General features: G+C 41.3%; 1 protein-coding gene and 1 pseudogene across 1 annotated transcript; one reads left to right on the top strand and one right to left on the bottom strand.

Moving 5' to 3' along the window:
• The first annotated feature begins 31,505 nt into the window (after positions 1-31,505).
• On the top strand, positions 31,506-53,428 carry SPTSSA (serine palmitoyltransferase small subunit A). Its single transcript, XM_047864231.1, has 2 exons — positions 31,506-31,671; positions 52,270-53,428. Exons 1-2 carry the CDS (start codon positions 31,569-31,571, stop codon positions 52,371-52,373), a joined length of 207 nt encoding a protein of 68 aa, XP_047720187.1. The 5' UTR covers positions 31,506-31,568; the 3' UTR covers positions 52,374-53,428.
• Positions 39,741-41,156, bottom strand: LOC125167462 (60S ribosomal protein L31-like; annotated as a pseudogene).
• Positions 53,429-72,089: the final 18,661 nt, after the last annotated feature.

The following is a 72,089-nucleotide window of genomic DNA, read 5'->3' as shown; positions in this document are numbered from 1 at the left end:
TCTCTGCATGCAAATTTTCCACATATCTTACTTTTTAAATACTTTTTTAAAGTTCTTAAAATATTGTTTTCAGGTTTCAATCATTGTAATTCAAGTACAGGATTACATTTCAACCTACCAAATGACTGTGTTTGAGAAATTAAACCTCAGGTATAAATTTGCTAATTATCCCCCTGCCATAGCTGTATAGTCATACCCCAAAAACTATGCTGTCTAGAGTGTTATGATGGCATTTTGGAGATCAACAAGGTTCTCATAGATTTGGTGCTGTCCTAGCCCACCTACAGACCTATAATCTGACAAAGTCAGGTTTATTAACTCATTGCAATGGGGGAGGTTACACACCAAAGGACCAAACAAAAGATAAGAGTTAATAGAAGATTTGGGGGAAGGGAGGAAATTTAAATAAAGCAGTATTTTGACAGGGTTGGTGCAAAACAGGCTCATGTGAAGAGATCCATGTTAGGTCTAAACTGTTAAGTGGAGTTTTGTTTCCTTGGAAACTATAGAGTTTAGATGTGGAATGCTGTGCCTACAACCTCTTTTCTGAAGCTTTGCACCTAGATTGTAAACCGACCGCTTTTGTGTGTCTAAGAATGGAATGTTTCCTTCTTACTGATATAATTTTAAATAGCAAAATTTCTGATAATCTATGACTCTGATAATCTAACCTCTGAAGAGAACAAAAGCTTTCAGTGAGGTAGAAAGGAGAAGTCAGGCAAAGAAGGGGGTTTTGATACTTTACTGCTATCATGTGTCATTGGGAGAGATCCTTTTCTCTTTATTATGTGGCCGTCTTCATCTGTAACTGTTATCCTAGCTTGGGCAATGGCAAGGCAGATTTTTCATTTTCACAGTCCTGCTGAATTTTGGCCTTTTCAATGCACTCATCACAATAAAGCAGGATCTGTGGACAGGAGATGGGGGGGGGGGGTGGTGGTGTCTAATGAAGGCAGGTATTAGTGAGGCCTGTGGCTGATGGAGCTGCTTCCCTCCGAGGTAGTAAGGAATTGCATCTAATCACTTGTTAAGCGTCTGGGCTGTGAGCTTCCTGAGCCCTGAGCCTTTCAAAGATTCCCTTGGTGCTGCTAGTTCCTGGTGCTCAATGGCTGGCAAGTGAACTCACAGAGTCATCAGGATCGCTCACCTCCAGTTTTTACCAATCTGTTATTCTTTAATATCTCCAAGGTGGAGGTAGCAGGTGCTACCTCTCTCCTGAGCAGTGTGTCCCCAGAATCCCAAGTGCTTTTAACTCCCCATGTTGCTTAATCAGTGAAGGAGGGGGTTGGGGTGTCATTTGCATATGTGTCAAAATCAGGTAATTCAGAGTCTTCGTGCAGAGCCTTAAGTCATGTTTTGAGCTTCTTGCGGAATCTCTGGCCCAGCCTTTAAAAACATTGGTGGAGGTGAGACACCAACCCTCCCTCCTAGCATAAGCTGCCCTGGGAAAGTGTAATGATGCTTTCCTGGAACATCCTTACATAAAATGCAAATGGGTAAGCAATAGTCATGGAGTTTTCAACTCAGAGAGTTTAAAAGAAGCGGTATCATATTTAGATGAATTCTTAGCTTCTTGAGCCACCTTTACTGGGTGTGTAATCTGTGTTATAGGAGTAGTCAACATGAATCACTTTTTTTCTTAAATTTTTTTTTTTTTTTTTGAGAGATAGAATGCATGTACAGGAGGGACAGAGGGAGAGGGAGAGAGAACCTTAAGCAGACTTCTTGCCCAGTGTGGAGCCTGATCTGGGCTCCATCTCACCACCATGAGATCATGACCTGAGCTGAAATCAAGAGTGTGCTGCTTAACCGCCTAACTGATTGACATCCAGGTGCCCCAATCACTTTCTTTTAAGTTTATTTTTTTTCAGTAATCCCTACACCCAACATGGGCCTGAAACTTATGTGCTTTTTTTTTTTTTTAATTTTTTAATGTTTAGTTTGGAGAGAGAGAGACAGAATGTGAGTGGGGGAAGGATGGAGAGAAAGGGAGACACAGAATCCAAAGCAGGCTCTAGGCTCTGAGCTGTCAGCACAGAGCCCCACCGTGGGGCTCAAACTCATGAATGGTGAGATCATGACCTGAGCTGAAGTCAGATGCTTAACCGATTGAGCCACCCAGGCACCCCCACATGCTCTTCTGATTGAGCCAGCCAGGCACCCCTAACATGAGTCACTTAAAAGGCCCTCAACAGGGGCGCCTGGATGGCGCAGTCGGTTAAGCGTCCGACTTCAGCCAGGTCACGATCTTGCGGTCCGTGAGTTCGAGCCCCGCGTCGGGCTCTGGGCTGATGGCTCAGAGCCTGGAGCCTGTTTCCGATTCTGTGTCTCCCTCTCTCTCTGCCCTTCCCCCGTTCATGCTCTGTCTCTCTCTGTCCCCCCCCCCCCAAAAAAAAAAAGTTGAAAAAAAAAAAGGCCCTCAACAGAGTCACTTCTTCTTGGGTTTTTCTTTAAAAAAATTTTTTTTTTAATGCTTGTTTATTTTTGAGAGAGACAGAGAGAGACAGAGAGAGGGAGACAAGTTTCGAAGCAGGCTCTGCACTGACAGCAGAAAGCCAGATATAGGGCTTGAACTCTAGGACCATGAGATCCTGACCTGAGTGGAGTGGAGGTCGGTTGCTTAACTGACTGAGCCAACCAGGTGCCCCTCTTTTTTTTTTTTTCCTATAAATTTTTTTTTATTTTGAGAGAGAGTGAGTGAGACCACATGAGTGGGGGAGGGACAGAGAGAGAGGGAGAGAGAGAATCCCAAGCAGGCTTTGTGCTGTCAGCATAGAGCCTGATGTGGGGCTTGATCCCAGGAACCATGAGAACACGACCTGAGATGAAACCAAGAGTCAGACATTTAACCCACTGAGGCACCCAGGAGCCCTCTTCTTGGATTTTTAAATTGCCAGATAGGGTGTGCTTAACACAGGGTTCTTATGCACATGCAGAAATGCCAGCTTTTGCAGGACTCTAGGTACTAGGACCAGAGTGATCTTCTTTCTCTTTTTAATGTAGTAAGCAGCTTTATAAAGGAACTTCAGCTTTTAAGTGTTAAACTTTTGGTTCAGAAATATTTTATCAAATCAAATGTAGTGGTCTCTGCTTATTAACCATGTGCATCCACAATATAACTATAATACACCCATTGCCAAGGCAGTTTTCTGTTACATAACGACATGATAAATAATTCATAGGGAGGATTAGAGTCTGTCAAAATATACCTTGTGCCTTTATTAGCTTTTGCCTGGAGATCTCAAGAGAGATTTATACAGATGATCTGGACTTCCCCAAAAAGTGTCCTTTGCCAATGTGTCTTGAGTAAAAGAATGATCTTTGTTCTTAGATAATATATAAAATTTTGCCCTTTATCATTGCAAATCTTAGAATTTAAAAAATTTTTTGGAATTTTTAGAATTTAAGTTTTTATCAAGTTAATATATAAACTGGTTTAAGAATAGTATTAACATACACACAAACCAGTGTTTCCCACCTCTAGCTACAATGCTGCTACCCAGAGGCATATCCTTCCAATTTAGTTATTTTTTCTGGTATTTACTTCTCCTATCTAAATAATATGCTTATACCATGGATTCTTGATTCATCAACTTTAGATGATAGTGTTTACTTTCTATTTGGTCAACAAAGACCTAGAGCTCTCTCATACCCTGAGTCTCCTCTCAGTATGAATATAGCACAGGTTTTTTTTTTTTTTAATTTTTAATGTTTATTTATTTTTGAGAGACAGAGACAGAGTGTGAGTGGGAGGAGGGTCAGAGAGAGAGGGAGAGACAGAATCCAAAGCAGTCTCCAGGGTCTGAGCTGTCAGCACAGAGCCTGACACGGGCCTTGAACCCACAAACTGAGATCATGATCTGAGCCGAAGTCGGATGCTCAACTGACTGAGCCACCCAGGCGCCCCTGCACAGGCTTTCTTTTTAAAATCAGTATTAAGTGATAGCACTATTATGGCTGAACTAAGCTGTGTAAGATGGTTACACTTCCTTTTTTCTACATTTTGTTTTTTCCTGGAGTTAAAAATTGCCTTTACTTTCTTTATTTGCTTAATTTTCTTGAACATCTAAGCACGTCTTCCCACGTCTGTAACTGCTTTTCCATGAATCATTCCATGTGGTCAAACCTGTCAGTTAATCTGTCCCTTCCATGTTTTCCTAGAAACCACCCTCCTGAAATCCTTGATCTTACTCAACCCTCAGTAGCTCTGCCTTACACTTAGCATTCTGGGACTTCCCTTTTGCCATAATATGGGGAATTCTCTTTATTTCTCACCTTTGTTGAATCTTGCTTCTGGGATTCTATGTCTTACTCATTTTTGGCTTAATCCTTCATTTTTTGCCAGAGCATATCCTTCAATACCTGAGAAAGGGTATATGGGATCTAATATGTAAAAACGTACTGTATTCTTTTGTCAAATTTAATTGAAAGTTTGGCCAGTTAAGAACCTTGATGAGAAGTAATTGCCCTAAGAATTTTAAAGACATTGTTGTCTGTATTCTAACATCTGGGGTTGCTATCAGAATTCAGATGTCATTTTGATTTCTTTTCTTTGCACATGACAGAAGCAAGTACTGTTTCTGCCCATTTGTAACCCCTTCCCCATCCTCTTTTCCTGTGTGCTACATGCTTCCTACTGTACATGCCCAGGAAGCTTTGCCCGGGGGCTTTCTCTAGCCCCAAGAAGCCTGCAAAGGCCATGCCCTCTGCATGATAAAGTGCTGGGCAGTTTTAGTGCCCTCAACCAATGATTAAAGGAGGTGGGGGGTACTGCCCTTTGGGTGGGACAGCTCTGAACTGTGTTCTACCCTGTGTCCAAAAGATGTTTTGTGGGACTGAGCCTTAGTTGTCCACATTAAAGCTTCTTTTCTCTGTCTCACTACTTCTCTACTAAGGTTTCTTTGTGATCATCCTCCAAATAAACTGTTTGTACTCAGATTGGAGATGTGCTTCTGGGGATACTTAACCCAGGATAGGGTCTATATTTCATTCCACCTCTCTTCTCTTTTTTCCATGATGTTCTGAAATGTCAGTGATGTGTCCTTAGCTGAGTTTTGTTTGTTTGTTTGTTTGCCTCATAGTATGTGTCACTCAGATGATCCATTCAATCTGGATCTTCAGTTGTAGAAGTGTTTTCTTTATTTCTTTGTAATTTCCTTCAGACTAGGCTCTGTTCTCTTTTAAGATCTCTTGTCAGATGTAGGACCTTCTGGCCTTATTCTTATTTTCTTAGGTTTTCTTAAGAAAATGAATGGATAGGGGCGCCTGGGTGGCGCAGTCGGTTAAGCGTCCGACTTCGGCCAGGTCACGATCTCGCGGTCCGGGAGTTCGAGCCCCGCGTCAGGCTCTGGGCTGATGGCTCAGAGTCTGGAGCCTGCTTCCGATTCTGTGTCTCCCTCTCTCTCTCTGCCCCTCCCCCGCTCATGCTCTGTCTCTCTCTGTCCCAAAAATAAATAAACGTTGAAAAAAAAAAAAAAAAAAAGAAAATGAACGGATAAGGGCACCTGGTGGCTCACTTGGTTAAACGTCTGACTCTTCATATCGGCTCAGGTCATGATCTCATGGTTTGTGAGTTCGAACCCCTCATCAGGCTCTGCGCTGACAGCATGGAACCTGCTTGGAATTCTCTCTCTGCCCCTACCCTACTGTGTTTTCTCTCTCTCTCTCAAAATAAATAAAATAAATAAACTTAAAAAAAAAAGACAACTAATGGATATAAACTTGTTCATATGTTTGTCTTTATTCCAGCTAGGACAGGTATCGTCTATTTCTTTGTCATTTTGTTTTTTCTGGGAGATTTTCTCAACTTAATCTTCTAGTATACTCATCTTGTTTTTTATTTTGGGCTTTATTTATTCATTTATTACATAGATCCCTTTTTTTTCCTGATTGTTATTTTTATAACATCCTTTTCTTGATTTATGAATGTTATTTCTTTTAGGACTCTGGAGATAACGGTTCGAAGTTTTCTTATCCTTTGAGTTCTTTCTTTTTGTTGATTTGTTTGGGTGTCTGTCTTTTGTGTAGGAAGCTTCCCACATAAGGTCCAGTGATCCATGACTCTTCCATGACACTGAAGGATGAGGCGCTAAGCTAATTGGATGATCCGTGCATACTGGTGAGTTTTACTATACTTGAGAGACTTAAAAGTCTACTATTTAGGGGGTGCCTGGGTGGCTCAGTGAGTCAAGTGCCCAGCTTCAGCTCAGGCCATGATCTCGCGGTTCCTGAGTTCAAGCCTCACGTCGGGCTCTGTGCTGACAGCTCAGAGCCTGAAGCCTGCTTTGGATTCTGTGTCTCCCTCTCTCTCTGCCCCTCCCCAGTTCATGCTCTGTCTCTGTCTCTTTCTCTCTCTAAAAAATAAATAAGCAATAAAATAATTAAAAAGAAAAAGTCTACTATTTAAGATCAGAAGTAGAATACCTCTGTTTTCAGTTGGTACCCGTACTATGTGCTGCACCTAGTATTACAAGCCTAAAGCCTCTTTGCTTCAATGTCTCCAGAGAGTAAATTTACTGTGTGCTGCAGGGTTTCAGGAAAAGGAAGGTCGTTTGGCTTTCCAGGGTGGTGATGAGGCCTGATGTCAAATAGCTCCTTATACAGCCTTTCAACCAATACTCTTGTCCCCAGCCTCTCATCTCATTCTCACCTCTCTCACAGAGCCCAGTATTTCCAATTCCTGATGTGACCCCAAATTCTCAGTTTTGGCTTTTCCTACGTACAGGATATACAGAAAAGTGACTGAACTAAGGAAATCATCATGTTGGAGATATTTCAAGATTTAAATAGCAAATATAGGACTGATCACTATATCTTATATTGCAATATCCTAGTTCTCAATCTCACCGTCTACTACCTGAATTGCATTGTCCAGATTATACCCCATGTAACCTTAGTGTTTTGCCCAGTATTAATAGATGTTCTATCACAACCACCATCATAACAACAGAGATGCTTTGGTCTACTAAGTTTGGGACCCACTGGGTTGAACAAAGAGCACCTAATATGCTGACATGCACCATAACTCTCCAAGAAGGACCCCCACCCTTTCTTTTGAGAATACCAGTATTTCTTGGAACACCAGATTTCATATAACTTCCTAATGGGGCTTTTCCTGCTTCCATCTCTCTTGTCCTAAATGCATGATTTATATTGTTGCCACACTTTTATTTCTTTTTTTATTTTATTTTATTTTATTTTTTTCAACGTTTATTTATTTTTGGGACAGAGAGAGACAGAGCATGAACGGGGGAGGGGCAGAGAGAGAGGGAGACACAGAATCAGAAACAGGCTCCAGGCTCTGAGCCATCAGCCCAGAGCCCGACGCGGGGCTCGAACTCACGGACCGTGAGATCGTGACCTGGCCGAAGTCGGACGCTTAACCGACTGCGCCACCCAGGCGCCCCGCCACACTTTTATTTCTAACTCGAGCCAATCTTGTCATGTCAGTTCTCAGAAAGCTTCCCCATTTTTGTGAAACTTGCAGTCCATACTCAAGATTTTCAAGACCTTCCATGCTTTGACTAACAGATTTTCCTAACCACTCTTCCACCGTTTACTTCACGCATCTGCATGTTTCAGCCAAATTAGTTGCTAGTTTTACTTCATGCTCACAGAGTCCTGCTCCTGCTCTTCCTTTACTCCAGTGCTTTTCTCTTACCTCCCATTATCTTCCATGAAGTCTTCTCTGATCTACTTTCCTGTTTGCCACTCATGTTGGCATGACTTACTTCCTCCTCTGTGATTCTACCATTTTGCTCGTGGTTCTGTTAGACCTATTGCCATCAGCCTTTTAGCTTGTTGTCTCACTGGTGGAGTCTAAGACCCCTCGGGGTAAGACACTGTCTACTCATCTAATAATTCTAGCATGTCTTATATTGGGTAAATACTCAATGAATTCAATTCTAAAAGAATTAGAGCCAGAACCACTTTTTTGGGATTTCATGTTATACAGTAAGAGATTGCTATAGTTAACGTTATTGAGGAGTTGATTTCTCAATTTCTAGGTTATCTGCACACCTTATTATTTTTTCCCCATCTAAATGGCTTTTGAGCAGCTTCATCCCTTCCAGATCAGGGTGAACAGAAACAGAATGAGATTACTATAAGGTTTGTGGCTATTTAGCAATTTTTTTTTAATGTTTATTTATTTTCGAGACAGAGAGAGACAGAGCATAAACAGGGGAGGGGCAGAGACAGAGAGAGACACAGAATCTGAAACAGGCTCCAGGCTCTGAGCAGTCAGCACAGAGCCCAACGTGGGGCTCGAATTCACGGACCATGAGATCATGACCTGAGCCGAAGTCATACGCTTAACCGACCAAGCCACCCAGGCGCCCCTATTTAGCAATTTTTAAAATGTGAAGTATTTAATTGGAAAAAAAAGATTGAACTTGGAGTTTTAGATTCCATTCATTTTATTTGCACATTCCTACCCCTCACTGGCAAAAATAATCAAGATCTAACTGCATGTTACCACATGCATCTTTTATTTATTAAGCCACTGAGATGCTAGCCTCAGACTCTTTCTCATTTATACCCTAAACTGGGAGAACATTGTGACAGTAAGAGCTAAAAGGAATCTAAAATTAGGTAGACTTTATTTTATTTATTTATTTATTTATTTATTTATTCATTCATTTATTTAGTGTTTATTTTTGTGACAGAGAGAGACAGAGCATGAGCAGGGGAGGGCAGAGATAGAGGGAGACAAAGAATCCTTAGCAGGCTCCAGGCTCTGAACTGTTAGCATAGAGCCCAATGCAGGGCTCAGACCCATGAACCGTGGGATTATGACTTGAGCCCAAGTCGGCTGCTTAACCAACTAAGCCACCCAGGCACCCCTAGACTTTATCTTTTTAAAGGAGCGTTATAAATTTGAGTGTCATAAATGAAAACACCCACAAAATCTTACTCTGATTGATATTCAGATCAATGTGGTTAACTGTAAGGTAGAAAATTCATCAGAAAGAAAGATTTTATGATAATTCAAAATGTGAAAATAGTAGTTTGTTCATCCTGTAGGATGCTTGTATAATCAGTTTAGGCTCTTCACTTGCTAGTGCTGAGGAGATGTGATGAGTGAGAGGATGGGCCTCCTGGTCAGTCTTGCAAGTTGACTGTCTTCTTGAAAAGTTTTATTCTATGACACCCTTTCTTGGTTTTCTGCCTGTGTCTCTGGCCTTTCCTTGTCAGTTTCTTATTGGTTCTTCCATCCGTTTTTGACTTTCCTGGGTCTCTGGGCTCCAATACACGCATCTAATGGCCTATATGGCTTCTCTACCTTGGGGTCTCATAGGCATCTCAAACCCATCATGGCCACTCAGCTCTCCTGGTGTCTCCCTCCTGCCTCAGCACACTTTAGCTGGGTACTTTCTATTTACCCTGCAGGCTTTCCCTTTATTTATGTAACAAATACTAACTGAATGCCCAATATATGCTTAAAAGACTCATCCTCAGAGATTCGTCTGATGCACCAGATCAGGTTAGGTGCCTCTGTTATCAGGGAAACCATGTTTTTCCTGTTAGAGCACTTATTACAGTGGAAGTTACATGATTTTAAAACATTTCAGGGGAGCCTGGGTGGCTCAGTTGGTTAAGCCTCTGACTTCGGCTCAGGTCATGATCTCATGGTTTGTGAGTTCGAGCCTTGTGTCAGGCTCTGTGCTAACAGTTCAGAGCCTGGAGCCTGCTTGATTCTGTATCTCACTCTCTCTCTGCCCCTCCCCCGCTCATGCACTGTCTCTGTCTCTCTCTTTCTCTCAAAAATAAAACACTAAAAAAAAGTGTTGATCACACTAAACTTAAGATCCACAGGGGTAGAAATAATGTCTACTTATCACTGTATCCCCAGTGCCTAGGATCGTGCTTGGCACAGAGTAGGTGCTCAATAAATGTTGCAGAATGCATGAACGTAAAAGGATTTAATGGAACTTCCTATAATCTAGTTGACGAAAGACAAGTTTTTCACGTATAACATGTTTGTGAAACAAAGTTGAAGTGATTAGACTATCTAATCAAGATCCTATCTGATCTTGAGACTCTATGATTCTTTTTTTTTTTGTTTGTTTAATTTTTTTAACATTTTATTTATTTTTGAGACAGAGACAGAGCATGAACTGGGGAGGGTCAGGGAGAGGGAGACACAGAATCTGAAACGGGCTCCAGGCTCTGAGCAGTCAGCACAGAGCCTGACACGGGTCTTGAACTCACGGACCACGATATCGTGACCTGAGCCGAAGTCGGCTGCTCAACCGACGGAGCCACCCAGGCACCCCGAGACTCTATGATTCTTATCCTCTTTCCAAGTTAATGTAGAACACTCTATACGTTCTTTTTTTTTTCTTTTTAAATTTTTATTTAAATTCTAGTTAGTTAACATACAGTGCAATATTGGTTTCAGGAGTAGAATTTAGTGATTCATCACTTACATGTAACACTCAATGCTCATCACAAGTGCCCTCCTTAATACCCATCACCCATCTAGCCCATCCCCCACCCACCTCCCTCCATCAACCCTCAGTTTGTTTTCTGTTGTTTAGAGTCTCTTATGGTTTGTTTCCCTCTCTTTTTATTTTTTTCTCCTTCTCATAAGTTCATTTGTTTTGTTTCTTAATTTCCACATATGAGTGAGACCATATGGTATTTGTCTTTCTCTGACTTATTTTGCTTAGCATAATACACCTTAGCTCCACCCCTGTCATTACAAATGGCAAGATTTCATTCTTTTTGGTGGCTGAGTAATATTCCATTGTATATAAATATACCACATCTTCTTTATCCATTCATAAATTGATGGAAATTTGGGCTCTTTCCATACTTTGGCTATTGTTGATAGTGCTGCTATAAATATTGGGTGCATGTGCCCCTTTAAGTCAGCACTCCTGTATCTTTTGGATAAATACCTAGTAGTGCAATTGCTGGGTTGTAGGGTAGTTCTAGTTTTAGTTTTTTTCTTTTAAGTTTATTTATTTATTTTTGAGAGAGGGAGAGAAAGAGAGAGAGAGAAAGAGAATCCTAAGCAGGCTCCACACTGCCAGCACAGAGACTGATGTGGGGCTTGAACCCCGAGACCATGACCTGAGCCAAAACTAAGAGTCAGCTGCTCAACTAACTGAGCCACCCAGGCACCACTGTCCATTTTTAACTGGTTATTTGTTTTTTGTTTTTTGTTTTTTTTTTGTGTGTGTGTTGAATTGTATTAGTTCTTTATATATTTTGGATATCAGATATGTCATTTGCAAATATCTCCTCCCATTCAGTAAGTTGTCTTAGTTTCATTGATTATTTCCTTTGCTGTGCAGAAAGTTTTTATTTTGGTGTAGTCCCAATAGTTTATTTTTGCTTTTATTTCCCTGCCTGAGGAGACATATCTAGAAAAATGTTGCTGTGACTGAGGTCAAAGAGATTGCTGCCTGGGTTCTCTTCTAGGATTTTGATGGTTTCCTGTCTCCCATTTAGGTCTTTCACCCATTTTTAAAAAGTTTATTTATTCTGTGGGGGGGCGGGTAAAGGGAAAGAAAGAGAGAGAGAGAGAGAGAGAGAGAGAGAGAGAAAACGAAGAGGCGGGGAAGGGGCAGAGAAAGAAGGAGAGAGACAGAATCCCAAGAGACTCCACACTGTCAGCACAGAGCCCAATGTAGGGCTTTGAACTCACGAACCATGAGCTCATGACCTGAGCTGAAACCAAAAGTCAGAGGCTTAACCAACTGAACCACCCAGGAGCCCCTCTTTCATCCATTTTTAATTTATTTTCATGTATGGTGTAAGAAAGTGGTCCAGTTTCATTCTTCTGCATGTTGCCATCTAGTTATCCCAACACCATTTGTTGAAGAGACTGTCTTTTTTCTATTGGGTATTCTTTCCTGCTTTGCCAAAGATTAGTTGACCATTGGAATACTCTATACACTCAAGGTAATGCAGAGCAAAGGCATAATCAGAGTTGGGTATAGTTAATTTGGGAATATTTCCTAATTGAAATAGAGTAGTTTAAAGCAGGATTTCTCAATCTGGGTAGATTGGTATTTTGGGGCCAGATGATTCTTTGTGTGTGGGGCTGTCCTGTGCACTGTAGGATATTAGCATCCCTGGCCTCTACCCAGTGGCAACTAGATGCCAGTAGCAGCCCTTAGTCCTGACAACCCAAAATGTCTCCAGATATTGTCAAATCTTCCCTGGGGAGCAAAATCACCCCTAGTTGAGAACCACTAACTTATAGGAGGAGAATAAACTGGATTGCCTGAGGGAGAAGGTTTATAGAGAATGGCATTTAGAGAGGCACTAATTTGGAAATGAGTGAATCCTGCTTAGGAAATGGCGAGAGTCTCATGGTTAGAATGGGAAGTGCTAGGATGGTATGTTGGTCAAACTGGAGAAAAGAGAGCTGAATTCTCTTCATAAAGGGTTGTTTGGGGGCATCAATCTATGTTTGAAAAATGCAAGTTCTGTGGAAGTCGTAAGTATGAAGGTCAAGGGCAACCTGCTGATGAAATAAAGGGACAAAAGGAGCTCCTTGGAGAATGGGTGGTACTCCTCGCTGGGTGGGTGCCTCCCATCTGGGCTCCGGTGGCTCCCAAGGAACCCTTAATCAGAGTAGTCACATCCAGGAAATGTCTCTCAGACTAGACTGAGTGCTCTTCAGGGTCTGGGCAAGTCTTACAGTTACGGTGCCTGCCCAGCACATTGACAAATTTCGTTAAATGAGCTCCTAACTGGGCTTTGCCAACAGAGAAGGCGAAAATCTTCTAGTTTGTTGGTTTGTTGCATATCCTATTAAGTACTTAGAATGATATCAGTAAATCAGACCGTTGCTTTTTTTTCCTTCCAAACAACTCCTTGTTAGTCATCAGATATTTGTACCTTCTGATTTCTATCTTTATCCCAGGCTGGAACAGGAAGAAGAAGGTGCTAATTTGTGGCTTGATTAGTCATGACTATTAGATGTTTAAGTATGGCACATTTTTAATATTTTTTAAGTCAGGGGATGATATCAGTGAAACCTTTATATTAAAAAAGATGACTTTCCCCCTGTAAGATCCAGTGTAAGCATAAAATGGCACTATTATTAAAAGTTAACTTTCTTCTTTATGAAAAATATTAATGTTTATTTATTTTGAGAGAATGAGAGAGAGTACAAGCAAGGCAGGGGCAGAGAGAGAGGGAGATAGAGAGAGAGAAACCCAAGCAGGCTCTGTGCTGCCAGCACAGAGCTGATGTGGGGCTGGAACTCACAAACCCCAAGATCATGACCCGAGCAGAAATCAAGAGTCAGACACTTAGCCGACTGAGCCACCCAGGCACCCCAAAGTTAATTTTATTCTTAAAAAAAGTTTTTAAGGTTACTTATTTATTTTGTAGAGAGAGCAACACACAGAGAGTGAGTGGGGGAGGGGCAGGGAGAAGGGGAGAGAGAATCCTAAGCAGGCTCTGCACTGTCAGCATGGAGCCCAATGTGTGGCTCGAACTCACAAACTGTGAGATCATGACCTAAGCCGAAACCAGTAGCCACTTAACTGACTGAGGCACCCAGGTGCCCCAATTTTATTCTTTTTTTTTATTAAACATTTTTTTAAATGTTTATTTATTTTTGAGACAGAGGGAAACAGAGTGCGAGTGGGGGAGGGGTAGAGAGAGAGGGAGACACAGAATCTGAAGCAGGCTCCAGGCTCTGAGCTGTCAGCACAGAGCCCGATGCAGGGCTCAAACCCACGAACCATGAGATCATGACCTGAGCCGAAGTCAGACGCTTAACCGAATGAGCCACCCAGGTGCCCCCAATTTTATTCTTTTAAACGTTTATTTATTTTTGGGACAGAGAGAGACAGAGCATGAACGGGGGAGGGGCAGAGAGAGAGGGAGACACAGAATCGGAAACAGGCTCCAGGCTCTGAGCCATCAGCCCAGAGCCTGACGCGGGGCTCGAACTCACGGACCGCGAGATCATGACCTGGCTGAAGTCGGACGCTTAACCGACTGCGCCACCCAGGCACCCCCCCCAATTTTATTCTTAATAGCAGTGACTTTGTGAAACTGTGTGCTTATTTTCCTGATGCTATTGTTGGTAAGATATTCTAAGAGTTTTTCATTCTTTTGTTTATTCCTTCGACAAACATCTGTTGAGAATCTATTTTGTCCCAGGCATTGCTGGGGATATAAAATGAAAAGGCCCAGGGCTTGTCCTTCAGGAGCTCATTGAAAGGTGGAGCTGTAGTGGCAGTGCAATGACAGTGATGATACAGGTAGTAGGTGCTTGGGGGAGGGGTGAGCTGGTTGCTGTGTCCTTGTGCGAGGGGTGGGGAGGTTTGAAGGAGATCAAGTAGCAACCTGAGGGAGGAGACTGTGGAGCTGACTCTTTTTAAATTTTTTAAAAAAATTTCTTTTTTTAACCTTTATTTTTGAGACAGAGAGAGACAGAGCATGAATGGGGGAGGGTCAGAGAGAGGGAGACACAGAATCCGAAACAGGCTCCAGGCTCTGAGCTGTCAGCACAGAGCCCGACGCGGGGCTCGAACTCATGGACCGTGAGATCACGACCTGAACCGAAGTCGGATGCTTAACCGACTGAGCCACCCAGGCGCCCCTGGAGCTGACTCTTGAAAGGTGAGCTGGAGTTCACCAGGATACGCAGGAATGGGGACTCACGTGCTTTCTGGCAGAGAATGACAGTTCTTTCCTGTAGGCACAAGGGAGTGACCAAGTGTGTTCCACAGAGATTAGTAATCCTTCAGTGTGTCGGGGGGAGACAGGGCAGAGCAGAGCTTGCCCATCATGCTGAGACAATAATCAGGGAAAGGTTCTTGGAAAGTATGCGCTGACAGTATCAAGAAGGAAGGACTGGGTTTGGGGGCAAGACAGGAAGATGAGGTATGGAGGCTACTGCTGCTCTGCATAGAATTGGGGGGCACTGTGAGAGGTGCCCGAGGGAATGTGCACTGCCCCTAGATGCCTAGCAGGAGGTGAAATACTTTTCTGACTCTGAGAAACGTGTTAGAAGTATCTAGTATGTGAACTGTTTCTGTACATGGTAAAATGTAGCCCACAGTTCCATGTGTCCTGCAAGAACATGACAGTAAACCTGTTTCCTTTTAAAGATTTTGTTGTTGTTGTTGAGCAGCAGGCAAAATTTATTAGAATATAAAATTAGGGAAAATGGTAGGAAAGCTCTCTTTACAGTGAGGGGACATCCGGAAGTGAATGCCCGAGAACTGTAGGTGAGGGTCCTTGTTTTATAAGCTTCTGGTCAGCCCTTCCCTTCCCCTTCCCCCTTGTTCCTTCTCAGGTTCTACCCTTATTGGCTTGATAGCTCTAGGTGTTGGGTTGTCCATTCCTGATTGGCTCGTTTCCAATGTATGAGGGTTGGTCTAAGGCCCTACTCAGGTCTTTTGTCAAATTCCTGAGGGAAAACCTGAGGGGGAATAGATGGGGTCTGTTATATTGCTAAGAGGAACCTTATGCCTGAGGAAGTTTGCTTAGGGGGTCAGTGAGACACTCCCAGCATTGTTCCAAAATAGGTGTTTTTCCCCACCCAGGGACCTCAGGCCCTAATCTTTCCCTCTCTGCCTACTGAATCTGATCTTCACCTATCATACTTCCACCTCTGAACATGTGACTCCTAACCGCCATTAGGAACCAGGATGACGACCGATCTTAACTGCTATTTACTGAAGGGGGTTGATGATAGGGCAGTCAGGGCAGGTTCAGAGGTCCATCCAGAGGTCTGATATATTGGGAGGGTGTTTGGAACATCGGGGCTAGCAGAATTTTTTTGGATGTCTTATTTTTCTGGCATATGTGACAGCTTCTACAAATGACATACAAAAAGAATATTAGACCAACAAACATTAATATTCCAAAACAATGCCTCCTAGGGAGGAGGCCACACCATAGGAAGGGAAGGCACATTGTAGCCATCCAAAAAAAAAAATCCCTGGCATGCCTGGTCATATTTTTTAAATCAATTTAACTATAGTTTTTCCTCCCTCTTCCATATTATTTGGATCTGGTGATACTGTTGATTAGAATAACTAAACACCTAAACTAGTTCATGGTCCTTAATCCTCAATTCCTCCTTTGGCCATCCAGTTTCCATATGAACAACTTCTTGAGGCTTATTTCACTTTACCTCAAGGAAAGATTGATCTTTGATATCCAGATTACTACAAGTTTAGTCAGCTGTTTATCTGTCCTGGAGCTAGTAGCACTATAGTCCCTAATTTGGTCATAGTGTCCCTTCTTAGCAAGGGAGTGTGGCTCTCTGGCATTATCAAAAAAGGACGTGAAAGATAATCAAGTCTCCCCATATGCACCCCAGTGGCTGAGAGAAACATCTAGTCATAAGTTTTCTGGAGACACCTCTAACTGTTAGGTTGTGTTTGGATAGTTGGCCAGGAGTGGAAAGGAGTCCAGAAAAGGTGGCTCTGGTGTTAAGGAAATCAACCAGTTTTCCTTCTGTATCCAGAGTTACATGAGGTTTTGGGTTTCTGATAGACAGTTGATTTAGGGGAGCCCCTGTAAAGAGTCCTGGGCCCCATCAGTCCCAGGGGACATTAGTTATCTAAGCCCTCAAAGATAGAGGTCCCTACAAAGGGCCATATTTCATTCTTTCTCATTGCCACGTAATATTCCATTGTGTATATAAATCACAATTTCTTTATCCACTCATCAGCTGATGGACATTTAAGATCTTTCCATGGGTGGGTGATGGGTATTGAGGAGGGCACCTTTTGGGATGAGCACTGGGTGTTGTATGGAAACCAATTTGACAATAAATTTCATATTAAAAAAAAAAAGATAGAGGTCCCTGAGGGCATTCAGATGTCTAGTGATTGTCTCCACACGAGGGGCATAGTTCACAGGCTTTCCACTTCATTTGTCCCCTCTGAGGACGTTCTCATTTCCAGTGTTCTTAAGGGCCGTAGAAATGGCACTTAGTGCCAGGACCTCGGGAAGTCCGGTCTGACATAGTATGTAGGGCAGCAACTAAGGCCTCACATTTTTTTCTTAAACCACCTTTCCTGTTCCTTACTCTCCTCTTGATCTTGGTTGTAATATACCCAACTGGCAACTTGTAAGAGCTTTCCCAGGGTCCCTTCAGGGCCAACAACCAATTTTTGCAGTTTTCTCCAAATATCTGGGGCCAATCGAGTGATCATTTGTCTTTCAGAATCGTCTCACCCTCAGGGATGTTAGGGGAGATAGCCATATATTTAATGAGAGCCTCCTTTAACCTTTCCAGGAAGGCCACCGGGGTTTCATCCTGTGTCTGTAAGATAGTGGCTAATTTAGTGTCATGTAAAGGTTTAACCCTAGACCTCCTTAATTTTTCCAAAACATAAGCTTGGAAGTGTCAGTGATACCATTCCCCAATGGGACGGTTATAGTCCCAATTAGGATCTTGGGGTAGAACTGCCTGAGCTCCAGTAGGGAGCTGGAAGTTCCCTATAGGACCTCCAGTCCCATGGTAATTAATGAGTTGCTCATCCCCATACCTCTCAGCCACTGCCAGAACCCCACATTTCTGACTCATTAGGAGTCTGATTCAACAAAAGCATTATATCTTTCCAGGTCAACCCAAAAACATATGTAATATTCTGAAAAGCCTCTATATACTTATCTGGATCAAAAAATTTACCTAGACCTCCTTTTATCTGTTTTAAATCTTGTCATGAAAAAGGTACTTAAATCTTGTAACGTAAAAGGTCTCTCCTTCTGGCATTCTAGCTTCTCGTAAGGGAAGCATGCCTGTTACATTATGGGAGGGCTTGGATAAGGGGGCAGCAGGAAGCTGAATCGCACTTTTTATATAGATTGAGGACCCGAGGAGGAGGAGGTTGAGGTGGAGACTTCTCTTCCTCCTTCTCTAGGTCTGCTTTCTTTGGATACAGGTAAGGGGCCCTTAATTGTTTCCCTGCTTGATTGCTGGGTTTTAGAAAGCGTTGTCATTAAATCTGGATTGACCTTACATTGCTTATACATATCTTGATTTTTTTCTTAAGGCCCAAAACACTGACCATAGGGGACTTCTCCCCATTTCCCCTCAAATTTGCAAAAAAAGTCCAATTGTAGGATAATATTATAATTGACATTTCCCTCTGGCGGCCACATTTCCTCCACCAGTTTGTACTGGGGCCAAGCCTTTGTGCAAAAGAAAATGAGTCACTTTTTCTTTAGGGTTTGTAGATCACAATGCATTTCAAAGGAGTACTGCCTTTGTTGGGGAGTTACCCATTTATAGGAAGAAGAAGGAAAAGGCGTCCCTTATCTCAATTTCCTATAACTGGCCAGGAGAAACCTCAACTCCTGGCCCTGCGTTTTGGCTGGCTATGTGACTGGCAGCCAAAAGCCCTGGTAGTCTTGTGAGGTGCTGGGAGTAGTCACTGTTACCCAGGCTTGACCCTACCTCTGAGAGCTGACCTGGTCTTCCCCACTTTTTCATACCCCAATGTTGTCTGACCAAGCAAGACTCCCCTGGTTGTAGAAGAATGCATTAATTTTATTTTGGCCCCAAAGTAATTTACATCCCAATTTTTTCAGAATGCATCCTAAAGGAGTATTGACCTTGGTTGGGGAATTGCCCATTAATTTTTTTTTTTTTTAAGTAACCTCTGCATCCAGCATGGGGTTTGAACTCACAACCCCGAGATCAAGAGTCACATGTTCCACTGACTGAGCTAGCCAGGTGCCCCAACGTTTTTCAAGGTAGAAGATGATAACCTGGCTTCCCCCACCTTCCACCAAACTTGTTTAGTTGTGTTATACCTTTGGTTCATCCAGGTGATAATCAATGGGTAACCTAAGTTAGGGACTGGGAAGGAAAGGAATGAGTTAGCAAGGACACTGGAATCATTCAATGGTTAGGGAGAAGATTATAGATCTTGTTCAGGTGAAGGTAGAGGCAGAGAGAGTATCTAGGATAATTCCTATATTCCTTGCTTTGTCACTAACTTTTAAAATTGCCTTCTGGGGAGCCTGGGTGGCTCAGTTGGTTGAGCATCTGACTTCAGCTCAGGTCATGATCTCACTGCTAGTGGGTTTGAGCCCTGCATTGGGCTCTGTGCTGACAGCTCAGAACCCGGAGCCTGCTTCGGAATCTGTGCCTCACTCTCTCTCTCTGTCCCTCTCCCGCTCGCCCTCTGTCTCTTTCTCTCAAAAATAAATAGATGTTGGGGCGCCTGGGTGGCGCAGTCGGTTAAGCGTCCGACTTCAGCCAGGTCACCATCTCACGGTCCGTGAGTTCGAGCCCCGCGTCGGGCTCTGGGCTGATGGCTCAGAGCCTGGAGCCTGTTTCCGATTCTGTGTGTCCCTCTCTCTCTGCCCCTCCCCCGTTCATGCTCTGTCTCTCTCTGTCCCAAAAATAAATAAACGTTGAAAAAAAAAATAAAAAAAATAAATAGATGTTAAAACAAAAATTTTACAATTGCCTTCTGAGACCTTTCATGGGCCAAGGTCACTGTCATTCCTTTTTTACTCAGTCTACAGAGCATGAAAAATGAGTCATTTGGTCTTCTCTTTTACTCATTCCATAATGCAAGAACCAGTTTGGTAACCTACATGAATCATTAGATTATCCTTTAATTGACTTTGGGATATTTACAAAAAAGGATCTACTTTCAAAGGATAAGATTTACCCCCCAGTAAGGATTTACAAGAGAACATGCCCAAGTTCTGCCCTCTTCTTTAAAATGTTTGCTTTTATCTGGAACTAGGAAAACATTTCATAGTTGGAAAAAATTTGGTGCCAACTCAGTCTTTAACTGAGCTAGTATGTTTGGTATTTTGAAGAGGCTTGGGCCTTTTGTGTTTTTAAAACCTCTGGTTCAGGCACTTTCTTCTGTCTGTAATGTCTCCACATGTTTCCCTCCTTCCCATTTCCAACTTCAGGTTGGGGAATACAATATACTCTTTGAGGCCCAGGACAAATATTGTCCCTTCTGCCTTCTTGGCACCCTCACATTGCAGGCAGGGAAAACTGCCTCTTCTGGACTGTTTTCTCCAGTTGACTGTGTGCCCTTTTAACAGAGGCTCCACATGCCCATCTTTGAGTTGCCATTATTATTATTATTATTATTATTATTATTATTTTATTTTTATTGAAAGGAGATACAAGTTTTTAAAAAAAACTATAATGTTTATTTTTGACAGAGAGAGAGAGACAGAGCACGAGTGGGAGAGGGGCAGAGAGAGAGGGAGACACAGAATCTGAAGCAGGTTCCAGGCTCTGAGCTGTTGGCACAGAGCCAGATGCGGGGCTCAAACTCACGAGCTGTGAGATCATGACCTGAGCTGAAGTCGGACCTCAACCGACTGAGCCACCCATGCGCCTTGGAGATAGAAGTTTATTGAATACACTGCAAGGGAGCAGTGGGCAGGACAGCACAAAGAAGAGACTAGTCTGCCTCAGTTGCCATTATTCACATACCTGCATACAGCATAACATTCATTCATTTAAGGTGTACAGAACTCAGAAATGTATTGACCAGTGTTCTATCTGCCTGGGAAGGTTGGAACCCAGAGCCCACCCTGAGGAGGCTACATGAGGGTGCCCAACCTGGGGGCAGGACCCCCTGGCACTTGGCAGTAGCAATCGGTCGACATCAGGGAGGACTGACAGGAAAGCAGGATGGGCCTGGGGTTCAGGGCCAGGACTATTGGAAGGCCTGGAGGAACAACATAGGCAGGGACCAAGACAGGGATTTGGCATGGAGTTGGGGGAGGGTGAGAAAAAAGGGGCCACTGGGATGGCTTAGGAGGGGACTTAGGGACCAGAGCTAAGGCATTACCCAAAATGTGAGAAAAAAATCAAGCGACCAGCCAAATTGTTAGCACAGACTGCAGCTGTCACTACATTGTTGAAGAACAGGGAATCATTACATTTGAGAAGGAAAACTTAAGCTGGGCCTAGAAGAACATGATTTGGACATTTAGAGGTATGTGGGAAAGAAATTCCAGGCAGAAGGGTGGTAACATGTAGTGTTTATAAATGGAGAGGCCATTTGTGAGTGTGGGACCAGCAGCAGGTGTGGGGGCTACAGGACCCAGGACGGTGCAGTCCAACTATGGAAATTCAGGAAAGCGTGGCAAAGGAGTCTGTGCCAAATACAGAAGGAAAGAAGAGGACCCCTATGCTTTCTGAGCAGAAACAAGAGTGATGAGGACAGCCATGTGTTGGGGAGATGGTGTGAGTGGTTGATTGAAGCCTGGGAGTCCTGGTGTCCTGGAATTGCCAGGAGACTTAGATAATCAAGTGAGAGCCGAGGCAACTCCAATCTTAGTTGGTGTGTGCGAAACCACCATATACGCAGTTCCCATCTTCCCGGAACATAGGATTTATTTGGGAGATTTGGGGGGAAAATACTTTTATATGGAAACAAATGCAGCTATACAGTCTTGGGGTAGAATGCAGATTTAGAATGAGGTTTCAAATAAATGTTGTGCCAGTTGTTCTGGCTGATCCCTCCCTCACCTCTAGGGAGAACTTGTTGCCCTGCACCTCATGGGCACCTCAGTAGTGAAGGTGGGGAGGGCCTGTGAGACATTCTTCATGGGCTGCTGGGAGAGTTAAGGAGCCTCACAGACTTGGGATGGCCGCGCCCGAAGGTCAGCGTCTGGCACTGACTGGGCAATAGGACCAGGAATCCCTCCCTATTTTGTGTCAACTTTTCTCCCGCTGTCATTGGGGGGGGCACTCCACTGAAAGGAAGAAGAGGAAACTCTCCACTTCCGAAATCACCTACTGGTGTCGTTTTCACATTAAAACACTTCTTGTGTTAGAGGAATGGAAGTTTTTAGGTATCTCAAATTCCTGTTACTCAAGACTTACACATGTGGACCTAGAAGTAGACGTGGGAAGGATTGTTTGTGTAAACAGGTGTAGCCAAGGAGTCACATGGATGCTAACTTTGAGGTTTTTCCCAGATTACTTAGAGACTTAGAACAAAATGGCTGGAGTGAAGTAGTTAAAATGAGAATAATCTGAAGGACATATACTTACTTTACTCTTATTTTTCTAAAAACGTCAAGCTTTCTGCCCTCTTCCTCTACTATATAAATGATCACAATAGTGTTACCTGCTTGTCAGGAAAGCTAAAGAATATAGAATCAACAGAAGTAAAAAGTGGCCTCTCCCTTCTCCCCGAAGTCTTCCTTCTGTCAGGGTTAGCTGCTGTAATTGTTGTGTATTTTTTAAGGACACACTCTGGGACTACTTGGGCTACCAGGTAATTTTCCAGCTTCTGGGAGACTGCAGGGAACATAGTAGACAAGGTTGTAGGCCTTCTAGATTTTTCCCTTTACAAACATGCATCCATTCAACAAATATTCGAGCACCTCCTTTGTTTGAGACATTGTTCCAGGCATTAGGGTACCTCTATGTCCAATCAGGCATGTATCCTGTTCTGCAAGCCTTTCTCCTTACTTGTACCTCTTAGGCATCATTCCATTTTGGTCCAAAATGGACTGACTCATTCCTTTCAAAAGCTAGTCCATTGTATGAATGTGTCATAATTTGTCTAATCTTCTATATGAGCACATTTACACTTGTGACCTAGTTTTTCACTGTTACAAACATAATAATGGGGATATTTTCATGTTCTTAGTGGCTACTGTGAGCCACCCCTCCTCCTAGGCAAAGATGGTCTGGTAAGCCATGACTGTAGGTTGGATGCCAAGCCCTGGGCCTGGCTTTTTAAAAAGGGCCACCAGATTTCCTGAATAGTGGTGACCTGGGAGGAGCCACAGGGTTGGCCAGAGGCCCAAGTGAAGAGGCAGCTCTTTGTGAAGGAGTTTTTGGGCGAAATGCCACTGAGAGATGTGACATCCCACCTGTCTTCTTGCCTACCTCAGAGCAGCTACAAAAGTCCCTGTGTTCTCTGTGTGCCTGGGTGGATTCCTGGTGGAAGCTGCTGGATGGGCTGGTGTCTTAGCTGGCACCTGTGGAACCTTAGTCAGTCTGGCAGGCACATGCTGGGTCCCGTAAACAATGCTTATGGACATTTGCCCCTCCTTGTGGCTTTATTTCCTTAGGCCAAATTCCCCGTGTGAAATTTCTGGTTCTCACATAGGTTGCCAAATCACCCTCTTTTGAAGGTTGTAACAATTTACACCCTCATTAACGGTGACTAAAGTTCATCTCTCACCACCCCCCCCAACCCCGACCCATGATAACAATGGCTATTTATCAGTCTTTTTGACTCTTGTCACTCTGGGAGAGTGAAAATGGCATCTAATCATTGCTTTAAGTTGAATTTCTTTAATTGTTGCTGATGTCAAGCATCTTTTAATGTTAATAGGTTCTATTTCTTCTGAGAAATGCTTTTTCTTTTGCTGTTTTAAAAAATATAGTTTATCTTTTATTAAAAAACATTTTAAAATAATTTTTTTAATGTTTATTTATATTTGAGAGAGAGACAAAGTGCGAGCAGGGGAGGGGCGGAGAGATAGGGGGAGACACAGAATCTGAAGCAGGCCTCAGCTTTCGTTTCTTTTCTATAACTTCCTCCAGTTTCTTCTGTAATGTAATCACGTTTAATGTATTTTTCAATTATTTGTATTTGAAATCGAGCATTATAAAGATATTAAGTCATACTTAATATGCAAAGTTTGAAACAATGAAAATCCTCCCAAATTAAAAATAATCAAGAATCATATATTCTAGAAAAAGTTGGCTTAGTCAACTCCATTTAAGCATTGCTACAGTCTGTCTTGAATTAATGTTTTAAATTATATAAAGTCTTTAGGAACACATACCCTGCATAAAATCCAACAGCCCTGTATCCTACATCACATTTTATTTCTTTCTTTTTTTTTTTTTTTTTTTTTTTTTCAACGTTTATTTATTTTTGGGACAGAGAGAGACAGAGCATGAACGGGGGAGGGGCAGAGAGAGAGGGAGACACAGAATCAGAAACAGGCTCCAGGCTCTGAGCCATCAGCCCAGAGCCTGATGCGGGGCTCGAACTCACAGACCGCGAGATCGTGACCTGGCTGAAGTCGGACGCTTAACCGACTGCGCCACCCAGGCGCCCCGTCATTTTATTTCTTTAAAAAAGGAATATCTTATCAATCTCTTAAGCTCTTCTTATTTTTGAATTTTGTGAGAAAGCTTTATTTTTTTCCCTTCCTCTGCTTATCTAAAGACTTTGAGATGACTCTGACACGTCTTCAGAATGTGTTAATACTGGTTGAACTTCTGTATTAATAGGCAACCAGCATAAATATTTATTTTGGCAGCATATCAGGGATACCAAAGATTCCTAGAACTTCTTAGGGCGATGTCAGATAATCCAGCTTATATTGTACAAATAATTTATAAAATTATAATGAAATAACATGTAATGTGACATAATAATACAAGGCAGCTGCTTCTAAATCCCTGGCCTATGTGATATATGTTCCAAATGGGATTGAAATTCAGCAGGAGGAAGCTCAGAATTCTAGTGTTAATGACAGAAAACACCAATTAGCTTTAATGAGCAGATGTGCATTTTAAGCAAATAGTTGGAAACCACATCCACCTTGTCCAGTTTTGGACAAGCTCTTCTAGGACCTTAAGTTTATCATGTTTGTATTAAATAGCAGTATATATATATATGTATATATATACACATATATACACATACATATATAGAGTATACTGTATATATATTTAATATATATACAGTATATATATTAAATAGTTGTATATATGTACATATATACATATATATACATATACATATATGTACACACAGTATTAAATGGTCTATATGTAAATAGACTTTATATAATTTAAAACATTAATTCAAGACAGAGACTGTAGCAATACTTTTTTTTTTTTTTTTTTTTTTTAATTTTTTTTAACATTTATTTATTTTTGAGACAGAGAGAGACAGAGCATGAACGGGGGAGGGTCAGAGAGAGGGAGACACAGAATCCGAAACAGGCTCCAGGCTCTGAGCTGTCAGCACAGAGCCCGACGCGGGGCTCGAACTCACGGACCGCGAGATCATGACCTGAGCCGAAGTCGGCCGCTTGACCGACTGAGCCACCCAGGCGCCCCGAGACTGTAGCAATACTTGTAGCAATACTTAAATGGAGTTGACTAAGCCAACTAATTCTAGAATACATGATTCTTGATTATTTTTTAATTTGGGAGGATTTTCACTGTTTCTAACTTTGCATTAAGTATGCCTTAATATCTTTATAATGATCAGTAATGAATAGCACAGTCCAAAGCCTATCTGATATAATATTCAGAGTCACAGAAGGGAAGTTATTTTACTTCACCAATTGATTATTCTGTTCAGTCTTGTCTCATAGGTGAACTACTGATCAGTTCAAATATCTTCCTAAGTAGCCAAATCTCCTGCAGGGGAATTTTAGACTTTAAAAGTACAGCATCCTAAAACTGTTGATCACGTATCAAAATGATTCATTGAACAGTAAAGTTTTTAGTTACGTTATTTTGTATTCTATATTTGCTCCCTCGGAGGTTATTTTAAAGGCTACAAAGAATGCTACAGCAGGAATGGCCTGCTATTTGTTTGAGATTTAAAGGAGACTAAGTATGAAATCACTATTGTGTTTGTACTTGGAAATTAGGCAGAATGAGTTAGAGGAGGTGGGATCTGTTGATGTGAGACTTGTTTAAGTGGGGCCTTTTGTTTATATGCATTTGCTAATGGGACAGGCAGGTCGGCAATCAATGACCTCCAGAAGGGTACATTTGGCCCTTGTCCTTCGGTCTACCTGTAGGATCCCACCCTTCCAGCCAGACACTGCTCCCTGCCTTCCTCTCTTCACAGCAGCTTCGGGGCCTCAGCCTCCTCAGCCTTCTCCACAGCCCAGCCTTGTTGCCTCCTTGTTTCCTTGCATACTCAGCTTTGGCCTTCTCAACAGTCAGCTTCCTCAGTTCTCATCTCCTTTCATTGTGCATCTCCCACCCCAAGCCCCCTTCCTCGGCTGCTCTGGTCATATGGATGAACTCTGCTCATTTACTTCTGATGGGAGGGGAGCAAGATCATGCCACCTTTCTAGTCCACAGGTCTGTGGATCTGCATGTGGGGGGCATACCTTTGCAAGGGGGAACAAGTTTTCATTTCTTGAGGACCTGAGGTCAGAGTGGGGACTGATGGTGCTGACAATAAAGTGTGGTGGGGAAAATTCACTTCCTTCCATATCTCCCAGGAAACTACTGATACCACTGTCATCTGGACTACATGTCGGCCAATATCAGGGTTCCTGATCTACCAATGCCACCTCACTTGCTTGTTGCATTTCCCAGAAGTTTCTTAATAGTCAGTCACCGGGTGCCAAACACAATGGGAATATTAGAAAGCAGGCCTCAGTGCCTAGCGCTTAGTAACCATTCAATAAGGATTTGTTACATGCATATATGAATGAATACAGGGGTTAGATCGACTCTTCTGTAGCTCCTTTATTTGGAATCAAATTACAATACTTGACATATTTAGGGACACTTGGGTGGCTCAGTTGGTTAAGCCTCTGATTCTTGATTTCAGCTCAGGTCATGATCTCATGGTTTGTGAGTTCAAGCCCCACACCAGGCTCTGCACTGACAGCAAAGAGCCTGCTTGAGAGTCTCTCTCTTCCTCTTTCTGCCCCTCCCCCACTCATATTTGCAAGTACGCTCTCTTTCAAAATAAATAAAATTAAACTTAAAAAGGTTACTTGCCATAGTCATATTTTAACAAATTGATAAGGTGTATTTACCTTGTGAAACAGAATAAAGGAAACCTCATTTAATATGGAGCTGGGAGGCCAGAAGATTCATGGCATCAAGCCCTGCATCGGGTTCCGCGCTGACGGCATGGAACCTGCTTAGGATTCTCTCTCTTCCTTTCTCCCTCTCCCTGTCTCTCTCTCCCTCAAAATAACTTTTAAAAATGCTAACTATTTTAAAACTAACTATTTTAAAAATAACTAACTTTTAAAAATGCACAAAAGTTTTACCAAGCATTTACTGTGTTTTGAGACATTGCGTGACATGTTTAGAGGGTTTTCCTTAGTTTTTGTACTCATATTGACTAGCCTTGGTCGGGTCCTTTCCTCCAACACGAAGCCACTGTATCAGCACTTTCTCTACCCTAGGAACAAGATCTCAACCCTGCTACTAGAGCCAATCTGCTTTTCACCTTGTCTTTCTCCTTCACCCACAAACATCCTCTTCGTTCCTCCTGGAATAGCTCAGACTTCAAAGGCTCTGCCCAGCCCCTGCAGGAGAGACTTGGGCAAAGAACCCCAAGGTTACTGTGGCTGCTGGTCCATGCATATCACAAAAACCTAGTGGGCCATTATGTGTTTTCTTGTCTCCTTGGCTGCGCCAGGAACTCCTTAAGTGCTGGCTCTGTGTGACCCGCCCTACCACTCCCAGGGCCCCTGGCAAAGGGAGACACACTTACTACAGTTAAACTTTATTATAACATTCTTTCCAAGGGACATAAGGACGTGTTTCTTATTAGACCATAAACTCCGAGGGCAGAGGTCATGTCATATTGGTCTTTCTGTAACCCAGCACTGGCATAGCCAGCATATTGTGGGCATAGAGTAGTGGGAGGTAAGTGAATGGATTGGTGAAAATTTACAGGAGGTAAACAACATACATGGGATAGTTTCCTGAAAGCCTGTCATTCTTTTCTCATAAATTAAAAGTATTTTCAGGGGCACTTGGGTGGCTCAGTTGGTTAAGCGGTTAAGCGTCTGACTTCAGCTCGGGCCATGATCTCACGGTCCATGGGTTTGAGCCCTGCATCAGGGTCTGTGTTGACAGCTCAGCGCCTGGAACCTGCATCGAATTCTGTGTCTGCCCTCTCTCTTTGCCCCTCCCCTGCTCATGCTCTGTCTCTCAAAAATAAATGTTAAAAATAAATAAATAAATAAAAGCACTTTCAGCACGAAAGTTGTCTTGGAAAATAAAAGTATTTTCAGGATGAAAGTTTTCTTGGAACTCAAGTACATGATTAATAAGCAGGAATAGCCAGTGGTTGCTGGTAAGCCAAGCTGGGGTGACAATAGTCAGCTTGTTATATTGATAGAGTGAAGTTGTGTGTGGATTTTTAAAATGGCAGATCTTACCAAAAAAAAAGCAGACCTGAGATACTTGGAAGAGTGACTCCATATTACTCAGGGATAGAATTCAGGGGTGGGGAGATGAGACAGGAATTAAAACTGGTTCAAGGTTTCTGGGCTGGAGATTGAAGTGCTTTTTGCCATTAACAGAGAGAAGAATGTGAGATAAGAAAGAAGGTGCACGATTAGTTTGGGCTTGAATATGTCTCTGAACTCCAGCGTCCATAATTATTAAATAGGGGTTATGCTTGCTCTTTCTGAGGAAATGAGATGATGTGAAAGCACTTTGAAATTTGAAAAGGGAAGGACTAGACAATTATGTTAATGATAACCTTTATTATGATTTTAATTATACTTAGATATATTCTTTTTTTTAATGTTTATTTATTTTTGAGAGGGAGGAGGGGCTGAGAGAGAAGGGGACAGGATTTGAAGCAGGCTCTAGGCTGAGAGCAGAGAGCCCAATGGGGGACTTGAACATGCAAATCATGAGATCATGATCTCAGCCAAAGTCAGATGCTTAACTGACTGAGCCGCCCAGGGGCCCCATGGCTGCTGTTTATTAAGGCTTTAGATCTGATCCCCCAGCTCACTGTCCTCACATGTATCTTTAAGCTCATAAACTTGGCTCACACCTGTCCCATCTGAAAATCAAACAAAACCCCTTGCTACCATCCTATCTCTTTCTCTTCACAAGCTTCCTGCAAAGATAAATCTGATTAGCTCACTTCTCTTCTTACCTCCCTACTCCCTCTCTTAATCCGGTTTTTGCCCTTATCACTCCACAATGAATGAGTCATCAATTGAGCCCCATGTGGACAAAACAAATTGGCACTTCCCTTCCAACTTTTGGTTGATCTCCCTGAGCCACTTGATCTCCTGGCTGTCCCTTCTTTTCTTGGCTTCTCACACAGGTCTCCCCTCCTTACTATCAAATCTCAGCTCCTCTTGAGTGCCCTTTATTGGCTCCCTTTGGACTCATCCCCTAAATGCCAGAGTCCCTGGGTTTATTCTGTACTCTGTTCTTCCCATTCTCTGTGCTTTCCCTGGGTGACCTCATCTACAACCACAGCTGCAGTTACTAGGGACTTATTGAAAATTCACATGCCTGTTCAGACTTCTCTTCTGACTTCTGGGCCCATAGGCCTACATGCCTCTGGACAACTCCATTTAAATGTCCCTCAGGTACCTCAGCCTCAGCCTCACCTTAACAGAATTCATGTCTTTTCAGTCAGATGTCTTCCCCTGGATTCTTTGTGAATATTGTCATCATCCAGGATCCCAGCTTCTTTCCCCCATTTCTAGTCAGTTATGAATAATAGCAAGATGAGGGAATTTTTGTTCCCTAGAATCCCAGAGAAGTTGAGGGATGCAGATTGGCTTGATAGGGCTGTACGCCCAAGGAGAAGCAGCGGATTGAGGAGCTACATACAATGGACAGAACCAGGTGGTAGGAATGGCATTTTGGGAGCTGGCCCAGTGAGGGAAGGGTAGCTATGGGTGATGCTTCCAATCCTGGGTAACCTTAACTGAGCATCAGTAGGTGCTGAGGTATTTGGAGCTCTGGAAGAAAAAGGAACAAAGCTGGAACGTACCCAAACAGATCTGAAAAGAAATACTTCAGAGAGGAATGGGGACAGAGAGAAGCCCAACACAGTAAGACTTGGAAATGGGAGGGCCAAGTGTACTTCAATTTCTCAAGGGTAAGAAGCCCCTGAGTGAGTATGGGTTATAGATGTTCATTTCATTTACAGGTTCTACCTCCAACCTGATCTTCTTTTTCTTAGTATCCTCTAGGCTACTGCGCACCCCCAACTCTTATTTCATCTTATCAAGCTGTTGTCTCTTTTAACTTTTGTATGTTAAAGTAAAAATTCCTTTGCTTCTTACACAGGGCCCTTCAGGATATGGTCCCCATTTACCATGTAGCCCCATCTCTTGCTCCTGACTACACAGTGTTTTTGCTTCAGCCACATGAAAGTTTTTCCAGCCCTTTAAAAGCATCACACCTTCATATAGCGGTTCCATGTGCCTTTTGGAGTATCTGTCTTACCCTCTCCTCCCTAAACTCATTCATTCTGCCACTTCTACTTTTCCCTCAAGAACCATCTCAGAAACCTTTTATAACCCCAATCTGATTTTCTCTGGCCTATCATGGCATTCTACACATAAAAAAAAAAAAAAAAACAACCAAAAAAAAAACACCCCCCCCAAAAAAAAACCCCAAAAACCTTTACCACATCTCACTGTAATCAGTTAACTCACCTCTCTGCCTTAGCAGACTGGTTATGTTAGGAAGGTAGATTTCAGCGTAGCTGGCTTTCTATCCCCAATATTTAGCTCATAAACAGCAGTTGATATTTCCAAATGAATAAATAAAAAGTTATCAACCATGAAAGTTTTAAAGTTTAAGCAGTAGGATATTTAAAAGAAACTTTTTAACATTTAAACAGCAGGCCATTTAATGGTCATTTCACATGCTAGCCATTCACCTTGTTCCCGGAAGTGAGTGCAATCTTGCTGGCCCATTTGCCAGTGGGAAGATATGAGCATTTAAAAGTGCATCTCCAGGAGGTATCACCAACCCACAGAGGGATCTCAAGCAGCCTGTCATCTACAGAGCCCACCAGATCAGGGTCCATTTCCTGGCCTTGACCTGTAGGGTACCTGTAGCCACTAAAAGAGGTATGCAGATATTCATTGTTAAGGTAACCTCTTTTGTCTTTAGGTTAAGGAGTGCAGGGGGATATGTTGTTCTATGTGTGTGTGTGTTTGTGTGTGCGCGGAGGAGGGAGGAGGCAATGTGTGCATCAGTTCTTCAGAGACGCCTTCCCTGACCTCTTTGGTTAGGTGACGTTAGCCTCCCCACCCTCAGAGCGCCTTATTCTCCCTCTCTGCACGGGTCACAGCTGTTGTTGCATTTATGTGGTTAATGCCCGTCTCCCCTGCTAGATAGGAAACTGCTCGAGGCAAGGAACCCATCACGATCCTGTTAACCCCCGTGGGATGCCCAGTAGGATGCCTGAAGCATCACAGGCATTCTACGAACAGGTCTTGACAAACGTTTCTGGGGCGAACTGGGGCTGCCGACCACCCCCGGTCGGCCTACCGCTACCCCACCGAGGACTAACTCCCCGCCCACCAGCGGCCGGGCCAGGCGGGGCGGGGTAGGGCGCGGCCGGCGGCGCGCGGCGGGGCGCTCTCGCGGGGAGGGCTCTCCCGCTCGCGTGGGCGCGGCCCGGGGAGGAGAGGGGGAAACCAGGGAGGGAGCGGGGCGACGCGTGGCCACGGCTGGGCCAATGAGCGCCGGCCGGGCGGGGCTCGCCGCCGGCTGCCTGGGCGCGCGCGGGGCTGGGCGTGCCAGAGGGTGACGCGCCTGGCCGGCCGGGCCAATGGGCTCGCGGTGGCGGGCGGGCGGGCCTCGCGGCCGGGGGCTGTAGGACGCTAACCGGAGGCCGGCCGGACAGACTGACGTTCGGCTTCAACGAGGAAGGCGCGTGGCGGGGATGGCGCTGGCGCGGGCCTGGAAGCAAATGTCCTGGTTCTACTACCAGTATCTGCTGGTCACGGCGCTCTACATGCTGGAGCCCTGGGAGCGGACTGTGTTCAGTATCCTGCCCAGGCCGCGGGCGCGGGGGCCGGGGGGCGGGGGAGCGGAGCCGGGCGGCATCCTCCTGGGCCCAGGCGCCGGGGTGGGGGCGGAGAGGCGGCTGTGCGGGGACGGCGCGCGCGCGGACTCGCTTCTTCGCTGCGGGCGAGCGGGGCGGAGGTCTCGGGGCCCAAGGGCGGCGGGCGTGCGGCTGGGGAGGGTGGGGGGGCTACATCCCTTGATCCGGGGTCGCCGTTGAGTCGCTTTGCCGAGGTAGAAGCGGCTTTATTACTGGAGGAAATCCCCTAGGGCGATGTCTAACCTGGTGCGTCCTCGCCGGCACTTCGGCCGCGCCTTCCTTTGGTTTCGTCCCCTTTGCTTTGGGAGGCAGGGACCGTGGAAGTGGAGCAAATCGCTCCTGGCTTTGGACGCCTTTGACCTTTAACTGTCCCTGAGTTAGCTGACTTTGGTCCTAATGAGAATGCTAACCAGTTTACTAGACTTTTAAAATCATGTGAGTTTGTGTTTGTGACACCCCAATAGTTTTTTAAAAGCAGTTTGTTGTAGCTTTTTGGTCTCCAGGATGGGGAGTTTAAAAAGTGTTTTATTCATTAAGTTGCCGTTTTCACAGTCGAGCCCAGAAAGGAATTTGTGGTTAGTTGTAAATAGTGTTTGAAACTGTGTTTTCATAGATAGCTAATAAATACTTGTTAAAGACTATTGAATGGTCACTTGGAGCCAAGCAACTGTGCTGAGCGTTTTGCCTGTATCTTAACCCATCTAACTTTCATAACAACCTCACTTAATAAGCAAAGTTGTGTAAATAGGCTTTCTGAAGCCTGTGATGTTTGTGTTTTCATTTGCAGAATATAGTAATAATGAGCTGTAACTTTTTTTTGTTTTGTTTTAAATTTGGGGGCCAAATATAAAAAATATTTCACATAACCTGTACTTCATACGGGGTTTCTCTTTTTTTAATTGAAGTATAGTTAACACAACGCTACACTAGTTTTATGTGTACAACAGAGTGATTTGACAACTCTGTATATTACACGGGCTCCTTTTCAATGTGGTTTAGTTTGGAGTAGCTTGAGAACAGCTTTGCAAATGCATTGTTGCATTCTGGTGGAGTGACTGAGATCATTTCCTTCCAAGCATTAATAAGTGTGCTTATTTGTGTTGAACTAGCAGAAGGTTGTACTCAGAGCTGTTTTTTGTTTCAACACTTTGGAGGACTTTTAAGCTGCTTACAAGAAAAATTATTTATTTTTATTATTGTTTCTTTCCAAAGCTTTCCAGCACTTAAGAACCATATTTTTGGATTTAAAGTCTGAATGTAAACTGTGCTCTGATTTCCTGCACCATTTATTTGTAGCTGCAGTTTAGTCTTACTCTAAGTTCTATAGGTTAGAGATCAAGTCACCCGTGTAAAAGGTATACTAAGTATAGAAGCACAGAGTTCTTGACTCAGTTAAAATCATCTTTTTTTATTTATTTTTTTATTTTAAAGTTTATGTATTTATTTGCTTAATGTCTACATCCAACATGGGGCTTGAACTCACACCCTGAGATCAAGAGCCACATTCTCTTCCAACTGAGTCAGGTAGGTGCCCCTCAGTTAAAATCAGGGGCTCCTGGGTGGCTCAGTGGGTTGAGCGTCTGACTTCGCTCAGGTCATGATCTCACAGCTTGTGAGTTCAAGCCCTGCGTCAGGCTCTGTGCTGACAGCTCAGAGCCTGGAGCCTGCTTTAGATTCTGTGTCTCCCTCTCTCTCTGCTCCTAACCCACTCGCATTCTGTCTCTATCTATCTCAAAAATAAATAGACATTAAAGACATTTTTTTTTTAAAAAAGAGCCACATTCTCTTCCAACTGAGTCAGCTAGTTTCCTTACTTAGATAATTTCAAAAACCCTCATATTCAACTGGGATTGACCTTCCAATTTACAACAACCATTAACTTCTAGCTATTTCATTTCGGAGAAATAGAGAAGCAAATTCAGATGTTTAAGGATGCCTCTAGAAAAATAGAGGTGCCCCTCAGTTAAAATCAATTTAAAAGTGAATTTAGGATTGCCTGAGTGGCTCAGTCGGTTAAGGGCCCCACTCTTGATTGCAGCTCAGATCCTGATCTCACTGGTTTGTTCGATTGAACCCCCGTGTTGAGCTCTATGTTGACAGTGGTGAGCCTCCTTGACATACTCTCTTTCTCTCTCTCTCAAAATAAACATTTTAAAAAAAGTGAATTTAAACAATGTTGCACTAAATCGACACTCTTTATAAGTAGGAGGTTGAATGTAGAGCTCACTGTCAGAGTCCATCAAAAGTTTTACTCTTAAAAGCTTTTGCTTGGATACATGCTACAGTGTCAATGGTATTAAGGTTTTCCTCTTATATTGCAATAGTAATAGTGTCCTGTAAATAAACCAGATGATGGCTCTTTGGGAGGGGGGTGGTGGCATAAATTATGAAATGAAATATAGTGCGTCTGTAGATTTTTCCCTTTGAAGCTTTTGACTTCTCATTGGTTTTTGTGACCAAGTGTTTTGTTTTTAAAAAACTAGTGAGAACTGCAACAAACTAGCATCGGGGCTGTAGAACACTATGGCTTTAAATCTAAGATTAAAAAGGTATTATTTCAAAGTTCACATTATTGAATTAACGAAGGTGGAAATGTAATACTTTTGACATATGCCAGTCTTAAATTACTATCAGCTGTTGTGCTTCTATTCCAGTTGAACTTCTAGAGTTAAAGTCAGGCATTTAATTATTGTATACGATTTTGGAACATTGATTTGAAATTGAATCTTCATTCTAGGGCGGAGGAAGAAACTGAATGAGGAAGCTGGATTCCCCCCCAGTTATTAGGAGCTTTAATTACTGTGAAGTAGTTTGAATTTCTTAAGTTCATCAATAATTAGTAAGTTTCATATAGAACAGTTTTGTAGCCAGTTACATGGTTTTGAAAAAAGACATACTTTCTTAAAAATTGCATCGAATCCAGTCATTGCTGCTAGCAAACTACAATTTCATGTAAGAAATTTGTCTGGCTGTCTGAAAAATGGTCTCTGAGTTAGAAGTCCTAACTAAAGACTCTAGAAGAAGGTAATTGCACTAGTTTACATGTCACTGCTGTAATTCCTTTAATAAATTGAAGTTGTCCCTGTTTTAGGGAAACTGATAGCCTTCTATTAACTACTTCTGTACATTTTTCTAGAGGCATCCTTAAACATCTGAATTTGCTTCTCTATTTCTCCGAAATGAAATAGCTAGAAGTTAATGGTTGTTGTAAATTGGAAGGTCAATCCCAGTTGAATATGAGGGTTTTTGAAATTATCTAAGTAAGGAAATTGTTACAAAAAATAATTTTAAATATGTTTTTTAAGGAAATGCATCTGTGTCAAGTCAGGTCCACTGCAAATGGTTCTTGAAAGAATAAGGTTTAAAAATCCGTTTTGTAATTGTACCATACTAGGGCCCGTATCCTAAATTTTCTCTTACTTTAAAAAAAAAAAAATTAATGCTTATTTTTGAGAGAGAGACAGAACGTGAGTAAGGGAGGGGCAGAAAGAGAATCCAAAGCAGGCTTCAGGCTCCGAGCTGTCAGTACAGAGCCCGACATGGGGCTCGAACCCACAAACCGTGAGACGGTGACCTGAGCCAAAGTCAGATGCTCAACTGACTGAGCCACCCAGGCGCACCCTAAATTTTCTCATCATCTGCTTTCTGTTACCATATTTGAAACGATAATTAGCTTTGTGTTTGTCAACCAGTACTTGAACATTTTCCATGTGCAGACATGGTATCTGTCCTGCACGAGAAGGGGACGTGACACCTGCTTAAAACAGAAGGTAACAATCAAGTGAATGGAATAAGGGCAGAGTAGTATTACAATGAATACTACAGCAGAGCCTGCAGACTGTAATTCATTGAGCTCCATCTCCAAAGTAGAAGTTTTAACATGTTTCAAAAGCCCCCTTCCCCTACTGGCAGCCATCAGTGGGAAAGGAAAACACCAGGTTTTGTAACTAAGGCAAGTTTTGTAACCAGTGAGGCACTCCCTGTAGTGTCTCACTGAAAAACATTGTAACCATGCTGCTGAGAGATACGGAAAAATTAAAAATATCTTGTTAAAATAATTTGAAGAATAAGTAAAAGTTATTTAGCTTTTTTTTTTTAAGATAAAAAAGGACTTTATTCTGTAATCACTGAGCTATATTTGCCATCTTTCTATGACTTCTTATGTTTCCATGACATTTTACACTTCTATTTATTTTAGGCAAAATGTGGGCAGTTTTTTGGTTTATGTTAGGAATTAGATTTACCCTGAAAGATAATCTGTGTTCCTTCAAGAAAAGAAATTTTCTAAACCACAGTGCTGGGCACATAGATAGTGCTTGAGAAACATTTGTTTGTATATTGATTTGTCATTTCAAAGGAATTGCAGAAGTACTTAGGAATGGTAAAAGAGACCTGATTTTAAAGCGGATTTGGGTAGCTTTGGAGCTTGGCTGTTGCTGGTGAAAAAAATTCAGTTCTTGGAGAGAATTCAAATTAAAAGAAGCAAAAAATACTATAGAGTGAAAGAACTTCTTTGATTTATTTTAAAAAATGTTAACAAAATTTACTTTGTTATATATATTCATTTGTAAAATATGTATGTTTGAATTCTGCATTTCACAAGAATTAAGTGCTTCCTAATTGCCAGATACTATTCTAGGTAATGGGGGTATGACTGAAAAAACAGATAAAAATATTTATTCTAATGCCACTAAATAAAAAATATAGGCTATTAAATTGTTATAGCTCTTCTAGAGAAAAACAAAACAGAAGAGGATAGGAAGTAGGAAGGAGTGTTTTTCAGTTTTAGCTAGAGTGGTCAGGAAGGGCATTTGGAAAGATTTTTTTTTTACTTTTTTTTTTAACGTTTATTTATTTATTTATTTTTCAACGTTTATTTATTTTTGGGACAGAGAGAGACAGAGCATGAACGGGGGAGGGGCAGAGAGAGAGGGAGACACAGAATCGGAAACAGGCTCCAGGCTCTGAGCCATCAGCCCAGAGCCCGACGCGGGGCTCGAACTCCCGGACTGCGAGATCGTGACCTGGCTGAAGTCGGACGCTTAACCGACTGCGCCACCCAGGCGCCCCTAACGTTTATTTATTTATGAGACAGAGAGAGACAGAGCATGAACAGGGGAGGGTCAGAGAGAGAGGGAGACACAGAATCCAAAACAGGCTCCAGGCTCTGAGCTGTCAGCACAGAGCCCGACGCGGGGCTCGAACTCAGGGACCATGAAATCATGACCTGAGCCAAAGTCGGACGCTTAACCGACTGAGCCACCCAGCATACCACCTAGCATACCACCTGAGCCCCTGGAAAGATTTAAGCTGGCAGAGAATTCCAGGGGAATGAGCATTCTAGGCAGAAGGGACAGTAAGTATGAATGCCCCCAAACACCGGCATGTCTGTGTTTGACAGATAGCCAGGGGCCAGTGTGGCTGGGGCAGAGTGGAGGGTCGCATCAGTAGTAGGAGAGGAGGTCAGATGGTCAGATCCTGTAGTGTTGCCTAGGCACTGGATTAAGACTTCAGGAGATGAGGGGACGTGCTCATACCTTTTGAGCAGAGTCACTGAAATCTAGTAACAATTTTCTCATTGATATTTTAATATTTAATAAACTAGAGAAATAAGCCATAAAAACATACATTTCTCCCTGAGGCTCAAAGCTCTTTTCATTTTGAATGGAAAAAAATGCATCCTAGAACTGTTTTTTGGTCATTATTAATGTACTGAGTTCTATAAGTTTCCAAGAAAATGGACTATGTCTTCAAGGAAATTAGAGCCAAGCTTTAGGAAAAATTAGGATTTACACATGTTCTCAGATGGATCCACCCTGGGGTCATCGCAGTAGAGTGAGCTGGGCAAAAAGTCCTTGGGATGCAGGGCAGGAAGAACGTGGGGACTGAGAGTGCTCAGAGAACTTTCAGGGAGGTATTGGAGTGTTTTGGTTTTTCGTTTTTGTTTTTTCTCCCCCCAGATGGGAAGAGGGCGTGGCCTGGGATGCTGAGGTGTGCTGGGATAGTGAGTACACCAGGCTGACTGGCTGGAACAGGGATTCTTTAAGGCAGAAGAAGTGGCAAGTGAAGTTGAGAAAGCAGGTTAGGGCCATTTATTAATTTACCAGATACTTCTGGGTGCATACCTTGTACCAGATGCTGGCTTAGGTGCTTGTGATACATCTGAGCAAATGAGACAAAGATCCCTTCCTTGTGGAACGTTTATAATTGAATTACATAGTATGCTAGGTGGTAAGCATTGTGGAAGACAGAGAAGTAGGTCAGTGGGATAAATGTGCAGATGGGATGGAGTTGTTTCTAAAGAGGATATCAGGAGAGGCTTCCCTGAGCAGCATTTGCGTAAAAACATAAAGAAAGTGATGGAATTAGAGAGTAGAAATCTAAGGGAAGAACATAGCTGGCAGAGGGAATAGCCAGGGCAAGTCCCTGAGTCCAGAGCCTGCCTGGCACATATGAAGGCCATCACCGAGGCAGGTGTGGCTGGAGCAGAGTGACCACGGGGGAGAGGGCAGAGTCCGTGGAGATCCTGGCGGTCATGGTAAGGATTTTGGCTTTTAATCTTAGTTGAAAAGGATGCTCTTGGAAGGTTTTTGAGAGGAGTGATCCAGTCTGACTAAGTTTGAAAAGGTTTACTTTAGCTACAGGGTTTGGGAAAGATTAAGGGCCATGAGGGGAGGCAAGGGTAGAAGCAAAAGTAGGTATTTTGGATTGGGGTAGGCTTTGCATGATAATGAAAAAGAGAGCATTAAAAATTTAAAGGTGTATGCTGTGTCAGTAGCAGCTAAGTTAATTTATTTTTGTAGATTTTTGCTGTATCCTCAAATGCTAACAGCTAGAATTGAGAAGAATTTTTCTTTGCATCTCAATATACTAAAGTATTTGAGAGTTTAGAAAATATGAATTTTTAAATTGTAAATAAAAATAGATCATACATCCTCATGGTTCAAAACTCAAAAGGCACCAAAAAGGTAGGTGGTAAAAGTCTTCTTTCCACCCAGCCACCTCAGGACAACCCATGTTACCAGTTTCCTGTGTGTCTCTCCTGAAGTATTCTGTGAAAACCTGGAAAATGCACTTAAGCTGTTTTTAATAGTGCCTGGTTTGGTAAAATCAAGGTTTTTATAAGCCAGGAGAGAGGTGTTTGAGGTGTATATTTTGCCTTGCCATTTTTGGAGTCACTAATAATTAAGTTAGTATTTTTTTCTGTGTATTTCCTGTGTAACATATTTTTGTAAATAAACACAACAAACAAAACAAAATTGACCAAGAAACACTGTATTTTGGCCAGGGGGGAGCTTTAGCTCAGTGTCTCTGTCTTTGGCAGAGCTTCCTCTGAGCTATTCAATAGAAGGTATTATCATTAAAACCCTAATTCACCAGAGTCTTCTACTAGAACTTTCTTCTTAATGAGTACCTCTTTTGAAGAAAATGTTTGTGTGTACAAAACCCTTTGATACTTTAAATAGAGTTCCAGTAAAAATCAGCATGTGGTTTGATGATTAGGCAAAAATATATTTTTTTAATGTTTATTTGTTTTTGAAAGAGAAAGAGCATGAGTGGGGGAGGGGCACAGTGGGAGAGGGGGACTGAGGATCCAAAGTAGGCTCTGTGCTGACTGCAGAGAGACCGATTCAGGGCTTGAGCTTATGAACGGAGAGATCATGGTCTGAGCAGAAGTCAGACACTTAACTGACTGAGCCACCTAGGCAAAATTGTTAATATCAGAGAAAGTTACTTCTAGAAAGATATTTAGTAAATCAGTTTAATGCCTTTTAGAAAGATTTATCAAGGTGTCTTCAAACAAAATGTGATTTAAGAATAATGTTGAAATAGCCCAAACATTGCCTTCAGACTTAAGGAGAAAAAGAATTTCTTCCCACTAGTCTTCAGTCTTTTACATTTCATGCCATTTTCTTTTTAGATTCCTTTTGTAGAAATGAATGCAGCTCTCTGTTACAAGGGAGGGCTGAAGAGGGGGAAGCAGAGGTAAGAATAGTTGTAACTGATAAATTAACGCTTCCAAGCCTCCACCCCAGTGGTATTTAGACTTTTTGTGTAGCCCCTACAAGAACAAAAAGTAATGGGTATTATCTTGTTCATTTAAGTTGACATTTGAAACATTTCATAGTAAATTTAAACAGTTACAGTGGATTTAATTCCTTGCTTTTCATATGTATTTTATTATTTTATGTGTATTAGAAAGTACAAGTAGGGGAGAGGGGCAGAGAGACAGAGAATCCTAAGCAAGCTCCATGCTCAGCATGAAGCCTGATGTGGGGCTTGATCCCATGACCCTGAGATCGTGACCTGAGTCAAAATCAAGAGTCAGACGCTCAACTGACTGAGCCACCCAGGTGCCCCTATGATTGTATATTTTTGTTAAAACCTTAAAACTATATTTTTTCTTGTATAATTCATAGAAAATGTTTATCGCATAACCTATTTGGAAACACCAGTCCTTATTGTGAAGCTAATAGGCAAAATCAACCTTAATTTCTGTCAGAAAAAGCTCAGTGCCATTTTTCTGCTCAAGCAATTGTTACATAAACACTTTTACCCCTCTTGCCTTTTTAAAAAAATTTTATGACTTTATTTGACAACCAGTGCTTATTTCTCATCAATATTGACTGTAGATTAAAAAAAATTTTTTTTCAATGTTTATTTATTTATTAAAAAAATTTTTTTTAACGTTTATTTTTTTTTGAGACAGAGAGAGACAGAGCATGAACAGGGGAGGGGCAGAGAGAGAGGGAGACACAGAATCTGAAATGGGCACCAGGCTCTGAGCTGTCAGCACAGAGCCCGACGTGGGGCTTGGACTCACAGACCGTGAGATCATGACCTGAGCCGAAGTTGGACGCTTAACCGACTGAGCCACCCAGGCGCCCCAATGTTTATTTATTTTTGAGACAATGTGAGAGACAGAGTGCAAGCAGCGGAGGGACAGACAGAGGGAGACACAGAATCTGAAGTGGGCTCCAGGCTCTGAGCTGTCAGCCCAGAGCCCGACGTGGGGCTCAAACTCATGAACCATGAGATCATGACCGGAGCTGAAGTCGGATGCTCAACTGACTGAGCCACTCAGGCGCCCCTGACTGTAGATTTTTGAAAGTGGTGACAGGTCCATAGATAACCAATGTATTAAAGCTTGTTTGGTGAATCTTCATCCTGATGTTTTCTGGACAACCACACATGGGTATGCCCTGGGCCATTCCTCATTCCTTTGACTCAGACGGCTTTGTGGAGCCTGGTGTCAGTGTGCACATCTGGACTTCCCGTCTCTTCATGGCAAATTTCCAGACTTTTGGCATGCTTCTTGAAGCCTACTCCATGGGTGTGCTTTTAAGTGCTGACATTGTATTATCTGGTCACTACCTCGTTGATGGCAGAAAGGCCCTTCTCACCATCCTTCTTTGTAGGAGCCATTCTGTCAGGCCCAGGCTGGGAAGCTGTCTCACTTCTGGATTGAAATTATTAAATGGATAGATCGATGAAGCTTGTAGCTGTGCCAGGAGTTTGTTACCGAGGTGAAATAAAGTACAACTCAAGGTAGTTACTATTCCTTTGTTTGCTGTCCCCAAAATTATTTTATACCCTGGGGAAATGCATAATTTTGGATTCAGGAAGTAAAGTGGTAGAAATGAAGTTGCAAGGGGGGATGGGAAGGAGAACTAGCAGATCATGATAATGCTCAGATCAGGCTTTAGGAGAGTCAGTGGCAGCTGAAGATCTGTAAACCCTTCCCTTTAACAGATCCTAACCTTCTGGAAAGTCTGCTTGTATCTCCAAGGCTCCTGTGCTTTAGTTCAAAGACAGCTGCTCTAGCCTGTTTTACCCTGCCTTGATGTTGGGTTGGCTAAGTGAAAATGTTAGAATATCCCTTATCTATACTCCTTTGGATATTACAATTTTTTCTTTAATAGCTCTCAGGAAAGATGGAAGATGATGAAAACTGTATTACCCAAGAAGTGTGTGTGTGTGTGTGTGTGTGTGTGTGTGTGTGTGTGTGTGTATGTACACTTATGACCCTGAGATTGAGTCACATGCTCTACAGACTGAGCCAGATAGGCATCCCATCCACTACAAATTTTTAAAGACTTTGTGACCCACCCCCTAGGCTTTAACATTTATGGTACTTAGGAGCAAAGATAAGATGGATTCTTTTGTTAAAAAACAAACAAACAAAAAAAACCCCAAGCTCAAATTTAATAATTAAAACTATATGTTCCAGAAGATCTACTTAATAGAGCATATATACTTTTCATAAACTGGAATGCTTAAAAAATAGTAGTTATGAAATGATAGAAAGATAGTATTTACGATCAATAGCTATGAAAAGTAGAATTACTTTTCTAATTCTCAGTTGGTTGAGCATCTGACCGGCTCAGGTCATGATCTCACTGCTTATGAGTTTGAGCCCCGAGTGGGGCTCTGTGCTGACAGCTCAGAGCCTGGAGCCTGCTTCAGAGTCTGTGTCTCCCTCTGTCTCTGCCCCTCCTCCACTTATGCTCTGTCTCTCTGTCCTTCTCTCAAAATAAATAAAACATTAAAAAAAAAAAAAAAGAATTACTAATAAAAAAGTTTTGGCCATCACATGTGTTCCTGAAAAAATCCCCAAGTTATAGGGTTTATGGGAAAATAGCACTAGAGCACTCAAAATCTATACAACTTAGTAAGCAAGCACTAACTAAAACAATAATTGACATCTTGGGGGGATAACTTGGATAGCCCAGGCAGGCACCCTGGGGGCTGCCTCAGAGGACATTAAAAATGCATGGGCAGAATTGACTGGAAATGCTAAGTAGTGTAGATGGTGTGGGCTGCCATTGAAGAGGTACAGGAAGGAGTTCAACCTGCCACTAGCTAAGAATTGTGCTAGCCTGGAGGTGTGCTTTTCTGGAGAGGGAGTCTAGGTGCAGATACTAACTTTTAATTTTCTTTTTTTTTTCTTTAATTTTTTTTAACGTTTATTTATTTTTGAGACAGAGAGAGACAGAGCATGAACGGGGGAGGGTCAGAGAGAGGGAGACACAGAATCTGAAACAGGCTCCAGGCTCTGAGCTGTCAGCACAGAGCCCGACGCGGGGCTCGAACTCACGGACCGCAAGATCATGACCTGAGCCGAAGTTGGCCACTTAACCAACTGAGCCACCCAGGCGCCCCACTTTTAATTTTCTTAAAATAGGGCTGAAAGGATTCTTGCCTGTGCAGCATCTAAGCTAAAGGATGTTTCTTACTGAAGGTTATAATTCTTCTCCCACTTTATCTGGCTCCCCTAATTTATGAAGAATCCCGTATGAAACAGTACAGCTCCTATGTTATGCTACTCATGTGTGAGCTACCTGACATTCCAGGAATGTATCACAGCAGAACAGATTATATTTCAGAGCAGGCTGGGGGTTTTGTCCCCTTGATCCTGGGACTTCAAATCTGCATGAAATTAGAAGCTTTAATTACAAAGGTGCACAATGATACACAGCCTGGGTGTCTCTGGGCTCAGAGCTGCAAACCATTTCCAGGACTTCAGTTCAGAGTTGAACATGATCATTGGTGGTTTCAGCAGCATGTTTTTTTGTTTCTTTAGTTTGTCATCAAGTTGTAGTTTCTAAAGTCAATTTCCATCCTTTGATGTAATCATACTACGCAAAGTTTAGAGAATGTGCTTTGCTTGCTAAATATTTAAAAAAAAATTTTTTTTTGACGTTTATTTTTTTAAAATTTTTTAAAAAATATTTTTTCAACGTTTATTTATTTTTGGGACAGAGAGAGACAGAGCATGAATGGGGGAGGGGCAGAGAGAGAGGGAGACACAGAATCGGAAACAGGCTCCAGGCTCTGAGCCATCAGCCCAGAGCCTGACGCGGGGCTCGAACTCACGGAGTGCGAGATCGTGACCTGGCTGAAGTCGGACGCTCAACCGACTGCACCACCCAGGCGCCCCTTTGACATTTATTTTTGAGAGAGAGAGAGAGAGAGAGAGAGAGAGAGAGAGACCGACCATGAGTGGGGGAGGGGCAGAGAGAGAGGGAAACACAAAATCTGAAGCAGGCTCCAGGCTCTGAGCTGTCAGCACAGAGCCTGATTCGGGGCTTGAACTCACAAACCGGAAGATCTTGACCTGAACCGAAGTGGCATGCTTAACCGATTGAGCCACCAAGGCGCCCTGCTAAATACTAACTTCTGATGCTATTGTGATGTCCTTTAAAATGACCCATGGATATCAAATTGACTAACATACACAGGACTGTAACAGTATCAGTATCTTATACTTGGTTTTATTTTAAGGTAACCAGAAAAGTATCAAGAGATAGTTGATTTGGTAAAAATGCACTTTCTTAACATTTCTCTTGGTGATGATCTCCAGGTGTTTTTTTTTTTTTTAATTTTGATTTGAATATAGTTAATATACAGTGCTATATGAGTTTTGGGTGTGCAATATAGTGAACCAGTAATTCTGAACATTACTCATTACTCATCATGATAAGTGTGCTCTTAATCCCCATCACCTATTTCACTGATCTTCCTACCCAACTCCCCTCTGCTGACCAGCAGTTTGTTCTCTCCAATTAAGAGTCTGTTTTTGGTTTGTTTCTCTCTCCTTGTTTGTTTCTCTCCTTTGCTTGTTTGTTTGTTTTGTTTCTTAAATTATACATATGAATGAAATTATATGGTATTTGTCTTTCTCTGATTGGCTTGTCTCTCTTAGCGTTATACTCTGTAGCTCTATCCATGTTGCAAATGTCAAGAATCAGTGCATTGAAATTATTTAGATTTGTGAAGAGGTATGAGTTGTACCTGCTGGAACAGAGGTCCCTGGCCTTTTCCCAATGAGAAACTACCTTTGATTTCTCCACAGTCTTGTGAATAGGTTACTAAGGTAGGCGGTGATAGTGTGGTTACTGGCTGGGACGGAAAGTGTTAGTTGCTGTGGTCTTGCTTCTGATGTACTGTACTTATCTTCAAAGCATTTCCTCTCTTTGTTATCAGGATTTTTTTAATTTTAATTTTTTTTTTATTGTAAGTCTCTGGGAAGAGTGTTGGGTATGGCCCTTATATGAGCAAAAGAAATCTTTTTTTTCCTATCTAGCTGGAAACTTATCAGCTGATGATTAGTTGGGGTTTCCTGTTAAAGAACAGCAAACAACATACAGATATATGGTTTCACATCTATTTGCTTTTAAATCCACTGAACCCATAAAACATTTATGTTATATCCAGGTTATAAATAACCTGATTGTTCATTCAGTCCTTGAACAAACATTTATCTTCAGCGCCTGCACATATCCTGGCACATTATCTGCTCAGTTCTTGAATGATTTATGAAGCACCTGCTTTATCTAGCAATGCATTACAGCTGCAAGCCAAGGGGCGGCTGAGCCATTGTACTCTGGCCCTTAAGCACTTAAAATTCAGTGGTAGAGGCAGTTACAAACACACACATTTTTTTTTTTTTTTTTAGTTTTTGAGGTTTTTTTTTTATATTCCATATTTTGCTAGCTTTATACTTCTCGAATCATATAGCCCCCCTCTAGAATGTCAACCCAGTTAATTAGTGTACTGCTACTGGTATGTATATCTTTCAGACAACAGTAAGGGTTTTCTTAGATTATTCTGTCATTTTGAGTATTGCCTTCCAATGTATGCGTGTTATAAAACATTGATTATTTACATTTTTTCTCTGTGTGTATGTGAAACAAGATTACATCAGGGGTGGATGAGAGTTGCCTAAGTGCCCTCTCCATGCAGGTGGTATCCTAAGATGTTAATGCAGGAAGTGGCCTCTTTTTATGGAGAAGAAACTGTTCCAGAGGGATTGTGATGTCTGAGAATTGTACTGTAAATTAATAACAAATTGGTAGCAGGGTGACCTTGGGAAGTTCCCAAACATTGTATAAGTCATGATGTTAAATGCCTATGGCCTCAAACAATAGGATTTTTTTTTTTTTTTAATTTTTAAAATGTTTGAGAGAGAGAGCGCAAATTGGGGAGGGGCAAAAAGGGAGGGAGACACAGAATCTGAAGCAGGCTCCAGGCTCTGAGCTGTCAGCACAGAGCCCGATGCGGGGCTCGAACCCACAAATGTGAGATCATGACCTGAGCTGAAGTCAGATATGCATAGAAGAATTTAAAGTTTTGACACTTTAGTGTTCACAAATAGAGTTTAAGTTTCAGATTCTTAGAGTAGTTAACTCACTGAGTCACCCAGGTGCCCCTCAAATAATAATTTTAATAAGGATTGTATTGCCTTTTGTTGCAGAATAGATTTGATTCAAAATTCTCACATGAACCCTGAAAGGTAGGTGATGTGTGTCCTTATTTTATAGATAAGGAGACTGGTGATCACAGAGTTTTTGACAGTCAGGAATTAGCAGCGTTACAGCTCAAACCTAGGTTTTCTCCAGTGTCATGGTGTTTCCAGAACTCATTTCTTGTGCTTCACAGTGTATGGAGTGTATGGAGTATACTTTAAACTTTGAGAGGTGTATTCAAGAATGTAATGGATTGAGAAATCTGATCAAATGCCAGATAGCAAATTATAGGTAGTATACTCTCTGTGAGGAAACTTCTAAGGAGATGAACATCACACATTCCCTAACCTTGCAAATGTCACAATAAAACCAGTACTCAGTAAAACTACCATTTTAAATGGTGTCAAGCATAATCTCAGGGAATGTTCAACTCAGTTACACTGGAGCTGTTTCAACTACATTGCTTAAATTGGCATTTGTAGAAAGCTACTCATAAAAGGGGCATTCTTTCTGCATTTTTTGCAAGGTGATTATTAAGGGTCGTAAAAGTTCCTCATGGACCCATTGTCTACTTATTCACCTAGTGTGAGTTGTGTAGTCATGGTTTAGTTAAGTTGGTTTTAAATATTTTCTTATGTTTGAGATCTTTAAGATAATTTTAGGGAATAATTTTGACATTTAATGGCACAGAAAACTTACTGTTAAAGCTTATTTAGTTTCTGTGATTCTGGAAATAATTAGAAAAAGGATCAGAATATAGAAACATTTGGGGGGAGACACAGGATAAAAGTTAAATTTAATAAGTGGCTATGAGTGAAAGGTTAGGTTTTTTTTTTTTTTATTAAATAATTCTTTGAGCAGTTTATAAATTGGCGTTTTTGCATCTAGGCTCAAGTGACTTTCAGTACTTTTCTGTTTATCATGGCCAGAATTGAGAATTGTTGATTTCTGAGAGCTAAGACTTTCTATTTCCTAGTGGCAAAGTAGGCCCAATGATGTCTAACTCAAATTTTGTAAGGGAGGAGAATCCTTCACACAGAACAGTTTTTAGTCTAGTACTGTATGTAGCTTCATTTTCCTTTACAGTTCTTATTAAAAAAAGTTATTGACTATTCAGGCATACAAAAACTCCATAAAGAATAATATAGTGAATGTGCATTTACTACCAACTAGGTGAAGAAAAACATTACTAATACATTTGAAGCTCCATTTATACCCCTTCTAAGTTGTTTCTCCTTCCTTCCTCTCCCCATTTCACCTTACCACGTAGCCATCCTGAATTTAGCATATATAATCATTATTTATTTCCTATTGCTTTTACTCCATATGTATATGTATCACAGCATAATGCTATATTCATGAATTCTAGTATCTTATATTTTAATCAGGCAAAAAAAAAAAACCTTTTCAAGTTTGGTAAGTTCTTATTTCACTGGCAAGACATAACATTTTTTAATGTTTATTTTTGTTAGAGAGAGAGAGAGCGCGCGCGCGCGCACAAGTTGGGGAGGGGCAGAGAGGGAGACAGGATCTGAGCAGGCTCCTCACTGTCAGCTCAGAGCCCGATATGGGGCTTGAACTTGCAAAATGTGAGATCGTGACCTGAGCCGAAGTTGGACGCTTAACTGACTAAACCACCCAGGTGCCCCGCAAAACATATATGCATGGAAGAATTTAGAGTTTTGACACTTTAGTGTTCACAAATAGAGTTTAAGTTTCAGATTCTTAGAGTAGTTACCTGTTAAGGTAATTTGTGCATGCTTCTTAACTGATATATTCTCTATACTAAATTAAATAATTATAATTAAATTTATAATATAAAGAGTATGTAATATAATCATTCAAATGACTGTTTTTAGTAATCATTTCCTACTTGATTGAATTTGAGCCAGTGACCTGAAGATCTTTACCATTTCCTTTACTTGGTATGTACACTTAAATAAAAGTTGTAAAAATCTAAAAAAGCATTTTGAAAATACGGTATTGCCTAGAAATGGACTTTTATTTTTTCTGTAGTCACTATAAAGTTTTTCACCACAGTAATATGTGGAATATGTAGAAAGCACTGCAGTGAATGTAGAATCAATGTTTCTTGAGCAATTTCATTATTCATCAAATATTTATTGAGTGTGTGTTACGTTAGATGTTGGAGATACAAAAATAATAAGACATTGTTCCTGTGCTCAAGGAGTTGATAATATGGATGAGATAAATACATTAAAAAAAATAGGTAGTGTCAAGTGATAAGTGTTGAATTATATGAATAAAGAGCTTTATGAGCAGTAGGGCCAGGAGGTTGGGAGTAAGAATGGGAAAAATATGAATGCTAGAGAAAGCCTCATAGGAGAGAGGGTAACTACCCAAGCTCTAAGAATGATTGGGTTTTACCAGAAGGAGTAGGATTTTTCATATATACGAGGGTATTCGTAGTGGTTAAGAACACAGATTTTTGGAGTGTGACTGATTTGGTTTGGAATTGGTTCCATTGCTTCCTCTGATTTTGAGATTCAGGGTTACTTGAACTTGCTGGAGGATTTAACACAGTGTTGGGCGCACACTAGACATTCACGGAATAAAAGCTATTACCACACTATTATCCTGACTCCTGTTATTATTAAACCATAAGCAGAAGCAGAGCAGTATGAAAATATACAGCATTGTTTTCTGAGACTCACGTAATATGGCTCTGAGTAGGATATGTTTGTCGGGGGAATTATTTGGAGTGTTGGAAGGCACAAGGGAAAAGTAGTATAGTAGGTGGTGCTGTTGGTCTTCACCTCAACCCCCTCTACTGGCTGATGTGTCTCTCCTCTTTTGTCTTCTACCTGTCCCATTCTTCAGAGTATTGGCCTTCGCCAAGGCAGCTGTCTTATCCAAGTGGGTTTTTCTCAGTTCTGCAGCCAATGATTGACAGATAAAGGGACAGAAAAAGTCAGGCCTCTTGCCTCAAAGCAAAACATGTGGTCCAATTCATGCTCCAGAGCATCCTGTGGGAGCTGAGCCCCTGAACCTACTTAGCTTTTTCTCCCTGCTCTGTTTTGCTCTACTCACCCCTTTATGCTAAAACTCCCTCAAGAATAACTTGTACAAGAATCTCTGTCCCAATCTCTCAACTTCTGTCTACTTCTATGGAGTCCAACCTAAGACAGATACTTTGGACTAGATTGGAAAGGTCCTTGGATGTTTCGGCTTACAATTACGCATGCTGTCCTGTAACACCGGGAAGCCTATCTGCGCTGACAGCAGAGAGCCCGACAGTGGCTCAAACTCACGAACTGTGAGATCATGACCTAAGTTGAAGTCCGATGCTTAACTGACTGAGCTACCCAGGAGCCCCCGGAAGCCTAATGTATTTTGAAAGGATCACTTGAGTAAAGAGTGGCATGGAAAGTGGCTAACAGCCTAGAATCAGAGCTTTGGCATGATTAAGGAATGATAAATACCTCAGTCATTTATTATCGATTAGGGTAAGGGAACATGAGATATAAAAGTCATTTGTGAGGGTTGGGAAGAACTGAGAAGTCTTAGATAATTTGAATCTGGGGAGGAGGAATCAAATTTCTGGATTTAGTGACTAGGCAAATTGTTAATAATTATGTCAACTATTTCAAATAGTTAAAAAAAAAAATAAGACAGACTCCTAGAAAGAGGTAGTTTTGGAGAAAGTTATTGAGTTCAGTTTTGGCTCTGTTGAACTTAGGAAGTACCTCAGAAGTTTCATAGGTGAAAATGTTTAGCAAGTTGTAGGAAATCCCTGTCTGCAGTACAGAAGGTGGGTTCAGGTCAGCAACATTAAGGTGATTGTTCAGGCCATAAGAGTTTGTAGGGTCCAAGACAAAACATTAGGGATTCTATTTTGTCATTAAGAATGTTTTCAGCTACAAGTATAACAGACATTTTACAACTTGTTCAAGAGTAAAGAGACTTTATTGGCTTCTATATTTAAAAATCCACTGGTGAGGTAAGCTTCAGGTGTTTTGATGAGGTTTCTGGCTCCATTTTCCTGTGATTATTTTTGTTGCAATAATAATGTGGCAGCTTTGTTCTGAGTTGTGCTTTCCTCATGGAGGCAAAGTGACTCCAGTGATTCCAGGATTCCATCAACAAACTGCATATTCCATAAGGCGAGAGAGAGAATGAATCTGTGTTCCTTAATTCCTGGTAGAAGTCCTAAACTTTGAGCTGGCTGATCAGTTTTGAGAGTGGGAATTATTACAAAGATAATTTCTTTTTTTAATGTTTATTTATTTTGAGAGAGTGCGTGCGAGTGTGAGCCCACGTGAGTGGGGTAGGGGCAGAGAGAGGGAGAGGGAGAATCCCAAGCAGGCTCCTTGCTATCAGCACAGAGCCTATGCGGAGCTTGATCCCATGAACCATGAGATTGTGACCTGAGCCGAAATCAAGAGTCTGACGGCCAAGCAGTTGAGCCACCCAGGCGCCCCAAAGAGATGGGTTTTCTAGTTGGTTAAGATCAGTCGGGGCTGGAGATGGGAAAGGTTAGGCCCATCCAGAGAATGTGACTGCCATTCTAAGAGTAGTGGAGTGTATGTTTGGGAGAAAAGCACAAAATTCACTCTAATTATCTTACATATGAGGGACAGATAGGGAAAAAGAGCCAGTGACACAGGAAAATGGTGAGAGAAATGGGAGGAGAGTCCTGGAGAAAAGCACCTTCTTAGGTCAGAGTGGGAAGAGTTTTGAAGAGGAAGGACTGAAATTGTCCATTCAAATAGCCATTGTATTTGATAGGTGGCCATTGGGGACCTGAGAACTGTGTCTGTAGCCTGCAGGGGTAGAATTTATATGGTTGTGTGGGTGATGGGTAATGATATGAAAGCAATAAGCATTTTTTTTTATTTTAAGAAATTAAAGGGTATATAGAAAGTGGTAGCTTAAGAACGAACTGGATTAAGAGAGGCTAAGAAATAAACTAAAAAAATGATTATGGGAGACTCTCATCCATGTTTACTGGATGAGAAGAATGAATTTAGGGTTTGAGTTGGATAGCTTCAGTTTGTGCTCTGGCTCAAAAGACAGTTAAAAAAAATTTTTTTTTAAGGTTTATTCAATTTTAGACTGAGCACGAGTGGGGGAGGGGCAGAGAGAGGGAGACACAGAATCTGAAGAAGGCTCCAGGCTCTTAGCTATCAGCACAGAGTCCAATGTGGGGCTCGAACTCACAAACCATGAGATCATGACCTGAGCTGAAGTTGGACACTTAATTGACTGAGCCACCAGGCACCCCAAAAGACAGCTTTTTGTAGGGCCCCTTGTTTTGTCAGGCTCTGATGAATAACAGTCATGATAAACATTTCACAAGAAAGCTGTTAGAGCAAGCAAGATAATATATAAAAGAGGTTTGTCAACTGAACTGTTATACAAATATTAGTTGGTAGGTAAGTACGTTGTTTATTTAAACCCTATCTTCTTGTGCAAGAATGTAAGGTATTATAGAACTACTATTATGTAGAACTGAAAGGTATGAAAGACAAGAGTGGGGGCAGGGGAGAGAGAGAATATGAATGAATGAATTCATAAAATGTGGTCCCAATTCAGAAGCAGTTATTCCTTTTAACATGGTTACATGACAGCAAAGCAAAAAGCCCTTAGATTTGACATAATTTCTGTTAGCAGTATTTTGTGTGGCCCAAGAGGAGGGCCCCTCGTTGTTTTGAACATATACGTTTCAGTTCCTTTGGAATGAGGACAAAGGAACACAAAACAGATGTTTATTGTTTTGGTTATCTAGATGACTTTTATTGGATGTTGCGAAGTTTAGTGATAATGATAAATGTTTAACAGTAGCTGGTTCTGTCACCTTATGTGTCATTAGGTATATATGATTGATCTTAGCTGAGGCTCTAAAGCCAGCACTTTTAACCAAATAGTCTAAATAGTTCTAAAATTCTTGGATCAGACATTCTTATTATTAAAGTTGGTAGACCTTTTGAAGTCATGAAATGCAATTTTATTCCTATACATTTCTGTTTCTTAGGTTGAATAGCATCACTTTCTGCTTCAGTTGAAGCAGTCTGATGTTTTGAAGCATAAATAGGGGGAATAACAGTACCTGTCTTGGAAGGTGATAGTGAAGATTAAGTGAGCTACAAAACTTAGAATAGTGCCAGGTGCGTTAATATTAGTGGCTAGAATGGTTAGTTCTTGACATATATGAGAAAGCACTAAGTGAGTGAATGGGTACTTCAACATAAAAACAGTTGAAAAAACTTTTGGGATTTACTTTTGAATAAATTAAGAAAAAGTAAATTGTTTCCTTAACTATGACTCAGATTCCATGCTGGTTTCCATCGTGGGGATGGCCCTGTACACAGGATATGTCTTTATGCCTCAGCACATCATGGCGATATTGCACTACTTTGAAATTGTACAATGACCAAGACGTGACCAGAATTGAGCGGTTCCTTGGGGAAGATCCACCTTCTGAAGTTGGGACGAAACTTCATCAGATGTCCTAAGAAACTCTACTAGATGTCAACATAACTAACCCTATGAATATAAAGACTAAAATTCATGAGTAGAACAGGAAAATAATCCTGACTCATGTGTTGTGTTCTTTATTTTTAATTTTAAAAGAGGCTCTTGTATAGTAGTTTTTGTGTATTTTAACATTGTAGTCATTTGTACTTTGATATCAGTATTTTCTTAACCTTTGTGACTGTTTCAATATTACCCTGTGGAAGCTTTTCTTAATGTAACTTTGAGTACATTTTAATTGCCTTCTATTTCTAAAACCCAAAGTCATTAGTTGGGCTTTACTGTTCTTGCTATTGTATGGCACATACATCTGCCTGGATATATTTCTACTCTTGACCAAAGTTTTGTAAGAAACAATACAAGATTTGGGGCAGGGGGATGGGGAGGGAGGATATTTTATTGAGAACTATTTACAAAAGACTTAATCTGTAAGTTTGAACTCAGGAGTACAGTTTTAGCTATCTAGACTCTACTCTTAACAGCTTTTGCTTTAAAACTATTAAAGTATTTCTTAATAATGAAAAAGAAAGATCTTGCTAAAGTTAAAATAAGGAACATTTCACCTTTTAAATATTTAATTTTTATGTGGACTCATTTCCAGAAAACTTTGGTGATGATTCTTGTGACAAAAGCATTAAATAGCATTAATAGCATTATTATGTAATGCTTATATACCATAGAGTTTTTAGTAGAAAGTAAATCAGTTTCCTCTGAGGGTTATTATTAACAATGTACTTGCTTAAATTTAGTTTCATGATTGTACTGGGTGCTGCAAATGCATTTGCACATTGCAATAAGATATGATGAGATGAATTGTTAAAAACTAGCAAAAAGAAATGTCAACTTGGTTAAAATCCTTTCACTCTTTGTATTTTTTTTTAAGATTTTTATTCCTTAAATGTAAAATGACTACCTAATTTTTTGATGTAACTCATTAAATTCAAAGAAAAATCAGCTGATGTAGCAGTATATTTTTCTCCAGTTGTTAAATATTGATCTAGTACTTACATTTTTCTGAATTGATTGTTGTGGACAAGTAAGCAGTAAGTATATCTTAAAATGTTTCTCAACATAAAAGTAATGCTAATTAGGAATAGACATTTTAACATGCCTCCCATAATAGTTTCACTATTTAAAAAAATGTAAGTATTTTTGGCTCTCAGTTTTAAAGACTAGACTTTTGAAGTGTTTTCTAGCCTAGAGGTATGGAGTTTAGTGTCTTCAAAGAGTCCATTTATATCGTGACTGTTAAATAGGGATGGTGAAGATAATATGTAATTATTTAGTTTCAGTATTCATACTGTCTCAAATTGATGAATATGAGGATTTAACTTTGGATTTGTTCAATTAATGCTCAAATTTGGCTTTCCCCTGTTGATGCCTCGTAGAGAACCATTGACAAGGGGATGTCTAATATCTGTATCTCTGGTGAGTTGAAGACAGGGAAAGTTGAAAATCACTAGTTTAGATGGGTATACAGATGACTTATCCCAGCCCTCTACTCAGAAATCTTTAATTCATCCTTGCTCTTCTCCAAAATCCATTAAATTGCTGTTGTGTAGCTGATGATTGTTATGATTTACATGACTACACTGGCCTGTGAGATAGATGGAAGAGAAGTTTAGCTTTACAGAGAGGATCTTGAGGAGAGCCAGAAAGAGAAATAGGAATGGGTCCATTGAGAGGTAATCAGAGCAGCATTCTCTCCACCAACTGAAGCAAGTCTGGTCTATTTGTTAGTAAATAATGAATTGGGAAATCATTCTACTTTATCTGTTTACAAGAAGGTACTTATTAGACAGTGCACCATGAGTTTATTACATTTCTGTATGTCTTCCAGACAGAGGTACTGAATATTTTTTCTGGAATATTTTTCAAGGACGCTTGTATGATAGGGAAAAGATAGAACAGAGATAATGTCTCCCTCTGGAACAAAGGAAAAATTACTTACAGCCTTAGAAGGTAGTGTCTCTGGAGCAAAGGACACTATGAAAGATTTGGGTTCCCTATGCTCAGGGTTCCTCCCTATAACACACCCCTCTGCATGTATACATATCACCTGGCTTTTCCTTTCATTGTCCTGTTGGAATTGGAACTTGGGAGCCAGAGCAAGACAGTGATACTTTGGCTATTGCTGTGAGTAATAAAGTCTTTTGTATCCAACCCTAGAATCTCAAGTCTTCTGCCAGGACCCACAAAACCATGCCATACTAACTTGTTAGCTTGCAAGTAGGGTAAAGTCTTAGACGCTTCAGAGTTCTTGAGTTTTGGAGATGAATATGGGAGGCCCACAGAGACATGGTCTTCCAGAAGAGGAAGGGTAATGGCCCCACAGGCCAGACTGAAGGTTGAGACAATTCCCTGTGATCCAGTAATAAATGCTCTTTCCCAAGTATTGGGTGGGTTATGGGAATAAGGGTCCCCCGCTATCCTGCTTGTTAATTAATGATTAGAGGCTGAGCAGTGAGAGGTAGGATTGAAAGAAGCTGTCTAAAGGGTGCGTTAGTGGTTGGTCACTCTCCTCTGGGCAGGTTGAAGAAGGAATCTTAGGATAATTGGACAACTCTAAAGTCAGTGTGGCTGTGGCTGCTAAGCAAAAGAATCTCAAAAATTGATGGCATCAGCAGTGAGAGGCATGTTATTTATTTATTTAAAAATTAAAATCTTTATTTTTGAGAGAGAGAGAGGAACAGAGAGAGAGGGAGGCACAGAATCCGAAGCAGGCTCTAGGCTCTGAGCTATCAGCACAGAGCCCAATGTGGGGCTTGAACCCACAAACCACGAGATCATGACCTGAGCTGAAGCCTGATGCTGAACCGACTGAACCACCCAGTTGCCCGAGAGGCATGTTATTTAATATAGACCCGCAAACTTTAGATGTTCATTCATGTGAGCCATGAATGAGCAGCTACTGAAATTGAATGCAAAGCCTTGCTCATTGGCTTAGAGCTGCTCTTGCTCTGTGTGCCCTTCTCCCTTCACTTCTACCCTGACTTCAGTTTCATTAAGGAGAAAGATGATTAAGGCTAGTTGGTCAGGTTATTCATGAGAACCATCTGTTGTATTCTCTCAATGAGAGAAGGCTGGGTTAGTAGAGAAATATGGTGACATGGACCAGGGTGGTGGCACTGGAGGTAGAAACCACAGGATGTGGTGACTGATTAGATACAAAAGTTGATGGGAAGGAAAGCGTTTAGGCTTCTGTCTTGAGCAACTTGGTAAATGGTGACATTCACTAATACAGCGACTGGGGGAGAGGGATCAGCTATAGGGTGGTCATGTAGGAATTAAGTGGGTTGTAGATGGTAAGGGACTTTGTAAGCCATATTAAGGAGAATAGACTTTATTCTTAGAGCAGTGGGGGACTGATTGGAAAGTTTTAAGTGGGGGATTGATATCAGATTTGCATTTTAGACAGGTTACCCTGGTTACAGATGTTGAACATAGATTGGAGGGGATAAAGACTCGGGTAGGAAAACTATTTAGGAGGCCGTTTGAATAATTCAGGCAATGCATGGTGATCAAAACTAAGTTTGTTGCAGTGGAGATGAGAAGTAGATAAAATTGAGAGATACCAATTTGAGAAGAGAGAAAATTAGATGGAAGTCATGGTTGCTGACCTGATTTTTGGCTGACTCAGTTGAATGGTTAGTGGTTCCAATAGTTAATAATTAAAGAGATGAATGAGTTTGGCATAGGAGAAAATTATTTTAGTTTTTGATATGTTGAGTTTGATGTTAGTGAAATATTTGAGTGAAGATATTTAGTAGTCTGGTGAATATGGAGATAAGATTATCAAATAGATCTGTGCTGAAGCTACATATAAGTATAGATGTATAAATAGAGATTTGAATATGTATCATGTATATATTTGCTAGTCTTGGGTAGGTGATAATTGAAAAGGATCATCCCTTGGAAAGGATGAAAGTTCTTGGGAAGAGCATAGAAAGCAGAGGTTCATCTGGTGCCTAAATCTCCTCAAATTACATGCCAAATTATATGTAATTTTTTTGAGGAGATTTCCCATCACTTTAATCAGACTTTCGAAGTCATCATTGACTTGAAAGGATTAAGATCTGTTACAATCTATCTTTGCATTTTTTGCAGTGAGCATGATTAATTAGAAATTTAAAAATCTATAGTAGTAGATTGGAACTAGATTGGAACATGACAAAATGGGGGACAACTGGCAAAACCTATGAAAAAGGGTTTACTTTCCTATCTACAAAAACATTTTGGAAATCAGTAAGAAACAGGTAGCCCCTTATCAAAAACCCTTGGGACTATAAATATTTCATTTTTGGGGGTCTTTAGGAAGGTAAGTGGTATACATTATTTAATATGCCCATTGAGGCCCAGGGCAGTATGTGGTTAATCAAATGGATTTTAGTTCTGCATTGAAACATATGAATAATCACACTAACTGAGATAAACAAATCTGTACTAATCGCTTTGCATCATTCCAGAAAAGGTTTTGCTTATGCTGATCAAGTCAGATTATGCTACCAAATGGATTGTAACCAATTTAAGATTTTCAGAGTTATTTTTGATTTTGGGGATTGTAGATAAGAGATTGTTGACTTGTACTAACATTTCAATAAAACACTGGGCAAAGGGCAGAATAGGTCACAAAAGAAGAAATAGGAAATAGCCAGTAAAGATATATTCACTTCACTGGTAAAGAATACCAGTTAAAAACAAGATATCTTTTGTTGCCTGTCCATTGGCAAATTTTTTGTTACCTGTGAGGTTGGCAGAGGTTGATAGCCTATGACTAGTATGGGGAGCTGGGCACCCTCATTGTGGGAAGCAGAATTCTGAGATGGCCCCTCATCTCTGCCCCTGGTGTTAATGTTCCCTAGAATTCCCTCCCCTTGAGGGTGGGTAGGAGATGTGATTTGCTTCTGTGACACGAGGATGAGATGTCGCTTCCATGATGTTATATTTTATAAGACTGGATAGATTGTTTTGCTGGCCAAGAAGAAGTAAAGAACCATGCCTTGAACTTACTATGGAGAGGGCCATGTGCCAGGGAACTATGGGTGGCCTCTAAGAGCTGTGGCCAGCCTCTAGCTGATAGCCAGTAAGAAGCCATTCATACAGCTACAAGGAAAAGAATTCTTCTCTAGTTGAGGGTCTAGATGAGAACACAGCCCAACCACAATGTTGGTTGCAACCTTGTGAAACCCTGAGTGGGGGGACACAGAAAAGATGTACTTGCACTCCGGAACCATAGAAACTTAGGCTTTTAAGTTTGTGGCAATGTATCATACAGCAATAGAAGACTAATACATTCATGCTGGTAGAAGTGTATATTGTCTAGACCAGATGTATCAATATTTAAAAAACAATAAATAAATTATATATATGTGTGTGTATATATATACACACACACACACACACACACACACACACACACACACATATAGTTCTTTTAGGCTGTAGACAGTTGTATAAAATTATTTGTTCAAGGATATTAATTGAGATAAGGTATAAATAGTAGAAAAGTAAGAAGAAGAATGGCTGTTCCTAGTAATGGTTACTATGGTTAACTACAGTAGTGGTGAAGTAATGGTGTCTCTATACTGAGAACTGTTAAGTAAACCTTAAAAGTGATGTACATCTAGTTTTTGCTATGGAGAGATAGCAAATAACAAGTGTACATATTAGCTACCACAGTGAGCCCCAATACCATCTTTTTACTGTCAAAGGGCATGATATACTTTATATCTGTTATTCAAATGGGCGTGCTCATCTCAGAGCCAGAATAAGGCAGAATTTCCCTCTCAGTCACAGGCATTGCTGGGCCAGGGCATGGAGGGGGAAGTCAGCCTCCAGAGGAACAGCCAAATTCATGCTCCCTGTGGTTAGCTCATTCCCAAGAAGATATGTGAATATGGGCCTTGCGTTCCTAGTTCTTGCCAAACTTCCAAGCAGGTTGTTGTATTATCTCCCCAGGTAGACAAGCCAGGAGTGCATTGAAGGAAAATCTTTCGTCAAGGAAATTGAGAGTGGGAACAATTCTTCCATTGGTGGTAACACTGGCCTCTGAGTCTGCCATCCAGAGAGCAGCTGCTGGAGGTGGCCCATAGATCGGGCCACAGCAAGGTCAGTGGTGGTGGAGACCTGCTTGGAGGGACACATCCGAGTCCTTTTCCCTTGCTGTGGTGGCCACAAGAGACACATGCGGGCTGGGAGAGCTGGGCTAGCATGAGCAGCCCTGAGAGCCTTTGGATATTTCTGGAGGGGAGCCCTGGGAAAGGATGGAGAAAATTTGTAGCTTTACTCTGGAGTAAAAGGATCTGGGGTCTGGGGCCATACTGATTACACATCTGTGGGCTGACCATCTGAAATTTATAATGCAGTCCAGACCTTGCTTCTGAGTGCCTACCTTGTATTTCCTGCTATGTATTGGACGCTCTGATTTCCTCTTCTTCGTGGCTTAGACTTGATCCTGCTTCCGAGTCCCCCAGCTCAATATATGGTACCTCTCAGCTCAGTTACCCAAGGCAGAAACTTTGGATTTACCTTATTGCTTCCCTTTTTTGCCTTTGCCATTTCTGATCAACCACTGAGTTTTAGTAATTCTTCCTATGTAATTGGTATGAACTCTCCACTCTATTTTATTTTTAAGTTTTTTTTATGTTGAGAGAGAGAGGGCACATGAGTCAGGGGAGGGGCAGAGATAGATGGAGAGAGAATCCTAAGCAGGCTCTGCATAGCCAGCACAGACCCTGACTTGGGGCTCAGTCTCATGAGCTGTGAGATCATGACCTGAACCGAAACCAAAGTTGGGTGCTTAACTGACTGAGCCACCCAGGCACCCCACTACTTTTATTTTTTTTACTTTCACTGCCAGTACTCCATTCATTCCTACCTTCCCTGAATTCATTCTTACCATAAAACTCTTTTCCCATACTCACAACACTTCTGATACCGAATATGTGGGTAGTTTTTGCAACACCATGACCAATTCTAATGCCAACTGGGTGTCCTACAATTCATTTATATTCTAACACTATCTATCTGGAGTTAGTATCAGATCCCATAGGTTAAGCAGCCAGTCCAGTCCCACAAGACTGCTACTGATTCAGATGCCAGTGAAAAATCCAGATACTCCTATACTCTGACCTACTGGCTATAAATTGGGGGTTCCCATGACCCACTCCTCAAGTTCAATAATCTGCAAGAACACAAGAAAACACTTTACTTACTATTACTGGTCTAATATAAAGAATACTCAGGAACAGCCAAGTGGAGGAGATGCTTAGGGCAAGGTATGTGGGAAGAGACATGGAGTTTCAATGCCCTCTGTAGGTGTACTACCCTCCCAGTACTTCAGTGTGTTCACCAACCCAGAAGCTTGCCCAACCCCATTGTGTAGGATTTTTATGGAGATTGCAATTCATAGGCATGATTGGATAAGTCATTGGTTATTGGTGATTAAATTCAATCTCTAGCCCCCCTTCTCTCCCTGGAGGTGAAGAGGTGGGGTGGGCCTGAAAGTTCCAACACTCTAATCACATGGTTGTTTCCTCCAACCCCATCCTGTGACTATTTAAGTTTCCATCAAGAGTTCCTCATTAAAAAAATATATATATTTCACATTTTATTTTATTTTATTTTATTTTATTTTATTTTATTGAGAGAGAGAGAGAGAGGTAGAGAGGCTGAGGGAGAGAGAGAATCTTAAGCAGTCTCTAAGATCAATGCAGGGCTCGATGTGGGGCTTGATCCCACGACTGTGAGATCATGACGTGAGCCGAAATCAAGAGTCAGATGCTCAATCGACTAAGCCACCCAGGCACCCCTTTAATTTTTTATTTTAAGTAAACTCCGCACCACACATCAGGCTCAAACTCATAACCCTAAGATCAAGAGTCGCACACTCTACTGACTGAGTCAGCCAGGTGCCCCAAGAGTCCCTCATTAACTTAAACCCAGGTATAGCTGAAAGGGACTTACTATTAAAGTAAATTACAAGGATTTTAGGAGCTCTGTGCTAGGATGAAGACCAAAAAATGTATTTCTTATTATATCATAATATCTCAGTTCTTCACATAGCGCCTAGACTGATCTATGAAAGAACAGATTAGATTATATCACTTCCACCTGAAACCCACCATAGCTTTCTACTGCATCTGGGACCAAGTCCCAAGTCCTTAATATTCCCGTAAGGCCTAAATGCTTCACCTCTCTGTGCTCCACGAGCTTTTTCTTAAGACTCTCAACTAACTCTGCCTGTCACCCCCAACCTTCTTTCCACCTCAGTGTATTTAGCTAGGCTCTTTCCTCAGCCTGGAGGCTATTTCCCCACTCTGCTTGTAGATTTTCTCTTGTCTACCCAGTACAGCTGTCTCTTCTTCAGGAAACCTCTGTGACACTCCAGACCAGGGGAAGGGCCCTGTGCACAACACAGCGTCACTTAGCACACTTTTAGTGATTTCTGTTATAGGTTGTCTCTTTCCTACTAGTCTGTAAAAACTTCGAGAGTAGGTCGTGTGTCTGTTTGTTCTTTTCTATTTCAATGTCTGTAAATATACATGGGATGAAAAAATTTATGTTTTGAAGATACAAAATGTACTTTTTCTCCTAGTTCCTATTCTGTGAAACTGACCCACATTCCCCCTCCTCTTTAATATTTTAATAGCAGATTCAATAATGGATACTTAAAGACCATGCTTTTGAAAAAGCCAGACCTATTAAAAATAGAAGTAGTTTTATTTTTTCCCCTAAGTATAACAATGGTAGAAATTTATTGTACAAGGGGCTCCTGGGTGGCTCATTCGGTTGAGCGTCAGACTTTGGCTTAGGTCAGGTCATGATCTCACGGTCTGTGAGTTCAAACCCTGCATCCAGCTCTGTTCTGACAGCTCGGAGCCTGGAGCCTGCTTCGGATTCTGTGTCTCCCTCTCTCTCTGACCATCCCCTGTTCATGCTCTGTCTCTGTATGCCTCAAAAATAAACATTGAAAAAAAAGAAATTTATTGTACAAAATTTCAGTAAAATTGGATGGTGCTTTCATTTTGTTAAAATCATCATTATTATCATCAGTACTTACTGTTGAGAATCTATTATGTGCAAGTGCTTTACCTACAGAGTCCTTAAAATAGTCCTGCCTGGTAGGCATTATCTCTATCCTATGATAGGGAAAGCAAGATTAGTACTTCCAAAGGTCACATACTAATAAGTGTTGTCTATGTGTATGTCTGCGGATTTATGCCCAGGGCTATTAAGCTAGAAACTCTGCCTCGCAGTGTTAAGTGGTTCCTAACCAGCATGATAATCCTTGATGATTTTGATTCAGATCTGCCACAGAGCCTGCAAATCCGTACTAATCAGTCCTGTGGTTCTACACTTATATTTCTTTTCCTTTTAATTTTTTTAATGTTTATTCTTGAGAGAGAGAGAGAGAGAGAGAGAGAGACAGAGTGAGAGCGGGGAAGGGACAGAGAAAGAGGGAGACACAGAATGTGCTGAGCTGTCAGCACAGAGTCCGACACAGGGCTCGAACTCACAAACTGTGAGATCATGACTTGAGCCGAAGTCAGACGCTTAACCAACTGAGTCACCCGGCGCCCTTACAGTTATAGTTCTATAATACCAGACAGTCTTTTCTTAATTTAGAGAAAAGTACAAGCAGGCCTGACTTAATACCTGATCATTTCACTGAAGTTGCCAAGTTGTTTGTGTGCATCTTATTGACTCCTGTCAGCACATAAGCACTAAATGTAGGGCCCCTCCTCCATAGACCTGCCTGCTAATGCTCCTGGGCATGTCCTTCTGTGGTTAAGGTCTCATTTTATCTCCAGGGTTCTGTACGTCTCTGCTGCCCACCTTTCATCCTGGTGCATCTTGCCTGTAGACTGTGACCTCTTGGGATCCTTAGTCGTGGGCTCAAGTTGAAGAGCAAGGAAGGAGAGATCAGAATTAAGCCAGGCAACGTTGGGAAATAAAAGGGACAGAGAAGGAAGAGGAAAGGGAAGGAAGAAAGAAGGAGAGAGGGAGAGAGAAGAATTTGACAAATAAAGGAGTATTTTGTGATTATAGACTAATAAATCTCATTTTTCTCATATGGCTGATAATCCATCTCCGAGGACGGTTTTACTAGAGGAGTCCCAAACATTTATTTTAAACGTTTTAGATTGTCACATAAAAGGAAACAAAATGCCATGCTAGAGGAGAAAGTTTGGCCTAGTGCCAAGATGAAAAGATTTTAAAATAATTCTGTCAAATCAAGGTCATCTTTGGCTTTGAAGTCTTTGCATTTGGCTACCACCACGCAAGCCAACCCTGGACAGCATGGACAGCCCCGAAATGAGGTGTCAAAGTCTGAAACGCTCAGTCAGAATGCAGGTTGGTGTATGTTCTTTCAAGGCAAGTCTATTTCAGATACTATGTAGCCACAGGGTGAAGTTGCTGGTGCAGGGCAGTGACAATCCTGGGCCCCCCAGTGACATGTCCCCAGTGTCATGTCCCCAGTGACAAACCGCGAGCCCCCCACCGCCCACCCTCCCCCGCCCCCGCCATCTGTTTCAGGGGTACCGGAAGGACCTGATTGTTAGCGTCTATGGATGGTAGGGGAGAACCTGTCCCGAATGGAATATATTTTGTAATTTCTTGAAACGGTCACTGAGTGACTCTAACTTCAAATATCTTCTTACATCTGTCAAAAGTGTCTTAAAATGGAAGTGTTGGTAAGTATTTAGAGAAATGGGAGTTCTCATTCATTGGTCCTGTTCGAAGTGAGAATTGGTATAAGCACATGGAAGGTAATTTAGTACTATTGAACGTTCTAATGTTTGTATCTTTTGGTCCAGTAGTTACACTTCTATAAATTTATCCTTCAGAAGTACTTGCTCACGTTTATAATGATACACGTACAGGAATATACATTCAGTATTTTTGAAACATTTTTGGGGGGGATAAAACAAAACACATTCAAAAAAGTTCATGAGACTCACATGTCCGATTTAATAAATATAACGCAAATATATGATCAGCACTTATCTCAAGGAAAATAACGATGCCCGTTCCCCAGAATTTCCCACATGTCATTCCCAGTTATGGCCTACTTTTCTCCTATAGAGCTAACTTCTTTCCCGACTCTCCTGTTTGCTAGCTCTGGGCTGTCCAATGTGGTAGCCAGTAGCCACCTGTGGCAAGTAAGCATTGAAATGTGGCTAATTGGAATTCTGATGTACTGCAAGTGTAAAGTTCACCCCGGGTTGTGAAGATTTAGTGTCAGAAAAAGAATGTAAAGCATATCAATAAGTTTTAGGGTTGATTACATGCTGAAATGACAATACTTTGAATATATCGGGTTAAATAAAATATATATTACGTTTACCTTCTTTCCCTTCTCTTCATTTAATATGACTATTAGAAAATTTAAGGGCACCTGAGTGGCTCAGTTGGTTAAGCGTCTGACTTCAGCTCAGGTCATGATCTCGTGATCTGTGGGTTCAAGCCCCATGTTGGGCTCTGTGCTGACAGCTCAGAGCCTGGAGCCTGTTTCAGATTCTATGTCTCCCTCTCTCTCTGCCCCTCCCCCACTCTCACACTGTCTCTCAAAAATAAACACAAACATTAAAAAAATTTTTTTTTAATTTTTTTTTTTAAGGTTTATTTTTGAGACAGAGAGAGACAGAGCATGAACGGGGGAAGGGCAGAGAGAGAGGGAGACACAGAATTGGAAGCAGGCTCCAGGCTCTGAGCCATCAGCCCAGAGCCCGACGCGGGGCTCGAACTCACAGACCGTGAGATCGTGACCTGAGCTGAAGTCGGAACATCAACCGACTGAGCCACCCAGGCGCCCCTAAAAAAATTAAAAAAAAAAAGAAAAAAGAAAATTTAAAATTACATTTATGGTTTGTTTCTGTGGCTCATATTATATTTATATTGGACAACATAGCTCTACAAGTAACCACTATCTTGACTTTTTGATAATAATTTTCTTTTCTTTAGATTTTTACCACTTGTATATGCATCCACAAAATAATGTAGTTTCACCTATTTTTAAAAATTTATATAAGTGGAAAATGCTTTATGTATTCTTTTGTATCTTGCTTCTTTTGCTTATGTTTGTATAATTAATCCTGTTCTTACATGTAATTCATTTTCATTGTTGTATGTAGTATTCCATTTTGTGAGTATACACTACAATTTGTCTATCCATTCTACTGTACTAATTTGTACTCCTACCAGCAATGTATAAGAATTATAGCATTTTAAAAGTATATTTATTTTTAGAGAGAGAGAGAGAGAGAGAGAGAGCACACACACACGCAAAGGAGGGGCAGAGAGAGAGATTCCCAAGCAGACTACACTGTCAGCAGGGAGTTGGTTGCGGGGCTTGAACTCACGAACCATGAGATCATGAGCCCCTACAACATTGTTTTTAATAGTGAAAAACTGGAAACATCACAAATGTTCATTAGTAGGGATTGGAAGGTAAATGGTACATTTATGCGATGAAATGGCATACAATTGTTGAAAAGAGTGAGCTAACTTCCCCTGAAATGACTTGAAATGATGTCCATGATATTCTGTGAAACAGAAAAAAAAAAAAAAACCCAAAAAGTTATAAAACAGATTTATAGAATCATCCCACTAAAAACACCCAACCCTATACCTGGACATAAGAGCAAGTCTAGAAGTGCAATGAAGTTTCTGCAACAAAACAATAGGCTTGAGAGCCTCGGATTGTACAAGAGAGGAGTCAAGAGTGAAGTGGCTCAGAGGCTTTTATGTAACTGGAGGTGGGGAGCTATGGTGATCAGGTGAGGGGAGCACTGAAGACAGGAGGGATCTGAGAAAAGACTACCTCTCAGGCTGTGCATTGCCAGCTTGGGACATTGCCAAAGGAAGGCATTGAATTTGCATCTCCCTGGGCTGCTCTAGTTCCTTGGGGTCTAGATAGGACCCAGAAATTGCTAAGAGACAGATTGGAGAGTCAGAGGGGACTTCCTAAGGCAGGGGGAAGTATCTGTGTATGTTAGGGAGGAGGGCTATGGAGTGGCACCTCCAGGCTAGGACCTCGTAGGGGTCACAGTGAGAAATTGGAGAGGCCTATTGGGATAGCATAAACTAAGAGGAGGTTGAATCAACAAGGAGTTGGCTAATAATTCTTGAGAATATTGGGTGAGCCAAAAGAACAGAATGTGGAGTCTTCGGGGAGGCCAGCAGACAAGTTGTATAAGGGCCATCCAGCAGACAAAGAGGGTGACCCTGAAGCTCAGGACACAGGAGGCATATAAACCCAAGGACCAGCACAAGGCCGCAACTCCCTTTCCTCCCGATACTCTCCAAGGATGTGTAAGCCTATTTCAGTGGGAGGAAGCCTTCTGAGATCCTGAGCATCTTTATCCACACAGAAGACTGAAAAGACTATTTTATTTTATTTTACTTTTTAAATAGGAAATTTATTGTCAAATTGGTTTCCATACAACACCCAGTGCTCATCCCAACAGGAGCCCTCCTCAATACCCATCACCCACTTTCCCCTCCCCCCCACCCCCCACCAACCCTCAGTTTGTTCTCAGTTTTTAAGAGTCTCTTATGGGTTGGCTCCCTTCCTCTCTAACTTTTTTTTTCCTTCCCCTCCCCCATGGGCTTCTGTTAAGTTTCTCAGGATCCACATAAGAGTGAAAACATATGGTATCTGTCTTTCTCTGTGTGGCTTATTTCACTTAGCATCACACTCTCCAGTTCCATCCATGTTGCTACAAAAGGCCATATTTCATGCTTTCTCATTGCCATGTAGTACTCCATTGTGTATATAAACCACAACTTCTTTATCCATTCATCAATAGATGGACATTTAGGCTCTTTCCTTAATTTGGCTATTGTTGAAAGTGCTGCTATAAACATTGGGGTACAAGTGCCCCTATGCCTCAGCACTCCTGGGTAAATTCCTAGCAGTGCTATTGCTGGGTCATAGGGTAGATCTATTTTTAATTTTTTGAGGAAACTCCACATTGTTGTCCAGAGTGGCTGCACCAGTTTGCATTCCCACCGACAGTGCAAGAGCGTTCCCATTTCTCCGTATCCTCTCCAGCATCTGTAGTCTCCTGATTTGTTCATCTTAGCCCCTCTGACTGGGTGAGGTAATATCTCAGTTTGGTTTTGATTTGAATTTCTCTGATGAAGAGTGACGTTGAGCATCTTTTCATGTGCCTGTTGGCCATCTGGATGTCTTCTTTAGACAAGTGTCTATTCATGTCTTCTGCCCATTTCTTCACTGGATTATTTGTTTTTTGGGTGTGGTGTTTGGTGAGTTCTTTATAGATTTTGGATACTAGCCCTTTGTCTGATATGTCATTTGCAAATATCTTTTCCCAATCTGTCGGTTGCCTTTTAGTTTTGTTGATTGTTTCCTTTGCAGTGCAGAAGCTTTTTATCTTCATGAGGTCCCAATAGTTCATTTTTGCTTTTAAGTCGGGATAGAAAGAACATACTTAAACATCATAAAAGCCATTTATGAAAAGCCCACAGCTAATATCATCCTCAATAGGGAAAAACTGAGAGCTTTCTCCCTGAGATCAGGAACACGACAGGGATGTCCACTCTCACTGCTGTTGTTTAACATAGTGTTGGAAGTTCCAGCATCAGCAACCAGACAACAAAAGGAAATCAAAGGCATCAAAATTGGCAAAGATGAAGTCAAGCTTTCACTTTTGGCAGATGACATCATATTATACATGGAAAACCTGATAGACTCCACTAAGTCTGCTAGAACTGATACGTGAATTCAGCAAAGTCGCAGGATACAACATTAATGTACAGAAATCAGTTGCATTCTTATACACTAATCATGAAGCAACAGAAAGACAAAGAGACTGATCCCATTCACAATTGCACCAAGAATCATAAAATACCTAGGAATAAACCTCACCCAAGATGTAAAAGATCTGCATGCTGAAAGCTATAGAAAGCTTATGAAGGAAATTGAAGAAGATATAAAGAAATGGAAAAACATCCAGGCTCATGGATTGGAAGAATAAATATTGTTAAAATGTCAATACTACCCAAAGCAATCTACACATTCAATGCAATCCCAATCAAAATTGCACCAGCATTCTTCTTAAAGCTAGAACAAGCAATCCTAAAATTTGTATGGAACCACAAAAGACCCCGAATAGCCAAAGCAATATTGAAGAAGAAGACCAAAGCAGGAGGCTTCACAATCCCAGACTTTTTCCTCTACTACAAAGCTGTAATCATCAAGACAGCATGGTACTGGCACAAAAACAGACACACAGACCAATGGAATTGAATAGAAACCCCAGAATTAGACCCACAAGCGTATGGCCAACTAATCTTTGACAAAGCAGGAAAGAATATCCAATGGAAAAAAGACAGTCTCTTTAACAAATGGTGCTGGGAGAACTGGACAGCAACATGCAGAAGAATGAAACTAGACCACTTTCTCACACCATTTACAAAAATAAACTCAAAATGGATAAAGGACCTGAATGTGAGACAGGAAACCATCAAAACCCTAGAGGAGAAAGCAGGAGAAAAACCTCTCTGACCTCAGCCGCAGCAATTTCTTACTTGACACATCTCCAAGGGCAAGGGAATTAAAAGCAAAAGTGAAAAGACTGTTTAAAATACTGGATCCAACGGTTTAAGCTGCAGTAGATGTTTAGTAAAATATTTGTTTGTCTGTTAGTGTGTGGGCAGTTAGTGCCTGAGAAATGTAACACAGTCAAATTCATGTTCTCCGCAAGTATGCATTGTAGCAAATTAAACTTCGCAACCTCACTACATATGTATGTTAGTATATATGTAGAAGAGAACATCAGGAAGAAGATGTGCTAAATGGCTGGCAGTGGGCAGTCTCCAGGGGTGGGTTCTAGGTGACTTCCCCTTTCTATACTGCGTAGTTCTGTAATGTTTGCTTCTCCCCTCCAGTTTTAATGAGATAGAATTGACATCTACCTTTCTATTAGTTTAAGGTTTACAGAGTAGTGATTGGGTATCTCTCCTTGCTTTACAGATCAGCTGCCTACCTTTTTGGGTTTCTGGGGATTTGCCTTTGCTCTCCATTCCTGCTATCTATCTCTCATACTCATTTTTTAAAAAGAGTCTTTCCTGAAACACTCTTTTTGTCTTTTAGTTAGGCACCTGGAAAGATAAAGCTCACTTTGTTATTTATCATTAAAGTTTGGTTAGCAGGAGAAACTACATTTCCAGGACAAATTTTCCCTTATACTTATGTGTTTTCACTAAAGCTGCAACATACATAATGTAAAAATATAATTAAGTCTAAGAAACTTTTATACCTTCCCCGAATCTTCTAAATTTTAGTATATGTGCTGCCGAAATGAGCACCTTCCCCAAAGCTAGAACTTACAGTTGGTGCAACCAGAGTTTTGCTTTATTTTTAACTTGTCATGGTATGGAGGATTTTTTTTTTTTTTAATTCGGCTTCATGCCCGGTGTAGAACCGAACTCGGGGCCTGAACCCATGACCCTGATCTCAAGACCCAAGCCAAGATCAAGAGTTGGCTGCTTAACTGACTAAGCCAGTCAGGTGCCACTCACAGTATTTTTTAACACAAGAATCTGGTTAAAAAAAATTACACTTACAGCTGAAAGATTACTAGAGCAGACATAAATTGTCACTGAGTAATTAGAAATATACATAGTGAGACTTGGAGACGTAGTAACATGATAAAACTAGCATTTCTTATAGATCATTTTGGGAGATAATAGTGTCCAACAACAGTGGGAGAAAGCAATGGGAGATTGCAAGGTAATAAAGTTTGAACCTTTGAAAGTTTTCATGCCCATCTGCTTCTGGAACTTTCTGCTTTTGCCTTTATAGAAATGTACAGAAAAATTCAGTTTTGATTTAAGAAAAATTTCTTGCGGTATCAAGGTTTGTTCACCTGGATAGGAATCCAGACGCAACTTTGGATTTACATTTTCTTGTTTCCCTTCCTTGGCTTAGAGAATTTATCAGATTCATTCTCATTGCCCATTAGTTTTTAAAGAACAATCCCTTATTTATGACATTTGTAAATAAAGTTCATTTGAGAAATTTATGTCATTTCTCATGGACTTACTAAAACTTTATGCTTTTTCAGCAGGATAAAGTTTAGGAAATTGATTCATTTTTTTCTTGCTTCATTCACCAACGTTAAGACCATTATCAGAGATAACATTAATTTTTGCTTTTTTGTCTTCTTCAAAGTTTTTTGAAATTGCCATACAAAGACATAAGTAAGTTCATTGATTGAACATTTGTTGTGATCAATATGAAAATGCTGATTTATGGGTATTTCTAGCTGGTACAATGCTAGGTATAAAAACTTCAGTACAGGGCTGCCTGGGTGGCTCAGTCGGTTAAGCGACTGACTGTTGGTTTCAGCTCAAGTCATGATCTCATGGTTTTGTGAATTCCAGCCCCCCCATTGGGCTCTGTGCTGACAGCAGGACCCAGCTTGGGATTTTCTCTCTCCCTCTGTCTCTGCCCCTCCCCCACTCATGATGTCTCTCCCTCTCTCAAAGTAAATAAATAAACTTAAAAAAAAAAAAACCTTCAGTATAACAAAAATAGATACCATTTATTATGCCAATAGAAATGCAAGTAACTATAAGAAAAACGGAAAGATAAAGAGTACATAAAATTATTTTTATGAGTTAAAGCTACTTTTACTTTAGTATCAATTATGATAAGATCTTTTTCCAACTTCTTAATTGGAATATTTTGAGTCAGAAAAGTTGAAAGAATGGTGCAAGTAACACTATATGCCCTTTACCTAGGTTTCTGAATTGTAAGTATTTTCTGACAATTCTAAAAAGTAACAATGCATCTTTTATTTGGATAGATGAGAATTGCATTTTTTTGTTAGTTTGTTTCTTGGTGATTAGTGACAGACACAAAAAGACACTGTAACAGAATTATCCCCTACCTTCCTTCAGTGCCAGCCTCATGGTATGGACTACTTATGAGCCATTCATTTAGGGTATGGGTTCTCTTGGATCATAGCAAGAGAAGAGGAGTGTCTTTCCTCTATAAAGTGTCTTTTGACCCCTTTTGCTGAGTGCTTGCTGATCTGAAGAATTAACCGTGTGCATCAAGGCAGGGTGAATTCAATTTCTTTTCTTCTTATCAACTGAAGAAAGTTCAGTCTTTCTCAGTTTTTCTGATATACTGTATTATCCATCAGAAAGTTTGCTATGATTCTGGGTTCTGTTATATTTCCCACAAACCTATCTTCGGAGTTAATAGTTTATGGCACTCTCGTTCAGATAAGAAGGATTGGTGCTGGAGGATTTATGATATCTAACCCAATTTTCCATCACCATACCTTGACCTTGGCCTCATAAGTTGTAGCCCATACAAAGCAATCGATTGCTATCTGATAGAAGCAAATGACCCTCTTTAACTCTAGGGCAATAGCTAATAAGGTCTTGATAATTGTGATTTATCCACTGTCAGCTGTGATTGCATGCGCCCCTCTGAAGCTGCCCTGAATTGATGGATGCAACTTGTATGACAGGAAGTCAGTTCCAGGGGCTTTCCCCTTTTATCCTTAGCCTTACCAGGGCTCCCAGAATTGGGGTGGATGAAGTCATTTTTCTTTCATTGTGGTCTTCTGGACTGAAATATGGTAAAAATTCATCTTCTCTTGAGCATGCCATTTTTTCCTTGTCAGATCTACAGTCTTTCCGTGACTGAACCAATTTGTTATCTACAAAAGCAGTGGCCTTGCGTTTCCCTTTGATTCACGGAACTCTGCATTGGCCAAGAGGCGTTTTCTTCTATAAATTTAGTAAACGGTCAGCTCTTTCCTCAGCCAAGACATTTGGTTTCCCTTTTAATGAATTTGAGAGAAAAAAGAAATGACTGTTATTGGTGATCCTGTGGAATACTTCAAACTGTTTCATCTTTCAGGCATAGCTGACCGACACTCTGGGCAAGGAGAAACTCAAACTTATTTTTCTATGTGATCCAGGATCAAAGGATATCTTAGTCATCAGTAGAAATGAGGATGCAATAGTCTGGATACCCTCATTTAGAGAAGTTATCATTGGGGTGCCTGGGGAGCTCAGGTGGTTAAATGTCCGTCTTCAGCTCAGGTCATGATTTTGTGGTCCGTGAGTTCGAGCCCCGCGTCAGGCTCTGTGCTGACAGCTCAGGGCTTGGAGCCTGTTTCAGATTCTGTGTCTCCCTCTCTCTCTGACCCTCCCCCGTTCATGCTTTGTCTCTCTCGGTCTCAAAAATAAATATACTTTAAAAAAAATTTAAAGAAGTTATCACTTATGAATTTGAGGAGCCCTTAGGGTCAAGGTCTTTGTGCTTCTGGTCTGTCCAAAAGGGAAAGTCTCTTGGCATGCCCTTTAAAGTACTGAATCATGGATAATATCGGATTTAATATTAACGTGTGCAAGTAGCTGGGGTGGGAAGTGATCTTACGTCCTGATATCCAGCCCTACCACAGTGGTACCTTTTTATATATTTTTCCCCTGACTTTGGCTTGGTAGTACTTGATTTCAATTCAGTTTGTATCTGAAGTTCAATTTTTTTCATCCAAACTCCTGTTTGTTTTGTGTTTGTACAGATTTGTTGCCTAAATAAGACCACATGTGTTAAACCTTT

This window comes from Prionailurus viverrinus, chromosome B3, assembly GCF_022837055.1.
Source record: "Prionailurus viverrinus isolate Anna chromosome B3, UM_Priviv_1.0, whole genome shotgun sequence".
Classification (NCBI taxonomy): domain Eukaryota; kingdom Metazoa; phylum Chordata; class Mammalia; order Carnivora; family Felidae; genus Prionailurus; species Prionailurus viverrinus.
This window is presented reverse-complemented; position numbering and strand designations above follow the sequence as displayed.

Bases quoted from the DNA above. Each gene is read 5' to 3' on its own strand.
- SPTSSA (XM_047864231.1), top strand. From the start codon at position 31,569: ATGGCGCTGGCGCGGGCCTGGAAGCAAATGTCCTGGTTCTACTACCAG. The intron at 31,672-52,269 runs GTATCCTGCCCA...ACTATGACTCAG, and splicing joins CTGGGAGCGGACTGTGTTCA to ATTCCATGCTGGTTTCCATC.